The following is a 72,089-nucleotide window of genomic DNA, read 5'->3' as shown; positions in this document are numbered from 1 at the left end:
TACCTATCAATGATAGACAGGGATATAATACATCAACATTTAATAATATTTTCACAGATAATTTAGTTTAGTAGTATTTTTTTATGATAGATCAGAAAAAATAGAAACATCAAAAAAAAGGAAAATGATAATAAAGGGGTACGATAGAGAACTTATGTGAACTTTTGTGGATAGAACTTCTTGGTGGGTGATAGTATTCTTGCTAATAGATAGCGATAGAAGACTATCACTGACTATCAGTCTTTATTTATCATTGATAAATTGTATGCTTATATATAATTTGTTGTGCTTCCATTGGTTCCAACAAAAAATGAATCTAAAACAAAAATATTCAATATTTTATTGTTGAAATATATTGGTTTATTTGTTTACAATTGAAGAAGTGAATGAATAAATAAAAAACTTTAATAGACTATGATATCAATCCATTTGGTAATACATGTAAAAAAATCAACTATCATGATTACGTCTGAGATTAATTGGGACAAATTTATGGGTCCTACAATTGTGACATATGTGATTACAACGACTACATTTCATTGTATTTCTAGCTTTACCTATAGATAACATTCTTTATTTCCTAGGTCTTCATACTTTACGTTTAACAACAGGAGGTAATGCTTTAATGCCATCATCTACAACCCTCCAATCAGAATGAAATCCAACAGGATGAACAAAACCTTTATATGTTGATGACAATGTTCTCGAAAAATAATACTCAGACACATAAGCATAAGTATCCTCATTAAACATTTGAAGAACAACAAGTGTACGAGCACATGGATTTCGTCGAAATTCCATACTCGACAGCTACAAAATTCCAAGTCCAGCTTCACCATGAATTGTTTATCACAATCCATATCATACAAACCTTTGTATTCAGTGTTGCTAATGGGATCAACCTAATAATTAAAAACAAAAAAAGTAATCCATATCAATTTAAATCTATCAATTAATTATGTTAAGATCTATCACTATAGGCTTGTATCACCGATTGATGGTGATACAAATCTATCGATGTCTATCACTGATAGACACTGATATGTTAGGAGTACGAACGAAGTCCCACATTGGTTAGGGAAAGGAATAGTCATGGGTATATAATTAAGGACAATTATCTCTTTTGGTATGAGGACTTTTGGGTGGTTTCAAAAGCAAAGCCATGATGGTTTATATCATTATTAATTTTATAGCGTTATACGCAGATATAAGACTTACATTTCCTATATCCGTATTCTCATTGTGTCCTCAATTTCATATAGTATGACTAAATATAATTAAATAAATATGCTATGTTAATAATTTAGGCTCTATGTGGAAATCATTTTATTTTTTGTTTTTAGTTTTTGAAAACTAAGTCTATTTTCTTCCTATTTTTTACATTGATTTACATCCTTTTTTAAGTATAATGGTTAAATTCTTAACCAAGTTCTAAAAACAAAACAACTTTTGAAAAGCTACTGTTTTAGACTTTCAAAATTTGACTTGGTTTTTTAAACTATTAGTAAAAAGTAGATAACAAAGTAAAAAATTTGGAGGTGGAAGTAGTGTGTATATACTAATTTTTTTTTTTAAAAAAATACAAAATGGTTACCAAACGGACCTTATATTATAGCTTTCTAATCGCATTTATTAATCTCTGACGTGCATATTAATTATCTCATTAACCTCATTTTTAATGAATCTTAGGTTTTTTTTTTTCAATGTAATAATTTAAAAAATATATAGGTATTCTTTTTTTTTTTTGGAAAAATTTGTTTTTTAAAGATTTATTAAGTTATTTCGGTCAATTTGGAACCCTTTCTTTTTCTAAAATACTTTATTTGTTTATTAAAAAATTTAAAAAATTTTAAGCTATTTTTTTTGTCAACTAATGAAATTTTAAAACATCTTAAAATTAGTTTACCATTTTGATTTCATATTATATTTAGAGATACTTTTAGTTTTAGTTTTTAATTCCAACTTTTTAATCTTTTATCTGTTGTTAATGATTAATTAATTTACTATCGTCTAACACTTTAGCCTGAGGTAACATGATTAAAATTAGTTTACTAATTTTATTTCATACTATATTTAAAGTTACTTTTAGTTTTTTTATTCAAAACTTTTAATTTTTAATTTATTATTCAACTAATCAATATAATTTTTTTAGTCAATTAAAATTTTCTTTAGGCATGAGATACACGATTTATTATTTCAACGAAATAAACATAAGCATGTAATTGATTTATTAATGACTTCTTAGAAGATACATATCAAGAAAATTAGATCTTCAATTTAAAATATTAAGAAAGAGGAAGGCAAAATATCAAAAGAAGCATGGAAATTAATTGGCAATGTATAGAAATAGAAAAGAAATTTGGTATATAAAGAAATAATAAAAATGCCATCATGCTCCCAACTTATATAAAGTCTTTCTAGATGTGACTAAAAAAAATTGTGATTTGTCAAGTCACTACCATATCATAAATTCATCTTCATGGATTAGATATAATAAAATAGTTGTTTTGAAATAACCTACGTAAAAAGTTAATGGTTAAAATGAAAATTTTCATGATAATTGAGACAAAATGAAGATTTTATAACAATAAAGGTCAAAACTAAAATAATATATACCAATAAGAACTTAGCTCAATTGGCATCGAATATAATTTAAAAAAAAAAGATTGTAATGAGTAGTAAAATAATATGTGAATAGTTATAAATCTAGTTCATTAGGTTTTGCATGTAATATAATTTTTGATTTTTTTAGTTATTCCAATTCTACTATCGCTATGCATTAATAGGCTATATCAACATTAAATCTGATATACTTTACATTTTATATCTCAATAAGTATATCATTTATAAAATTTGATATACATCATTATACTTCTGATAAACAAAATTTTATATGGATTCTTTTTATCCATGAACTTAATTTGAATTCTTATTTAATTATTTTGAAGTATTATTTCATTGGATCATTAGTCATTGTGATCAACTTATAATAACCCAAGTCACTCGATTGACAACCATTTTGATTAAAGTAATGTTCTTTTAGTACAATAATCGTAGAATGGAGAATCAGAGCTTAACCTCTAGGGAAGAAGGTCATGTCGATTACCTTTTTACCAAAATCAAGCCAAATTTTGAAGACTAAAAGAGTATCTTCTAAAAACTTTCTTTTTGTTTTTGAAATTTGACTAAGAATTCAACCATTGTACTTAAAAAAGATGTAAATTATTGTAAGAAATGAGGAGAAAATAAGTTTAATTTTCAAAAACAAAAAACCGAAATGATTATCAAACAAAACTTTCATATTTTTTAAGGGGGTATTTTGACTTTTCAACTTCTTTTCTAGGCTAGGCCTGTGTTTTTCTGCTAGTTAGATTTACAAAGTTTAAATAATAGTGTGACACAATTTGCAATATTTGTAACTGTTTTTGCCAGTTTTACAAATTTCCCTATTTGAAACGTGCAATAACAATATCACATGTATCACAAGCCATTGATTATCATATAACAAACATTTACATTTTTTTTATAAGTATACAATATTATACTTTATCACTTTCCCTTAAAGATAATATCTAATTAAATTAGTATATAGTTTGATTTTCTTTGAGAAATGGGCATCTACTTAATCCCCCTTCTCTTTTCATGTCTCCCATCTCTATAAAAGCTTTCAACTCTTCTCTTGTGGGAGATCAACCATGGCAACACAACCCACTTTTTTATTCATATTATTCTGGCTACTTATCATGTTCGTGTCAAATTTACTTTCTCTTTCTTCTCCGTCACCAACGACCCCATTTTCCAACCGTTATCGTCATTACCACCGCCATTTAGCTTCATTTACATGAACTCAAATCCTCACTGCCGGTTCGGCCACACAATTCCAACCCAGCCAATCCACCAACTCCAAGTTTTACAGTATGTTTATTTAGGTCTCGTTTGATAATACTTTTGTTTTTAGTTTTTAGTTTTTTTTTTTATATTATTATTTAGACTTGTTTTGATCAAATTTATATATTATAGATTTTTAGTCCAAATCTACAAATGAAAACTAAGGTCTCTGGTAACTATTTCGTTTTTTAGTTTTTAGTTTTTAGTTTTTAAAATTATGCCTATTTCTTCTCATTTCTTACCATGGTTTGCATATTTATTAAGTACAATGGTTGAATTTTTAGCCAAATTTCAAAAATAAAAACAAGTTTTAAAAGCTACTTTTTTAATTTTCAAAAATTGGCTTTGTTTTTTAAACCATTGGTAAAAAATAATAACAAAAGAAGAAATTTGGAGGTGGGTTTTGAGAATAGTGTCTATAGGTTTTATTTTAAAAAACAAAAAACAAAAAACAAATATCAAATGGTTACCAAATGGGCCCTAAGTTTTTAAACTAACTTTTCAAAGCTTGATTTGGTTTTTTAAAATATTGGTAGAAAGTTGATAACAAAACAAGGATCAAGTAGATTGGAATAGTGTTTATAAGCTTGATATTTAAAACTTAAAAACTAAAATCTAAGACCCCATTTGATAACTATTTGGTTTTTAAAATTTAATCTTTTTTTTTTTTCCCAAACTTCTTTACTATGATTTTCATCTTTTTTAACTATACACGAATTCTTAGTCAATTTTTCTTTTGAAAAAACTTTTTAAAAACTAAATTTTTTCTTTAATTTTAAAAATTCACTTGAGTTTTTGAAAACACTCCTAAAAATAAAAATAAAAATAAGAAACAAAACAAAACAAATAATTCAAATAGGGAAGTTGTGCTTATTAGACTTAGTTTTCAAAAATAAAAAACAAAAAACCAAATGGTTATTTAACAAACGAGGCTGATTGCTTATTTGTTTATTTTTACTGAACGTCGACCAAAATCAATATGTTGTGTCATCGTAAATAGTTGAATGAGACGTATTTGATAGAGTAATTCAAATATTGAAAATATCAATTTATATGTTATATATTCGTCATTTGTTAATTGGAGGGCTCGACATTAAAGCCCAAAATTCTTGTAGTAGCATGATAGATATTAAAGTTTATTAATAGATATATTTGGTATTTTTACAAATCATATAAGACTTAAGAAAAAAGATTCATACATTAATCTTAATATATATAGAGATGAGTACTAATTCAAGATCTATAACTTAGTTTGAAAATAAAAATAACTCAATTATCAATTTTTTACAAGATTTACATTTTTTTTTTCTGATTTAGAGAAATAACAATGGATATATTTATTAATATAATCCTAAATTTCAAATCTCAATATTGGTATCGATATTAATATTTTAATGTTTGGGTGTAGGAACCAAGTAGTGCTCGTGTGTATCATGTGACATCATACGGAGCCGATCCTACAGGTAAAATAGACAGCACAGAATCACTTCTCCGAGCATTGTCTGACGTGTACAGTTCTAAGAGTGACGGGTCGTCGTTGATTGGAAGTATCAAGAATCTGGGAGGTGCTCAGATAAATCTGGACGGTGGAAATTACTTGATCAGTCGTCCGTTGCGTTTACCAGCTGCTGGTGTAGGCAATGTTATGGTATGTATTCCCGCTCCTAAACACAAAATCCATGAAATACACCTATGTGTGCAAAATTTTATTTTATTAAAATTAAAAGGTAAAATACTTTTTTATCCCTAAATTATGAGTGTATTTTTCATTTATGTTACGCTTTTAATCATTCAATTTTGAGTTTGATTTTACTTTAGACGAATTTACATTTTTAATATTTATTTTTCATTAAATACTCACTTGTGATATTATTAATCAATATTTTTTATATTTAGTGTTAATGTCTAATAATTAATATAAATTAATTATAAGAATTATAATTATCAATACTAAAATTAATTTTGAATTTTCACTTCATAATTATTTTAAATTAATTTACTAGCACACTAATGTAAAAAATAAAATTGTGTATTTACGGAAAATTTGAGGATAAAAATATAAATATTCATATAATTTAATAAAAATAAAATTCAAAACTTAAGTAACATTTGAAAATGAGGGATAGAGATCAAATACATAATAGATCTAAACTTAGGGACAATAAAGTATTTTTTATTTAAATTAACGAGTTTACGAAAAGAGTAATATTTAGATGCAGTTTCATATTCTCGTCTTCTATACATATAATAATAATAATAATAATAATAATAATCTTTTTATTAATTTTTTAAAATGAATTTTTTTATATGTCAAATTTTAATGGAATACAATACGGCTGTACCATCCACCAAGTCTTTTGTTGGTGACTTTTTTAGATACATGGAGGAAGTTTACGCGCTTCAGACGATTTTCCCCCTAACCGTTACCTGATCGAATTGTCGTCGTCGCCGTCGGCGGCGGCGGAGGGAGCGGCGGCGCAGAAAATTAAAAACCATAAAGTGATGAACTCTACGGAAGATTCAAACCTCAGTTCTTCTTTTTCATCTTATAGTTACGAGTTCATCACTTTCAGAGACCTTCTATTGGATTCAAATTACAGAGGCGGCGGAATTTCAATCATCAATTCATTAAGAACAACCATACAAAATTGCTACATCACACATTTCACCACCACCGGAATTTCCGTTCAAAGTGGCCACGAAACCTACATTCAAACCACCTTCCTCGGCCAACACATCACCGCCGGCGCCGATCTCGGTGAACGAAACTTCTCCGCCATCGGAATCAACCTCAACAGTAACGACAACTCCGTCACCGATGTCGTCATTTTCTCCGCCGCCATTGGAATCCTCATCTCCGGCCAAGCGAATATCCTCACAGGCATTCATTGCTACAACAAAGCCACCGTATACGGCGGTACTGGAATTTACTTGAAATTACCTGGATTAACACAAACCAGAATCATGAATTCGTACATGGATTTTACCGGAATCGTAGCGGAAGATCCAGTTCAGCTTCTAATTTCTAGTACGTTCTTCCTTGGCGATGCTTCGATTAAGCTGAAATCGATTAACGGCGTTGTGAATGGAGTGAACGTTATGGATAATTTGTTCTGTGGATCGGAGAAAGGAGTGGCGATTGTTGAACTTGATGAATCGAGATCGGAATTCAAGAAAATAGATCGGGTTGTGATTGAGAGGAACAATGCGATCGGAATGCAGGTGAAATCGACCGCGGCAAACGGCGAAATTAAAGGAAATGGAACTTCATGGATTCTGGATTTCAATTGGATTTTGGTGTTTCGGAATTTGATTAGGAATGTTCAATACTCATTTCGGAGCATTGATGGTGGATTTGCAAGGCATATAGTGAGAAATGTATCGGAAAATCGAGTGGTGATTGAGACGGATGTTGCGGTGGCCGGAAGTGTGTTTGTGGCGGTGGATCAAGGGCAGAGGTAGCCATGGAAGAAGAAATGAAAAAAAGGTGAAAATATTGGGAAATTATCATAAGTTCCCCTTTCACAACTACCATACTCTCAATTATTTGAAGTAGTCTTTTTTCTCTGATTGAGATCGATCATCTAAAAATTTAGATGAAGATCGACATCATATATCTTCTCGAGTCTCCGTTAATCATTGAGATCCATTTGAAAAATTCATATGAATGGTTTGTAAATCTATTTAAAAATTCAAATAATAGTAGAAACAGGAAAAAAAAAAGTTAAATTTTTATTTGAATTTCGATAATTGATTTGGATTGAAATGACCTATAAATCTATTTCAACAAATTTTCTAAATGAGTAGTAGTTGTGAGAGATGAAAACCAAATATATGTTCAATAATTCACGGTCGATTTGATCTGATTTGGGGAAAGAAAATGTACTTAAAACTAATATATAGTTTAGGAGAGTCGAACTTTCGAATGAGTCAATAGTACAAGTTTTATGTTAGTTGAGTTATATTCATATTAGCATTTATTGTACTAATTAATTAGAATTAGAATCCAACAATGTTTTCAATTTATTTGATCAGAGGTTGTTTTCATCCATTTTCATTTTATTTGACATGGAAGAAGAATATCTATATTTTAATAAATTATTTCAAAAGTTTCATTGATCAGATATATACTCACCAATGAAATATACATAATATTACTTGAAAATTAAAAATTTTACATAATTTAAACACGGATTGACTTGGTTAAAAAATAATTGTCTAACTTCAAAGAGATCACTTTATTGGAAAATATAAAATTGATTGAGAATATTTTTTTTTTCATTTTAAATGATGTTTAATAAATGCAATTAAAATTAAAAATTAAAAATAAAAATATGTTTGATGTGAAGGGATCGAATTCCAACGAAAACATTTAATCGTTTTTGTTTCGATTTTGAGAAGATGAAAATTATAGAAAAAAATGAGAAATAAAACACAAACACGAACATGCTGAATTATTTAGGGTAAGCACGCATTAGAAGATAGAGAGAAGTTACCTTCGTAGATTCTTCTTTCTTCACAAAAAGTCTCCTCCTCGATTGATTGTTCCTCTCCTTCTTTGAGAAACCTCTGAAAAGGGCTTTCTTACTATGACTCTTAGCAAGAACCTATTTGTAGGAGTGTTTTTTGAAAGAGAAAGGGAATTGGGAGGAAGAATAAAAATTACGGGAACGGTTCTTCTTATGTATAATTGGTGAGAGAGATAATAGTTGGCTTTTTTGTTTTTGTTTTTTATAACATAGAACTTTTCTGTGTGTTTTTAACAAGAAGGATACATTAAATTCCCCCATTTTCGCTCCCTCTTCATTAAGGGGAAGTTAGTAATTAATTAATTAATTAATCATTTAATGATTAATTTAATTAAATATCTCATATTTAATTAAATAAAGACCTTAATAATATTCAAAGATATATTTCGCTTTTAATCTATAGTTTTAATATGAATCTCATTCTTATTATTCATATGAATATATAACCTGTAGTTTTAATATGAATCTTATTCATAATTATTTCATTCGGATGTATGCTCTAAAGCCTCATAGTTAATATGTTATTTGAAATAATGTTTGATTATTTTCTATATGCAATTATCTATTAAAGAACGATCCAATGTTATTTTATGAAACTTGAACAGTATGTGGTAGACATACAGGTGGATCATGTTCAAGTAATAACCTAAATGGCCTTATCCTAGTGATACTATGGATACGATCCGCTTTGTAATTGTTACAAAAGTTGTAAAGTATTACAAACAATTTGATTCTAATCGTTCATGTGAAGACATGCTAGTGGGAGTATCCGATATAAAGAATTTGTATAAGATCAGACTACGAAATGATTGATCTCTCTTTATAACACCGTTGACTGAAGAGATTAACATTTCATAGGATGATCACAGGTGACTCGACTTTAATCTTGAGTGAGTTATGAACTCTTGTCTATGAGGACAGTCTTTTGATTTGTATGGGTGCGAGTGGTTCGACTCATCGACGCAATAAGCCTACCATTTTGAGGATTGTCCGAGTAGAAAGCTGGTAATATAGCTACACAAGATGTAGTTCACTTCTTTCCATCTTTAGGGTAAGTAAATAAATTTCTCCCTTAAGTGCTCACTGCGGGTCTTGAATAATGGGGCCCCTATCTTTCATTAGCCCAAGAGGGTTTTGTTTATGTTTGGGCTATAAACAGGTTGTTCATTAATGAATCAGTGGGACTTAAGGAGTTAGATATAATTACAGGGGTAAAATGGTAATTTTGACCCAGTTGTAATTACGAGCGATTAGTGAAAGGTTGACATACTATTGATTCGTTATATCTGTCGACACAAAAATATATATATATAATACGAGGAGTGTAGTTATAGGTCTTTAATGAAGTGACTTGTAGTCAATGAATGTTGACTAATTTAATGAAAGAGTTTAATAAATTAATCTTGTATCATTGGAGCTTCTAATATGTAGGTCCATTAGTGTAACACCCAGAACTCTATAAGATCTTGAAAGTTAGAGGGTAGAAGTGTACCTAAGGCCTTGGAGGGTAAAAATTTGTCCAACTGTCTGAACTATGCTTTGGAGGAAGCAGTAATACTTAGAAAAATTTCTAAGTGTTGGAAGCGTAGGAGGTTGAAGACAGAATTTTGGCTGTTCAAACTGTGCTTTGAGCCTAGAAAAGCTTAAGGACATGAATTGGCCCAAAAAGGAGCAAAACTTGGCTAAGTATTGAAAACCAAAGTTGGAAGCATAGTTGAGCAGTGAGGAGAGATAAGTGTGCTTAAACATTTGGGAGAAAGAGCAGCCATGCGTTTGAACCTTGGAAGGGAAAGATTGAACTCATAGTATAGTTTAGAATTTGGGTAGGTGTTGGAGGTAAGAGTTGGACTCATAGTCCATGGAGGAAGTAAAGAATAAACTAAGTATGAGAGGAGTAAGAGTTTAACCTTAGATGTGTTATCCTAAAATTGGAAGCATAGTTAGAATTGAAAAGGGCTTTGAACACATGCTAGGGTAAGGGTGGACATATAGCCTAGCAAGAGGAATGGAATATTGGCTAAGTGTTGGAAAAGAGAGTTCAACTCATAGCATAGTTGCAAAACCCTAAAGCACCCCTTAGTGGATGCATAATAGAGGCATCTTAGGGTAAAGTGTAACCTCTTGGACGCTTGGGTGAACCTATTGACCTAGGGCTAGGTTAAACGCATAGTTGGAAATGTCATTAAGTGTTGGATGACTCGTTGGACAGACACCATAATAGGGGCATGTTGGACGCATAAAGGATGGAAAATAGAGTAGTTGGACACATGCCTTGAGGAATGGGCACAATTGGACGCATGATGGAAGAGGAATTAGATGCATGCACTAGTTGGACCAAATTTCAAAGGAGGAGGTGGCCAACTCCTAGGTAGACATCTTAGGAAGTTAAGTGGCAGCATAGTATGAATTGACTAAGTGTCAAAGTTGGAGGTGGACACCCAAGGTGTATTGTAGAGCATGCAAAGTGTTGGGATGACACCTCATAGGGGGTTAGATGTTGGACACTACGTGGTAAAGACAACAAAGTGGCAAAAGACCATGCATTGGCAATACATGGTGAAGGCATATGAGTCTTGCATGCAAGTAGGAGGTGACAAGGTCTATGCATTGGCCCTGTATGAAGAAGACACTTGGGTTGCATGAGAGTTGGAGCTGAGAAGCCATCAATACCTTGGAGGAGCCTTACTTCAACTCACAACTCAAACTTTTAGACAAAACTTAATAGAGAAGTAAGAGAAGAGACTTAGGATGTTGATTGAATGAACTAGGCATCCCAACACAAGGTCCAAGCATTGGAAGGAGTTGCCTTGCGTCGAGCAGAGTGTTCATGCGCTAGAAGGGTTGTCCATGCGTCTAACTAATTCTGTAGAAGATTAACTCTTTGATAGTTGTTGTTCTAAGTTATTCTCAGACCTAACTTTGATCTATTAGGTTGGTCGTAATGGCCTAGTTCCTAAGTCTTTAGCAAAGTCTCACGGGATGGTCAGAGGGTCGTAAGGCCTAGTTCCTGAGCCTGTAAGAAGAACCTCATATGGAATGGTCAGAGGACCGACGGATCTAGTTTTTGAGCCCACACGAGGTAGAGGTATGTGCATATAGGGAAATATGGCCAACTGTCTACTGTGTGTGAAAGGATAACAGAAAACGAATACTGTAAGCCTGAGGTTTGAATAGTGACCTCATGGTGTTGAAATGTTGTTAATGAGCCTTTACTCTTGAGGGTTAAAGAGACCCTATGTTACATTTACCACTCCCTGGGATTTTAGCTCATTCTTTTCTTTTATGTTTTCCTCCAGGTAGCAGAAGAGTCTAGGTTGTAGCTTGAAAACGAGATCTTCCACAAAATAAATTTCTTACTTAGTAGTTGGATGTGGGATGGAAAAAATGATTTGTAAAACCTATTTAACTGTACAAACTTTGTTTCTGACATTTGAATCTTAAAGTTAATTTATCTCTGGCTATGTTTGAAATAATGCTAAATCAGTTAAGGGTGGACAATAGGTATCACAAAAGAGTAGTATCTGCCATCCTCACACCTTCTTTCGGGTGAAAGAGGTAAGCTCGGGAGGGGGTGTGACTGTTAGGATTGGTGTCTTAATTCTCTCGGAGTCTCGTTGTTTTGTAATGATACACATTATTTGATGAATAAAATAATTGTTATTTAATTTTGGTATTTACTCATATCTAATAAACAAAGCTCCTTGGTTATCTTATGTGAACTTAAGCATGTATATGTGATATACAAGTGGATCATGTCTTAAGTGATAACCTAAATAGGTTTGTAGTATAAGGATTAAGGTGGGATACCTGATCATGGTGACATTACGGATACGGCTCGTTTTGTAGAAGTTTGTAAGTATTGTAAACTACTACAGATGGTACATCCTGACCATTCATGTGGAGACGTGCGAGCAGGAGTGTCCTATACAAAGAGTTTGTATAAGACTCGAACCACGAGATGACTAGACTCTGTATATCCATTGATACTAGAGACTTAGATCTCACCTAAATGACCATAGGTGACACAACTTCAATCCTGAGTGTTTTGGGAACTCCTGCCTTTAAGGGTGGTTCTTTGATTAGTATGGATGAGAGTAGCCAGATTACTAACTCAACATGCCTACCTTTTTGGAGACTTGTCTGATCTGGGAGCTGGGAACTCAATCCACAAGATGGAATTCACTTCTTTCCCGAAGCAGGGATAAGTAGAGAGATTGCTCCCTTAAGGGCTGATTTCCGGGCTTGAACATAATGGCCACAACTTCTCTTTGGAAGAGAGGACTCAGTCATAGTAGGAATATGACTTATGTTCATTAGAAGGATCAATGGTACTTAAGGAGTTAGATGTGACTACAAGGCCATAACGGTTATTGGCCCAGCTGTACTTACGAGCGATCTGTGAAGGGTTATCGCACTACTGATTGGTTAATATGGATACATAATATATTTATGATAAGAAGAGTTCAGCTGTCGGTCTTTAGTGGAGTGCCTGACAGTTAACGAATGGTGGATCTCGTGACTAGAGAGTTTAGTCAGTTATTCACGTACCGTTGGAGCTTCGAGCTATAGGTCCATAAGGCCCCCTTGGTAACTCAATGGATTCAGTTGAGGATTAGTTCTTGGTGTTGATTTGAAGTGTTCAAATTGACAAGAGGTAATTCGATTATATATGATATGATCGGTACGATGTATGAGATATATCTAGTGGAGGATTAATGTAAATGAGATTTACATTAAATACCATGGAATAGAAAAAGAACTATGGTTTATATGTTTCATGAGATGAAATATTAAAACTATAGATTATAAATGTAGTATGATAAGTTGGTTATCATTTATATTTGTAATAATATTAATTATTGGATAATTAAATCTTTTTCTCTAATAACCAATTGAGTGGGAGATTATTGGTGGTTCATGGTAACCGTGAGATAAAAGGAAAATTGTTTTCCTAATTTTAGTAATGTTGAATTTGTGATTTTTCTCTCGAAAAAGAAGTTTTCAAGTAAATATGATTTACTAAGTGATAGCTTGAGCGAGTTAGACGATTGTGTAGTGTTTTGTAGGCGACAGACATGGAACTAAGCGATGAGCTAAACAATCACTTAGCTTTTGCTAAACGATTGGGCATTGACCTATACGATAGGTTTCAATCATCTCCCATTTGCCCAATCGTGTACATGATTGTTGTTTCCTTCTTCTTCTGCCTCAAACCAAGTCCACATAGAGCCCACCCTCTGGATTCTCACACCGAGAATACAAGGTAGCCTTCTTGGTGTTGTCATACTCAACTCGACACTATCGAGGTTCTGTGGAGGCCGTTTGTGACCGAAGCGATCACTGAGGACGAGTGCATGGTGTTCATGCTGTGTAGAGGTCGTGTTGTTCGAGCATTCGAGGTTGTTGTGTTCGAGTGTTCGTGATCAAGGAGTGTGGAGATGGGTCTATAAATGTGTGTAGATTTCTCCTTGTTCATTTGTAGTTTTCATGCTGTAATTTCTGTAATGAATGCATAATCGTATGTTTCTGTTTTGGTTGTAATATGTAATGTTCATACATGATTGTAATTTGGAATGATCTATTCTGCTGCTCATGGAAATCCTCATGATCGATTTCCTTCAATTGGTATTAGAGCCAGGTTATTCTGATATTCCAAATTACAAGTCTGTTTTGAACTTCATTTTACAGTCGCAGTGGGTTTCTGAATTTGTGTTTAATCGTTAAGTGCATTTGTGGATGAAGTTGATGAATGTTTTGGGTTTAATTGCCTTTTGTTAAAGCTTTCTGGAATTACAAAGTGTTAATTTGTAAGAGCCTCTGTGTTTTTGGGCGTAATTAACTTGCAATCAAGTCTGTAATTCAAAGAGTTTGAGTTAGTCGAGTCGTTCGTGATGAAGTTTCGAAGCATGGAGATGCAGTTCTCAACAAAGAAGAAAACCAAGCATTGGTCGTATCGTGTAGCCTAAGGTAAACGGTCGTTGGGATTTAACTATGCGATCATTTAGATTTTTCTAAACGATCGTGTAGTATTTATTATACGATTATTTAGCTAATGCTAAGAGATGGGGTAAATCGTTTACTCTATCGCGTAGCGTTGGTTGCTCAACCGCTAGGTGCTAGAGATGGACGATCGTAGTGGGAGCATGTGATGCTCATCATTTAGTAAAAGGCGCATGTTAGATGATCGTGTAGTTACAAGCCTCATCGCTTAGTTACTACCTACACGATCGAGCGTATACCATACGAAGGCCTAGCTAAGTGATCACTTAGGTGATGGTGCTTTATGGCATCGTTTTTGTTTAGACGATCGCGGAAGGCGGGCGTTGTGTGAAGTGCGCTAAGCGATCACGTGCCTCAGGCTTCATCGCTTAGTAAAAGGACATGATCATGTAGTATTTGCTAAACGATCGTATAGTGCTTATATGCCAAAGTGGTTGACATATAGTTTAAAACCCACATTAGGTTGTGCAATTATTCATGCATCATGTATTATAATTGTTATAATTTAGCATGAAGAAATTACTTGAAAGCATGCACATGCATCATGAAATATAAGAGTTATATTTTGCATGCAGTGAGCATTATCATACATCATCTTTTTATTATAAGAGTTATAGTCTAAGGGTGAATGGAAGCATGTTTTGCTTGTTTCATTGCTATTTTGTATAAGTGTTATATAAAAAAAGTGGCAATGAATGGACAATGCATTGAGCATGACACTTAGGCTATGTATAAGCGTTATGAATGCTTTGCATGTGTTAGCTTAGCATTGTGGTTTTGGTTTCTGTTTATAGGTGTTATAAAGGAAATTAGACCTAAAATCAATAATTCAGAGTTGCATGTGGACTTAAGGTGAACTCAAGTTTTTTAAAAGGGTTTTAAAATTGGATTGAGGTAGACCTAAGTTTAAGTGGTTCTAAAGAGTTTAGTAACCTAGATTGATCTTTTAAAATCAGTTTAATAGGATTAAATTGGTTGGTATAAAAGATTAAATTTGTTGAAAATCTATCTATAAGGGACCTTTTGTCTAAGGCGGCTTCTGGCTAGACTGGGGTTCTTAAGTTGACGGAAACGTAACACCCCTACCTAGGAACCAACCTTGAAAGGTGAATTAGATAGACTTTCAACAAGCATGCGACGATTTGGTCAAAGACTCCGTTAAAGAGTATATAAGATGATGATCAAAAGTTGTTTTACTATCCAAGGTAAAAGTTACTCTTGAGCAAACCTAAAAGTCACTTAGTTAAAATCCTTAGCCGTGTTTTTTTTAAGTAAGCTAAACCCTAGGTTATAAAATACTCAATGGGATGAAGAGATGTATCTGATATGTCTATGATTCCACTCACGTTTCTCTCTATATGTCACATCGTGAGATTCATGCTTGACCTCATGGTACCTTGGGAGCATCCCTCTTCGGATGGTGTTTGCATGAATCAATATCAAGGTGGACAGAGAGAGTGTTTATAGTAAGTGGGTGTAGGGTGTGTGTCAACATGTCTTATGGTCTCTGTCATTGGTTCACACCGTGACATCATTCTGTACTCCTCGTGGAGCCCTGGGAGCGTTCCCCTTCGGATGGGTTTTGTGCAGTTGGTCAAGATCAAGGTGAACTCCAGAAATGGATAAGGTCGTTTTAGGTTTTGACCCAATCGGATTTTTTTTCCTTCGGATTGGCTTTTTGGGGTGAACCTCTAGGGCCTAAAATGGCGGGTCACACTTACGGGAGATTGTTAAATAAGTTAATGATCTCTTGGCCAAATCAATGATGGCTAGTCGTTATAGGAGCAAGAGTTGTTATAGTATTAATGACTGGTTGAGAACTTCTCAATTCAGAGGAGGATAATTGACTTCCCTTCGACGGCTTTTGTCCTAAAACTTTGAAGCATCATTGTGAAACTAGATGTCTCACGGGGTTCATATTAGTTTTGCTAAAACCTTATTGGATGTTGTTTTGTTTTACAACGGGTATTTGTTTAAAACCTAACGTAGGTCAATGTGTTTTTCTTTTCAACAACTCGTTGGTATTTTCGTTTAGTGATTTTAAAATGACCGACTATATACAGTGGAAAGAATCGTGAGAAACGTATTTCGTGGAAAACGACCTTAATCCCACTACTCTCCAAAATAGGAGACAAGATAGTAAATCTGATTTATTCGTCTTGGAGGCATGTTTGGTAGAGAATGATGATCCTTTCTGGATCCTTGATCTGGGTGCTACCAATCATGTCAGTTCCTCTTACCTAGGATTCAGTTCCTGGAAAACGTTGCCACAAGGAGAGATGACTCTTCGAGTCGGCACTGGTGAGGTTGTTTCAGCTATTGTTGTAGGCAGGCTGAAGTTATTTGTTGACAAGAAATGTTATCTATTACTGGATAATGTTTTTGTAGTTTGTCATATTAAGAGGAACTTAATCTTGGTTTCTTGTCTCATTGAACAAGGCTATACTGTCTCTTTTTCTGAGAATAAAGTGTTTATTTTCAAGAATGGAATGGAGATTGGTTATGGTTCAATGGAAAGTAACTTATATGTACTAAAGTCGTTAGTCATAAAAGCCTTGTTTAACACTAAAATGTTCAGTACGGCAATAACAGCTAAAAGACCAAAGGTTTCTCCTAAGGAAAACACCCATCTTTGGCATCTTAGGTTAGGTCGCATCAACCTCAATAGGATTGAGAAGTTGGTGAAAAGTAGACTTCTAAATAGTTTAGAAGAAAACTCCTTGCCGGTATGTGAATCATGCCTCGAAGGCAAGATGACCAAATAACCTTTTACTGGAAATGGTTACAGGGCCAAGGAAGTCTTGGAGCTTATACATTCAGACCTCTGTGGTTTGATAAATGTTAGAGCTCGGGATGGGTATGAATATTCATCTATTTCATAAATGATTATTCAAGATTCGGGTATCTCTATCTAATGCAACGTAAGTCTGAAGCCCTTGACAAGTTCAAGGAGTATAAGGTTGAAGTTGAAAACTTGTTAGGTAAGAAGATAAAAATACTACGATCTGATCGTGGTGGAGAGTATATGAACCTCCAATTCCAGAACTATATGATAGAACATGGGATTGTGTCCCAACTCTCGGCCCCTAGTACACCTCAGCAAAATGGTGTATCTGAAAGGAGAAACAGAACCTTATTGGACATGGTTTGGTCTATGATGAGTTATGCTCATCTTCCAGACTCGTTTTGGGGTTTTGCAGTACAGACTGCATGTTATATCCTAAACAACGTTCGCTCGAAAAGTGTTTCTAAAACACCTTTTGATTTATGGAGAGGCCGTAAACGTAATTTATGCTACTTCAGGATTTGGGGCTGTCCAGCACGTGCTAGCGACTAACCCAAAGAAATTGGAACCACGTTCGAGGGTTTGCCTCTTTGTAGGCTACCCTAAGGAAACGAGAGGTGGATACTTCTATGATCCAAGTGAGAATAAAGTGTTTTTTTTCTATAAATGCTATCTTCTTGGAAGAAGACCACATGAGGGATCATAAGCCACGAAGTAAGCTCATTTTACGTGAGATTTCTAGTGAGACTGAGACTGCTGAGGGTTCAACAAGAGTTGTTAAACAGGCCGACAGATTAACAAGAGTTGTTGAGGTCGGAACATCTAGTCAACCAGCTCAAGAGTTGAGACTGCCTCGACGTAGTGGGAGGGTTATGAACCCACCGGATCGCTACATGGGTTTGACTAAAACCCAAAACGTCATTACGAATGATGGGGTTGAGGATTCTTTGTCTTTTAAGAAAGCAATGAAGGATGTTGACAAAGATGAATGGGTTAAAGCCATGAACCAAGAAATGGAGTCTATATACTTCAATAACATCTGGGAGCTAGTTGATCCACCTGATGGGATAAAACCTATTGAGTGTAAGTGGATCTATAAGCGAAAGAGAGGTGTATATGGAAAGGTGAAAACCTTTAAGGCTAGACTCGTGGCAAAGGGTTATACCCAAATTGAGGGAGTTGACTATGAGGAAACTTTCTCACTTGTTGTCATGCTCAAGTCTATCTGGATTCTCTTGTCCATAGCCACATTTTATGATTATGAAATATGGAAAATGGGCGTCAAGACTGCCTTTCTTAATGGTAATTTTGAGGAGACCATTTATATGACTCAACCAAAGGGTTCATTGTTCCAGATCAAGAGTAAAGAGTTTGCAAGCTTAATAGGTCCATTTATAGGCTGAAACAAGCATCTAGATCTTGGAACATCAGATTTGACATTGCTATCAAGTCGTTTGGCTTTTATCAGAATGTTGATGAGCCTTGTTTTTATAAGAAGATCATCAACAGCTCAGTAGCTTTCCTGATACTATATGTGGATGATATCCTACTCATTGGAAATGATGTAGGGTATCTGGCTGACATTAAGAAATGGCTAGCTGTCCAGTTCCAAATGAAAGATTTGGATGAGGCATAGTATGTTCTAGGGATCCAGATCATTCAAGATCGTAAGAACAAACGGTTAGCCCTGTCTTTGGCATCGTACATTGATCAAATGTTGATCAGGTACAAGATGCAGGATTCCAAGAGGGGTTTGTTACCCTTTAAGCATGGAATCGTTTTCGTTTGTTACCCTTTAGGCATGGAATCGTTTTCTAAGGATCAATGTCCTAAGACACTTTAAGAGGTTAAGGAAATGAGACGGATTCACTATGCTTCTGCTATAGGAAGCTTGATGTATGCAATGTTGTGTACCAGACTCGACATTTGCTATGCAATAGGGATTGTCAGTCGGTATCAGTCCAATCCAGGATTTGATCACTGGACGGCGGTCAAGACGATCCTCAAGTATCTTCGGAGAATGAGGAACTACATGCTTGTGTATGAAGATAAGGATATGATCCTTACAGGATACACAGACTCTGACTTTCAGACCGATAGAGATTCTTGCAAATCAACATCGGGGTCAATGTTTACTCTGAATGAAGAGGCTGTAGCCTGGCGAAGAATCAAGCAAGGATGCATCGCGGACTCCACTATAGAAGCCGAGTATGTAGCTGCTTGTGAAGTAGCTAAGGAGGCTGTTTGGCTGAGGAAATTCCTTTCAGATTTGGAAGTTGTTCCAAATATGGATTTGCCTATCACTCTTTATTGTGATAAAAGTGGGGTTGTGGCAAATTCGACGGAGCTTCAGAGTTATTGTTGGGGTAAGCACATCGAATGGAAATACCACCTGATTAGGGAGATTGTGCACCGCGGTGATGTGATAGTCACGAAGATCACATTGGAGTACAATGTTGCTGATCCCTTTACAAAGGCCCTCATGGCTAAAGTGATCGAGGGTCACTTGAAGAGTCTAAGTCTGCAGGACATGTGGCATCTTGTTTAGGGCAAGTGGGAGATGATACTAAAGTATGCCCTAGTTTATTGTATATTATACATTTTTATATCGTATTGTACATTAGTCTCCCGAGTCATTAGAACAAGTGGGAGATTGTTGGGATCGGTGTCCTAATTATCTCGGAGTCTCTTTATTTTGTAATGATACACATTATTTGCTGAATAAAATAATTGCTATTTAATTCTGGCATTTACTCATATCCAATAAACAAAGCTCCTTGGTTATCTTATGTGAGCTTAAACATGTATATGTGATATACAAGTGGATCATGCCTTAAGTGATAACCTAAATAAGTCTGTAGTATAAGGATTAAGGTGGGATACCTGATCCTTGTGACATAATGGATACGACCCACTTTGTAGAGGTTTGCAAGTATTGTAAACTACTATAGATGGTAGATCCTGACCATTCATGTGGAGATGTGCGAGCGGGGGTGTTCTATAAAAAGAGTTTGTATAAAACCCAGACCACCAGATGGCTAAACTCTGTATATAACACTGTTGATACTAGAGACTTACATCTCACTTAAATGACCATAGGTGACACGACCTCAATCCTGATTGTTTTGGAAACTCCTGCATTTGAGGGCGGTCCTTTGATTAGTATGGGTGAGATGGCCAGATTGCCAACTCAACATGCCTACTTTTTTAGGGACTTGTCTGATCTGGGACCTGGGAACTCAATCCACAAGATGGAATTCACTCCTTTCCCGAAGCAGGGATAAGTAGAGAGATTGCTCCCCTAAGGGCTGATTCCAGGGCTTGAATTAAAGGAACTCTTAACAAAGAGCATCCATGAGCGCATTCGGATCTTTCCGATTTCACCGTGACTGAAACACAATATATACATTATAATGGCATGCTTTGAACACTAAAGAATAAGGGAAAGAGTTCTCATACTAATTGAAGATTCTCTTTAAATTTTGGAACTCAATGGAGTGGAAGACCTCTATGCGATCTCTATCGCCCAACAAATACGTCGGCTGTTGTAGCACGATCAGTCACGAACAAGTGAACGTAGCGGGGAGGACACCACCAAAAGAGATCCCTTGGTATTCTCGGAGAGAGAATCAAAAGTGTGGTCTTTGGTGAGTTTTGTAGAGGTAAGAGGAAGAACAAATCGTGTAGATGATAAGTAAGTGGGAGAGAAAAGGAAGCTATCGTATAGCTAAATGTTTATCGTTTAGAAGAAGCTACACGATCGTGTAGGTTTTATTAAGCGATCGTTTAGAAAAAGGTAGATGATCGTTTAGAAAACATGGCACACTATGCGATCGTTTAGGAAAGCTAAGTGATCGTTTAAAGACTAGCGTGCGATCATTTAGGCGCGAGGTGTGCGATCGTTTAGGCACTGGGCGACTATTGTATAGGCTCTCGACTTATGTGATCGTTTACGTTTCCACACCAATGCCAATTTTTTCGAAACTTTTGGAGCTTTTGCAAAATGAAATGAAATTTCATTTTATTCTTCGGTTACAATAACCGATGCGGCTGCTCCCACTAATGTATGTCTGAGAGAAATTGTAGGCCAATTATCGTATAATTAACCAATTAAATAATTAAATATAATCATATTATATTATTTCCATATAGTTTGATATCACATATCTACTATAATAATTTCTCCTCCACATGATATAAATCATATTTATATCTAATTTCCTCCAAAACAATGTATCTCATACATTTAGTCAATTATATCATATATAATTAACCAGTCCAATTATATCGTATATAATCGTACTCCCTCTTGTCAATTTGAACATTTCAAATTGACCCAAATACTGATTCTCGACTTTATCCAAGTGACCCAGGGGACCTAATGGACCTGTGGCTAGAAGTTCCAATGGTTCGTGAATAGCTGACTAAACTCTTTAGCCATGAGATCCACCATCTGTTAACTGTCAGGCATTCCACTAAAGACCAATAGTTGAACTCTTCGTACCACAGATTTATTTCTATGTCCATCAGATATAATTAATCATGAGTACGATGACCCTTGACAGATGCTCGTAAGTACAACTGGACCAAATTGCTTTTTTACCCCTATAGTTACATCTCACTCCTTAAGTACTATTGATTCCTCTAATGAATAATACAACATAGTCCAACTATGTGTGAACACCTCTCGGGCCAAGAGAAGGTGTGTGTTGCCACATAGTTCATGCCCTAGAATCAGCCCTTAAGGGAGCTATCTATCTATTTACCTCTACCTCGGGGAAGGAGTGATTCCATCTTGTGTAGCTGGGTTCCCAGCTCCCAAATCAGACGAATCCTCAAAATGGTAGGTTTGAATCGGCAACTTGGCCACTTGCACCCATACAAATCAAAGGACCGCCCTTAATGGCAGGAGTTCCTAACTCACTCATGATTGAGGTCATGTTACCTTATGGTTATCCTAGTGATGTGAAGTCTCTGTCATGAACGGTATTATATAACGAGATGTTAACACTTCGTGGTCAGGTCTACTAACTCTTTGTATAGGATGCCCTCGCTCGCATGTCCCCAATACGAATGATCAGGATCAGACGATCTGTGACAAGTCACAACAATTGTGACCATTCCATAAAGCGGGCTGCATTCATAGCGTTACCAGAATAAGCTTTCCCTTCTATATCCATATACTATAGACCATTTTGGTTATCACTCAAGACATGATCCACTTGTATGTCACCACATACATGCTTAAGTTACATACAGATAACCAGGGATTTTATGCTATGCATCCAGGCAGTACGAAGATGTACAAAACATTAAAGAGATCGTACTGGTGGCCTGGTATGAAAAGAGAAATAGCAGAGTATGTTGATAGATATTTACTATGTCAACAAGTTAAGCCTGAACGACAGAGGCCAGAAGGATTGCTTAATCCATCCAGTACCATAGTGGAAATGGGAGCATGTTACGATGGATTTCCTATTTGGTTTACCTAGGACACCAGCGAGCTATGATGGTATATGGGTAATTGTGGATAGATCGACAAAGACAGCTAAGTTTTTACCTATTAAAGTTACTTTTACCCTAGACCAATTAGCTAAGCTGTATGTTGATCGAATTGTGAGTTAGTTTGGGGCTCCAGTTTCGATTGTATTAGATCGGGATTCCAGGTTTACATCAAAGTTTTGGCCTATCTTATAGAAAGCTATGGATACGAAGTTATATTTCAGTACGGCTTTTCATCCACAGACGGATGGTCAGTCTGAACGGACGATTCAGACACTAGAGGACATGTTGAGAGCATGTGTATTACAGTACAAGGGCAGTTGGGATACGTATCTGTCGTTGATCGAATTTGCGTATAACAATAGTTACCATTCGAGTATCGGAATGGCACTTATGAAGCACTATACGGAAGACCATGTAGAACTCCGATATGTTAGAATGAGGTCGGTGAAAGGAAATTACTAGGCCCAGAACTTGTTCAGCAGACATCAGGCAGTGTTAAGATTATAAGAGAAAATCTTAAAATAGCTCGAGACAGGCAAAAAAGTTATACCGACAAGCGGAGAAGAGAATTGGAATTTGAAGTTAGTGATAAAGTATTTCTTAAGTTGTCTCCATGAAAAGGAATACTCAGGTTTGGTAGGAAAGGGAAGTTAAGCCCCAGGTATATTGGACCTTACGAGATAATAGAAAGAGTTGGCCCAATGGCGTATAGGTTGGATTTACCTCTAGAGTTATTTCGTATCCATGATGTGTTCCATGTGGCAATGCTAAGAAAGTACATGGCAGATCCTACCCATGTGTTGCCTGAGCAATCGGTGCAGTTGAAAGAGAATTTGTCTTACGAAGAAAAACCAGTGGAGATTCTTGACAGAAAAGAACAAGTCTTAAGGAATAAGACAATACCATTGGTAAAGGTACTATGGCAAAACCAAAGCACTGAAGAAGCAACATGGAAAGCTGAAGAGAAAATAAGAAACAAGTATTTGCATTTGTTTAATTGACGGACTTGTAGCAAAATTTTGAGGATGAAATTTTCATATGGGGGAGGTAAATGTGAACCCTGAGCCCTAATTTCTCTACTTGAGTATGTTCCCTACTGAGACCAGTGTGGTGAGTAGGTTGATGTGGAAATTAATGCGTAATTGTAGAGAAAAGGGTGAAAAATTAGAAGAAAAGTGTGAAATTGAAAGCTTGACTCTTGGGTAAAGCTTGGAAAAATTGGCTAAGTGTTGTTCCATGCGTTGGCCTTGCTCATTTTAGACGTTGAAGGAAGCCAGAGTGTGGCCAAGAGAAATGCATGTGGTAGCCAGTGTCTTGAGGGATTAACAAAACATGTGGCAGCCTCAAGTTGCGCGGACATGGGCGCTGGGCGTTGGAGATGTGTGCGCGGGACGATCGTGTAGTAATGATTGGGCGCTGGACAATCGTGTAGCAAATGAGCAGCACTACACGATTGGGTATGTGATCGTCTAGTAAGTGAGCGGTGCTACACGATGAGGTAGGCGATCGTGTAGGTGGGCACCAGGCTATCATATAGAAAATGCGCGAAGCCAAGTGATGTGGTAGGCGATCGTGTAGCAGATGTGCGACGCTAGACGAAGCGAAGGATCATGCTAAACGATAGCACTATGCACTGGACGATAGCGTTAAGCGATGGGGTGTTGGAACTACACGATTGGCATCAGTGTTAGACGATGACGCTGGACGATGGTGCTACCCGATGGGCGTGTGCACTAGACGATAGCCGTGCTTCGCTAGATGATGGGCATCAGCGCTACACGATGAGCAAGAGCTGTGTGGTAGACTGTGTGTTATGCGATAGGCGCATACGCTATGCGATGGTGCTATGCGGTAGCAGTATTAGACGATGAGCTAGGCGATGAGACAAGCCATGGTGGACGCATGGTGAAGGGTCTTGTGTTGCTAAGGCTTGTGGTACATAAGGCTAATACTATGCGTTGGCATTGAACGCAGGGTGTGAACTATGCGACTTGCTATATGCGTTGGACATCCGGGGGCATGTGGGCGCATAGGACCAGGCTAATAGTATGCGTTGGAAGAGTGCTAGGTATAATCCTAGTTGAGCGCATAAGCCAAAGGTAAACCATGCGGGAAAGGAAGGTATATGGCCAAGGATGCGATGCCTTGAGTTTTGACTCAAGTGATATGTTGATGAGAAAGCCACGAGTTGATGATGGCTAACTAAGAAAAGGATATGCGGCCAAAGATGAGCCTTGCAAGCATCTAGCATATGTGACCAAGTTGCGTCAATTGGATGCACAAGGTAAGATTGGATGAACGCATTTGTGGTTGGATGAACGCATTTGTGGTTAGATGAACACATTTGTGGTTAGATGGACGCATTTGTGGTTAGATGGATGCAATTGTGGTTGGATGGACACAATTATGGTTGGATGGACACATTTGTGGTTAGATGGACGCATTCGTGGTTGGATGGACACATTTGTGGTTAGATGGATGCATTTGTGGTTGGATGGACGAATTTGTGGTTAGATGGACGCATTTGTGGTTGGATGGACGCATTTGCCAAGATGGCTTGCGATCATGAGAGTGTGGATTGTGCCGATGGTGATGCTAAATCATCCGGACATGTGGCTTGTTGGGGAGAAATCTTAGGCCTTAAGCAAATGAGGTGGATGCATAAGAAGACATGCAGATTTAAGCATTATGTGTTGGCTAAGGAAGAGGAGGACACCTTAGATTGCGATGGCATGAAGGTTGCATTGATAGTGTGGGGAAAAGACACTTGGACATCCAGCCAAGTAGGAAGTGTCAGCCTTGGAGAGATTTTGGATGCCTATAAATAGGGCCAAGTACTTCTCATCAGATCATAACTCAAATTCACTTCAAAGGACATTAAGAAGTGTGTGAAGGCTGATTGTGACGAAACTATGTGTTGATGGAAGAATGCATGCATTGGTAGCAAAACCATGCGTCGGTCATAAAGTTTCAAGAGGAGGAGACAGTGAAGTCTGGAAATAGCATCAACTTGGGACGAGGCTATCTCCCAGCATACTCGTGCGTTTGGAGTAATTCTAAAGCCACCTGAAAGCTCCACGAGTTTAGTTTTCAGGGTAGGGCTGTTGGAGAAGAAGCTCTAAGGAATCTGGCTGGAAAGTAAGGAAAAGATAGAAGGGTCAAGCTGTCGGGTAAGTTTGGGCCAGTCTTGGGGATTTAATGATTCTGGCCAAACCACAAGGAGTTCTAAGCTAAGATTTTAAGGTAAGCTTTCTGAGAAATTGTAGAGCATGTTTACAGAAGGAAGTATCTCAAGATAAGGCCTATAACTATGAGTAATCTGAGCTTTGAATTGAATCTGGATCTTAGGGTTCAAAAGGGAGCCCGAGGTAACCAAGGAACTTCTGGAGAGAAAGGTTCCTAAACGACCAAGGTGAGTGACTAAATATTTGACTAAATATTTACAATGTTTTAAAGAAACCATGTTTTAAAGAAAGATTATTCTCATGCTAGCTAGTTTTACAAAGTGATTTCCAAGCAAACCATGAGTTATATTTTAAACGTATGCCATGTATGAAAGTTTATTGAAAAACTATTTATGTGTGTTTAAATACACCAAGCATGCGTTAGTATCTTTCAAGACATGTTTTCTATGCGTTATGCTTTACATGCTTTAAAGAGGAAGTCATTTTATGACTAGTTTTACTTGAAACGTGATACCGAAGGACATTTGAGAAGGTATCCGACCAACTCGATACTAAAGGAAATTTGAGAAGATATCCGAGCAGCTCTATATTGAAGGACAAGTTTTGAGAAGGTATCTGAGTAGAAATACCTAAGGTATGACGGTACTTAGTATGGCCACATGCACGTAGGTAGTTAAAGTGAGAGATTGAGCAAATGGGTTCTCTCTTAACTAGTAGTTGACATTGGGATTTAACCACAACAGCGTTATTCTCAACTAAGGAACAGTTTTAATGTTTTCTGATAGAAACAACTTTATATGCTTTATGCTTGGAAATGTTTATATTGTAGTACAAGGTTACTGTAGAAATTTATATTTCAGTTTAATCTCTTTATTAAGACTTTTGCATGAGAATCAGTTTTCTTTCTTAAGTCACTCACTGGGCTAGCAAGCTCACCCCGTTTTCAAATATTTTCCTTTCCCCCAGGTAGTGGTTAAATCCTCAGGAGATAGTTCTGCATCTGCTCTGCCACTAAAGGACAAAGATATTGTAACTCATTGGTTAGGTGGTTACTATAAATATTGTGCACATGTTACAATTGTTCATATAGGGACTAAGGTTTTGGGCATTGAGACTTGTGAAACTAGTAATGTAATCACTCTAAATATGTTGTGTTTTTAAACTTAATGAATTTTTCCTAAGAGGCATCCGCTGTGTATGAGTTACATGTTGGTATCAGAGATTTTCGCTAGATTTATTAGGCAGTAAGTGTCAACAAAAGGGTTGATAACTATTGCAGTCATATCCTTTCCTAGGCTTAGAGAGTAGTTTGGGACGGGGTGTGACAAATCGCGACCGAGATTATTAATTTTTTCCACCCATATTATGTAAACAACCACAAGAGCATAAATTATTTGGCTAAACAACATGCAAATAACAACTAACAATTTACAAAAGACAATATTGACATATACCTTATTTTTCATGATTGTATGCAAAAAGATGAGATGTGGGGGTTTGAAAATTTCCACACTAGAGAAAATTTTGGGTAACTCGTTTAAGAAACTTGTTGAGCAAGCAAATCATTAGATTTCTCAAAAAATGGGATGTTATAACAATATAATAATATTTTTATTACTGAGGGCATATTCGTAAAATTGCTTTTCCATCAATCAAATTTGATATTCAAACATCCACAAAACTAATATAATCTCGGGCTCAATCTCGCCCGAGAAAGTTCGAGAAAAACTAATCTAACGAGTATTAAGAAAACGTACTATTTTTTAAATGGGAAAAGTAAAGCATGTTATTTTGGATATTTTCCCCATTTTTAAAGACTTTCATTCTCTTACTCTTCATAATTGGGGTTTAATAAAGGTTTTATTTGAAAAAGAAAATAATAAATAAATTTTAACCCGTAGAAACAAAATGATATTTTAACTCTATTCATTTGAATGCGAAAGGAAGAAATAGAATTGCAATTTGCATAGCAGTCCTATAATATTTCGATAATGATCATTCGGCCCAATTGACTTTTCTTTTCAATTCTACTTTTTCAATCTTCTGGAAAACGTGGAGGCGATCCAGATTCTTCCTAAAGGAGCCTCTCCACCCAGTTCATACATCACATTCAAATTTTAATCCGATCTTACATCCATCTTCTTGAATTTTCGCTCGATTTGCCCCATTTTGTTGTTCATACTTCTTTCCCATTTCTTCTTCTAACCTTGCTCCGATCTAAAATGGCGGCGACGGCGTCTCAGTTTTCGTGCTTGTCCGCCATCAACCGTGGCTTTCGCCTGCAACACCGCCGCTCATTCTTAGCCCCTCGCTCTTCTCTTTTCTTCCCTAAGGTTTGTGTTTCCTTTCGGTATTCTCGTTTGGCAACTCTATGAACCGGAAATTTGAAGAAATTATAGTGAATTTCGATGAATTGAGAGTATGTTTCGCTTTATGAATAAGTGATGAAAACCCTTTTTCCGTAAGCTTGGGATTTGATTTATATCAGTTTAGAGTCGGATAGTTGATATTAAATTCGATATATTTCACCCCTTCGTTTGAATGTCTTGATTCTGATATAGCATTTTTGTTGGTTGTTTGAATGTTTTTGAGTTTCAACTACCAGATTTAATGCTATGTTCTTGCTGCTGGTTGAATTTCTATGCTTCTCTGCTTGATTTTGGTTCTCGCTTTGTTCACTTGTAAAGTTTTCATGGATATTTCATTTGTACAGTTTTAGAACTTAGAAGTGAATTGACAAGAGATATGACAGTTCCCATTTGATTTTGAAGTTTTGAAATGTTGATTTCTTGAATGTGCCTAATTCTTATGCTGTGTCTAAGTAATGGCGTAAGTTAATGTTGCTTAACACAACGGCATTGAGTGGCTAATTGGTTGATCTGGCACTTGAATTTTCCTTCTTTAGTATTCGATTGTTATGAACCTGGAAGGATCTGCTTCAAATACTACTGATTCCCAGACTGAGACAACCTTAAGCTACGCCACTGATGCATCAGAATCTCAAGTTGTCACAAATTCATATCCGGGTGTTGAAGAGTCATCTGATGTTGGAAATTTAGAGAATGAGAAGCTTCAGGAACCTGATGATGTTGGCACTGTGCCGAAACGCACAGCAAAAATTCATGATTTCTGTTTTGGCATTCCTTTCGGTGAGTTTTGCATTCTTTCCTTATTTATATGCTCGTCGGCTGCTAGTTGCAGTTAGAATGCAACATTATTGCTTGAGTTGTGTTGGGGTCTTGGTCTTTCACTCGAGAAGGAGAGTGCTTCCTTCCCTTCTTATACTTACACTGTTTATCACGATTGTAGCTCAAATGCATTACGTTGAATAATGGTTTATTTTGTTAGATGTAGCTACTAACCATACTATAACCAGATTAAAGCCTAACTCCTTTCTCTTTGCATACACGTATCTTTTTTTAAAAAAAAATAAGAAATGAGTAGTACTTCTATACACACATTCATTCAGTTTGAAATGTGAATGATTGGATTGATCGCCAAGTGCCTTGACCATGAGGTTCAAGAATGAGTGAGATGACATGAGTCATAATAGCAAGGAAAGAAGAGCCTACCTGGTTGAGGTTAAATTTCATAAAATGCTCTGGTAAATGTAAAATAGTAATCTTTAAGGAACTCATTTAAGAGGTAGAATGCAACAAAAATTTTGAAACACAGATAAAATGGTGAGGTATTGTACTTCAATTCTTCAGTACCCATTTCCTGGCATTTCCTCTCATTCAGAATAGTTTAAGAAAGAAAACTTCTTCCTCAATGGTATTGGAAGAAAGTTTGACTCAGTATGGCCTACTCTTTTTGGTCTGGTAGGCATGGGCCTCGAAGAAGAAAACTAATTGCCATTTCCCAAACTGTCAATTAGATATGTTCTCCATTTTACAACCTTTTGGAAGCTGTATCTGTTTGCTTTTCTTTTCACCTTGTCATGAAGCTGCTGGGTGTTAGTGAAGTTATTGGCTTATGACTATTCTTCAAAGTGAAAGTTTACTGGAGGGAGGAGTAGAAATGGAAATGTAGCATCTAAGAGTTAGTATAGTGATAGGCCCTGTATTACTAAAGTGTATGTAAGAAAACGTGTGAAGAGAGGGGATGAATGTGTAGGAGGGAAATGTTAGTTTGAGGTGGGCCTGAGGGAATATTGTTAGTTAGAAAGGATGGGGGCCCGTGGGTAAGGAGTATATAAACAGTGAGAAGGGGAATTGTATGGGATGGAATTGATTTTGTAAACATTCTCTTTGAGAAGTTTTGGGGAGGTAGGGAGCTCTCGAAATCTCCCTTGGTTGTTGATAAATAAATTGAAGGCCGAGGCCTATCAATTTTGGTATTAGAGCCGTAGATCATGGGCATGATAGGAAAGATGGAAGGAAGAATTATAATATTGGAAGAGCAACTGTTGGAAGTCAACGAGAAATAGAAGGTGCTGCAAACTACCGTGGATTTAGGACTCAATGAGATTAATGGGAAGATTGGGGAGTTGGCGAATGATATGCAGTTGGTCAAGGCGCAAGTCAACTTGATCTTGTCACAATTGGACGTCGTGATGATAGAGAGGATTTACCATGGGGGATTCGACAATCCAATTGCAAAGGGATCGAAGCTTGGTTAAATCCTAGATTTCTTTGAGATCGATGATGAAGTTGCTTGAGGAGGAGGACCATGGGCTGCTAATTGAATTAAGTGCCTTAGCACCCGAGGCAGAAGAGGGTAACAATAGAAAATTGCCACGACAAACTGATGGTGTACCCACACAACTCCAGGGGGTCTTAGAATGCTATGAATAGGTATTCTTTGCAATAACAACTATACCGCCAACCAGGGAACATTATCATTCTATTGAGTTGGAATATGGGGCTGGGCCGATTAACGTGCGATTGTATGGATACCTCTGTTCTAGAAGGATGAAATTGAAAGGTTGGTGAAAGAAATGTTGGCAGCTGGAGTGATACAACGTAGTCGAAGCTCTTTTTCAAGCCCTGTTCTACTAGTCAAGAAAAAGGATGAAAGTTGGATATAAATGGGGAATGGAGAACTCTCAGTTGTCGATGCACTATCTTGATTACCAACAACTATGGAGCTTGGAGTCCTTGGCATCTTGGGGGGTTTGAATACGGCCGTTTTTCGTGTGTAGGTTGAGGTCGATGATACGTTAAAGGGGATTTGTCAAGCATTGCGAGATGGGCAACTGACTCCCCTTGGTTACTCCATGAGAGGTGGCGACCTCTCGTATTTTAAAGGGCGTTTGGTACTACCAACGATGTCACCTACTATTCCCTTGTTACTTTCAGAGTTCCACAATAACCCCATCGGTGGCCATCAGGTAGCTTTTAAGACATATCAATGCCTAGCTATAGAGGTATATTGGCCAGGTATGAAGGCTCGTGTACGAGCATTTGTGGCTGACTGTGCTGTATGCCAACAAGCTAAGTATCTTACTTTAGCCCCACTTGGTGTCCTTCAAGCGTTGCCAATTCTGATAGGGTATGGGAGGATATTACGATGGACTTTGTGGAGGGTTTACCAAAATTTGATGGTTATGACACGATTATGGTAGTAGTCGATCGATTCTCAAAATACGCACATTTTGTTATCCTTAAACACCCCTTTATGGCGCTTATGGTTGCAGCTGTTTTCAAAGAAATAGTATTTTTACATGGCTTTAGGAACCCAACTACACTGGAGCACAGCGTATCACCCTCAAACGGATGGGCAGTCAGAAGTTGTCAACCGGAGTCTTGAAACGTACCTGAGGTGTTTCGTCATGGGGACACCAAAACAGTGGGCAAAATGGATTCCATGCGCAGAATTTAGTCATAACATTTCATATCATACTTCTACTGGCTTCACTCCTTTTGAAGTTCTTTATGGCCGCCTCCTACCTCCGGTGTTGTGTTATGAACAGGGAATGTGTGCTGTCAGTGAAGTGGATCAGCAATTAAAAGCACAAGATGAGGTATTGGCTAAGTTGAAGGCAACGTTACAAAAAAACTCAACGATGAATGGTGCTGTTCGCCAATACCAAAAGACGCGAGGTTGAATATGCTGCGAATGGGTTTATTTAAAGCTCAGACCTTATAGGCAAACTTCATTGGCGCGTCATACTAATCCAAAGCTGGTGCCAAGATTTGTCGGTCCCTATAAGATCATTGCCCGAGTGGGGAAAGTTGCTTATTGCCTGGCTTTACCATCAGGTACAAGTATCCACCTCGTCTTTCACGTGTCCTTGTTGCGGAAAGCAATTGGCCACAATCTGCCTGTGCTGCCACTGCCCCCCAATTTAGCACCAGATTTGACATATGTTTTGCAACCAGCTGAAGTTTTGGTTCTCCGTAATTCTCCAACTGATGAGGGGGCTCTAGAAGTTTTGATTCGATGGGAGAACTGTCTGCCAATCGACGCTACTTGAGAGCCGACTTCGGTTATCAATGAACAATTTTCTGATTTCCACCTTGAGGACAAGGTGGCTTTTTGGGGAATGGGTAATGATAGGCCCCATATTGCTAAAGTGTATGTAAGAAAACGTGCGAAGAGAGGGGATGAGTGTGTAGGAGGGAAATGTTAGTTAGAAAGGATGGGGGCCGTGGGTAAGAAGTATATAAACAGTAAGGAGGGGAATTGTATGGGATGGAATTGATTTTATAAACATTCTCTTTGAGAGGTTTTAGAGAGGTAGGAAGCTCTCGGTCTCTCCCTTGGTTGTTGATAAATAAATTGAAAGCTGAGGCCTATCATATAGACTGCGTGTATGTATATCAGGTCTGATGTAATCGTGACATGTGTGAGATTTTGTGAGAGTATGTGTTGATATGAGATGTTGGCTGTCTCAAATTGCCCTAAATAGTTCTTGTTCTTGTTTGATGCTTTGGTCAACTTTCCTTATATTCTGTTCTGTTTTGATGAAATGTAGAGAAAAATGAGGGACTTAATTATGTGTTTTCTCTATTATTATCTATGGGATGATATTAAATTAGAGGATTTTAAATAGGGGAAAATCAAAATAACTTCAGAAATTTTTCTTCCTTTGTAGTACATTCAACTTTGTAAGAATACGAACTAGTGGTGCCATGTTCTTCCCCCTAAAGTTTGATTATGAATCGGTAATAGGTGGAATTGTTCTAAGTGGTGGCCTTATTAGCTTTATTTTCTCGAGAAACCCGTCTGCATTGAGCAGTTTGATCTCTGGAGGTGCTTTGCTGGCCTTGAGCACCTTAAGTTTGAAAATCTGGAGGCAGGGAAAGTCCAGTTTGCCATTCATTCTAGGACAAGCAGGTAATTGATTCTGTCTCTTTTAAGTCAGTTGCATCTCATTTAAATGTGCTTCAGACATGCAATATAACGCGTATTATTTCTTATTCCCCTCGGAAAAAATGGTCATATTATTGTGAAATGGAGACATTTTTATACAATTAGTTGTTTGGTCTCTCTGGGTGGGTTATATTTTCATGTACTCCTGTGTATTCTTATATTCCATCTCAATGAAAGTTCTCTGTCTTTAAACGGAAAAAATAGAAAAAAATATATATTCATATTGATATAACATGTTTTAATTGCTCGAAACGCAAAAGTTATGCCTAAGTTCCCTATTTGACTGTGTTCCTTGCAGTATTTACGGCCTCATTTTTCTGGAATAGTTTTCAGACGTACTCATTGGTATGCACCTTCCTATATTAATATTTGACCTGAATGAATAGATATCATTGCCATAGTTTTATGATTATACTATTTTCGTGATTGTAGACCAAAAATGTGTTTCCAGCCGCCTTCTATGCTGCCCTCAGGTAAACATTTTTTTTGGATAGTCTTAACTTCCATATCTTCGTTTGCTAATTATACTTCAGATTAATCAAATTCGCCCAACACAAATTTGTTTTGGTTTGTTTCTCACAGTGCTGCAATGCTCTGCTTCTACTTATATGTGGTAATTTCTGGGGGAAATCCGCCACCGAAAAAATTGAAGCCTTCTCCATCTGCTGCTTAATGAATGTAAGAATTCAAATCCTACAGAGTTTGATTACACTTAGAAACAGACTTTACTTTATGATGTAGCCTGCCGAGTTAGGTTGGGGGGGCGGGGGGGTTGTGTGGGAAGGTCTTAAGCTTAGGAGGTGGGAAAAATGTACTTTGAGTAATTATCTGTGAAGGAGCTTGGTGTAGAATCCATGAAGAGTATGTTACTTGAAGGCAATGGGTGCTTGGATTTTGTTTTTGAACGCAATGGCTTTGAGCTATGTATTTATGCAATTTGTAGAAATAAATTGTTTGTAATATATTTAATTTGGTTATATATGCAACATCTTAGCTAGGTATGGTTTATCCCATTGCTCTTTGTTCATTAACAATTCAAATTCTTGTTTAATGGGTATCTAGTTTTTCAAATTTATGTTTAATAAATTCTTGATCTATTGACATTTAAATTGAAAGTTTAATATTCAAATCACAAAATCTAAATTTTTTTATCTAATAATATGAGTTAAATTTTAATATTTTTTAATATGTTAGGAATCTATTAAATATATAATAAAAAATTCAAGGATATACTAGACATTTTTAAAATTTAAGGATCTATTAGAAACAAAATTGAAACTTATTAAATACCTTTCAAAATTTTGGAACTGATTAGAACTTTAAAAATTAGGACTAAACTTGTAGTTTGGGTCAACATTCTTTCATATCATTTTTCAAGTTATCAATTGATTCTTAAATGTATGATCATTCCACGAAAATATTTAATAAAGTTTGTTAATAAACAAATGAGTCATGATTTCTTTTATTAATATATTTAGATGTGTGTGCATGTGCCAACTGGGAAGAAATAAATTTTGTGGGTTGGTGGATTAGATTTTGATAACGGGTCGTTAGAATTTCATGTGTCAAGGTAGAATCCAAGTGTTGGCATGTTCAAATGTTGAAATAGGTTAATAAAACAATAATTTAGCGATGTAGATGATAATTTAAAATTTTTAATATACTGGACATTACAACATATATCACATACTATAACATTAAGAAAACACTATTCTAAACTTTCTATCTATTAGTGTTTTTGAAACCTATCTAACTCGTATTTAACTTGGATTTCATTCTCTCCCATGTGAAAGGAGTTGACGACCTATCTAAAGTGGATATGGTTTAAGTGTAACGCTCCTTGTTGGCCATGATATTTTCTTGGATCCCCTACGACTTGGCAAAGCTGTCTCCACAAACCAACATAGGTCTTTTCAGCATGTTTTGTCCTTACTCACATGCATCCTTGAAAAATTCCTAGGCCACCCAATATAGTATTCCTCCAAGCTAAGTAGGTTTAACATTGGAGTTCCTATGCCACCGTAAAAGGTGTACCTTATTGATAAAGATAGTAACTATCATTTCTTTTAAGCATTTTTTAATTATACTTTCATATTCTTAGGATCCCTCTTATTCGGATGTGATCTTATGTAGCACCCTGAATTTTTATGTAATTTTCATTAATTTATCTTCAAATTGTTTGGATAGATGGTTTTGGAATTCAAGATCTAATTAATATGCTAAATTAATCTCAGTTCAATTATATCTTTGATTTAACTGGAGTTACATTTCGCTTATGGCCAAAGTTGGATTATTATAATTGGATGATGCAATTTTTATTAAGAGATGGAAGACTTTGGAAAAGATTTGGGATATTGGTTTAAATTTAATTAAGATTAATTAGAAAAGGAAATTTGGAATTTAAGAGGGAAAAAGAATTTGGAATTAAAGAGAGAAAAAAGATTTGGAATTAAAGGAGGAAAAGGATGGAAAATAATTATATGTACATGAGAGTTAGGGTTTCATTTGACTTAGAAAAAAAAAAAAAAAAATTTATTTTTCTCTCTCTCCCTCATTTACGCGTAAGGATAGACATTCAGCCTTTTTCGTCGAGATTCATTCAACTACCGTCTCCAACTCATAGCCACGCGTCGCTCCATCTGTCAGCCTCCTCGCATTGACATCCCGAGCCACGTTGCCATCCCCCCTGTCAGATCGCACCGCGCCACCTGTCTAGTCGTTTGATCCACTCAACCCAGATGCGCTCCAACCGTTGTCTGACGCCCAAGCGTCGGTTCACATTTCTAGCCACGTGCCGCCAGATGTCTTTGGCTCTTGTTTGCCCCACTCGCTATTGTGTGTCCACCACCGTTCACTGTTGTGCGTCTGCTGATCACCGCTACTCGTTGGATTTTTATTTGATGAGTTGTTGATGGGTTTTCTTTGGATTTCTTGATTAGTTATTTAGTACGCACCGAATTTCTGGACTAAAATTGATTTATCCTAAGGTTTGGAGCATTGATTCAAGTTTTTGAAAGTCGATAGTGTACTGTCCAACAAGATTCGTATCATTGTGGCGGGTATTTTGATGAGTCTTAAGATTATGAAACTGTTCGGATTAGCTATAAATGTTGGAATTGGATTTTAAATCCTAAATAATGGTTTACGTGTATATTTGAATATTTGAGTGAAAGTTTGAAATAGATTTAGAGCAAACTAAGCATTTGGTAAGTTATTGGAGAGTTTTAGAATGAATTTGAATTGGTTGATATAAACTTTAGGTATTTGGGATGAAATTGAATGTTGTGATTTTGTGTTAGGGATATTAATTCAAGTTTCCGTTGGAGATTGATTACTTGGATTAATTTTTAAATTTCAATCCGAGGTAAGTGTCTTACTACTGGTTTGCATTCGAACCAGCAGTTCCAACTATATGATGATGAAAAGACTATTTTATTTAATGTTATGGACTATTTTGACTGACATTTATGACATGATGATTGAGGACATTATGGTAATCTTTCATGAGTTAAGTGATTGCGATTATGATAAAGGATATATAGGTGGCCTGATGCATGCTAAGTATTTATTGATAGGATATACAAGCATGCAATGGAAGCAAACAGAATCAATAAGCACTCTAATTAAATTTAATTTGAGTTCTAAAAGCATGCTTCAACAGCAAAACTGAAGAGGGTTTCAAGTTCAACATACCTTGGATGAATTCTCCCAAATCTAGGCTGCTCTTCACGTGAATTCAACTCCAAATCATCAGTGAACCACCAAGAGATCTTCTCTACTATTCTTAGCCTTGAATTTGAGTGGTGGAACTCGAATTTGAGTGAATTTGTGAAGTATTTTTCTGGGTTTTGAGAGAGAGAAGAAGAAGTGTACAGAAAACCATTTGCTCAGCTTTCTCCTCTTTTTCTTCTTTCAATTTTGAAGGTTTTATTATTCTTCACCATGCAGGCACTCACTAGTAACAAGATTGCCAGCAACTACTTCAACAACATGGTGGGATTTGTGTGTGTTTAGAAGAAAAACACCTCATACTTGATGTTTTTGTGGGAAAAACCCACTCAACCTCCATTTTTCTTATTTCCAATTTATTTCTTTTCCAATTAATTCTATTAATTAAAAAAATATTTAATTAATTCATAATTAATCAAATCTAAAATTATAAAATCTAATTTCTTAAATTGTATTTAAAATTGGAAATTAATTAATTAACCAAATTTAATTAATTAGATAATTTAATATCAAATATTAAATGAATCACACACCTAATTTTAGACATAAATCTCATTCATGTAATTAATATTTAAATATTATAAACTCTTTAATTTCGTTTAATCAAATTAAACGTTAATTATATCGAATATAATTATACAAACCCTAATTTGAATTAGAACTTATTCAAATTCTAATCTTAATTCCAATTTGAACATTTCAAATTGAAATTCAATTTGAACAATTCAAATTGATAACATTCCAAATTCACTCAATTTAATAATTCAAGGCGTTCATGATTACGAGCTAGTAGAGGAACCTTATGGACCTACAAATCATGAGCTCCAACGATTTAAGATTAACTTGCTAAAACACTTTAGACCAAACTAATCAGTATTCGTTAACTATCAAGTCACACCACTATAGCTCATAGTTGCACTATTTTCACTGTAGATATATTTGTGTCCACATGATTTAGCCATAACCAATAAGTCGACCCTTTACAGGTTATTCGTAATAACGGCTGGGTCAATATGTTGTTTTACCTAGGATATTACATCTTGCTCCTTAAGTTCCATTGACCCTCTAATGAATAATTGGTTTGTGATCCAATCACTAATCTGGATCCCTCTCGGACCAATGAGAGGGTGGGGCCTCTTGTTCAAGACCTGGATTCAGTACTTAAGAGAAAAACCTTTCTTTTATCCCTAAATTGGGTAGACGTGAACTTCTTATTGCACCCTATGTCCCCAGCTATATACCCAATCTTACCCCTAAAATGGGAGGTCTATTGAGCCGGCGCTGTTGAGCCAACCCTCACCTATGAAAATCTAAGGATAATCCTGAATAAATAGGAGTTCATAGTTAGCTCAGGATTAAGATCGAGTTACCTAGGTCATCTAAGCGAAATAGTCAGTCTTAAACAGTAAACAACGTTAAAAAGTAAGAGTGACTTATTTCTTGGTCCGATCTTATGAAAACTCATTGCATAGGACGCCCCCACTTCTCATGTCAATACATGAACGAATCAGGATCACTTCGTTTGTAGCACCTTTACAACAACTTGTAACTGCTACAGAGTAGGCCGCATCCAATAGTATTACCAGAATAAGGCACCCAACCTTATTCGTATACTATAGACCATTTTTGGCTATATACTCGAACTTGATCCATTTTTATGTCTTTATATAAAGTTCAAGTATTCATGTAATAGCCATGGATCTTAGTTTATTGGATTTAGACTTTATGAATGCAATTTAAAGATTCAATAACAACTTTATTGAAGAAATGTTGAATAACATCTTTATTGATAATAAAATGTTTAACTTTACAAATTGCGAGTTTTAGGACATACAATCCAACAATACTCCCACTTGGATTAAAACTCCAGTGGAATAATATATACAAATATATACAATGTTGAGTTACATTGAGAGAATAAATACAATAAACTAGGGCATCACATACCCATAAATTTCTCCCACTTTCCTTAGTGATAAGTATCTTATAGACCTAGTTCTACTAAGTGACCTTCGAACACTTTAGCCGATCGGCTAAGCTATCTTGTGAGGCTATCTACATGATGATCACATCTTCTCTGTGTACAATCTTTCTAATGAGATGACACTTCCGCTCGATGTGCTTTCCAGGTTTATGGCTTCAAGGTTCCTTTGAGTTTGCAACTGCTCTACTATTATCACAATACAGGGTGACTGGCAGGTGCATATTTGGAACCACTTCCAAATCAGTCAGAAATTTTATGAGCCATACTGCTTCTTTTGCTATTTCACTTGCAGCTACATACTCAGCTTCCATTGTGGAGTTAGCAATACAACTTTGCTTGATACTTCTCTACACTACTACTCCTCCATTTAGAGTGAATATTGACCCAGAAGTTGATTTCCTTGAATCAATATCGATCTAGTCAAAGTGATTAATTTGAATTAACCTTGACTTTTAGTTCTTATCAATGATTGAAGTGAAGATAATAAAAATGAAAAGCATTAAAATTTTGCGTCTTAAATGAAATTGGCGGACTAGAATTATCAGTATTCTACGAGAGAAGTATTCTATGAGACTGAGATGGGTTATTGATATTTATAATAAATAGTATTTTAGTAAAGAATTAAGTTATTACTCAACAAAGATTTTTTTTTTTTTAAAGGATGAGATCAATTCAGAAGTAACCTTTTTCTTTATTATTATATTAGAACAAGAACAGACAGAATTTTATTGGGTTAATTCGGGGATACACGATAGATTTTTATCCTATAGTATTCTACAAAAAAGACATATCAAGATAAATAATCCTGATACGCTCTTTAGATTTATTTAAAGCCCTCAAGGAGCCGTATGAGGTGAGCCCCTTCTCATCAATGGACTCCTGACGTATACGGAATTGGTCTATGGTCGATTCAGTAATAAATAGGAATTTTTAGTTCTACCTCGTGAAAAAAAAAAACTGATTTCTTTTGTGTAATTAACCATTCCTTTTTCTTTCAGAAAGAAATGAAATTATGTTCAAATAAGCAAATATGTCATGGTTAAAGGAGTCTATCCATCGCATATAGGCTTTAAGGACATCGTGGCATAACCGCAGTCAGAATCAGTGTATTTCGTAAGGATCAGATCCTTAGTACCATACATAAGCATAGCATATATCGGGACGAGTACATAACATGGTACATTAAACTCCCTACTACTGATGCATATGAAATTCGTTTCATAACCTCAACATCTTGAGGTGTCTTAGGACTTTGTTCCTTAGACAGATGAATTCCATTTCTGAAAGGCAACATTCCTTTCTTGGAATTTTGCATTTTATATCTAGATAACATCTTGTCTATATAAGATGCTTGAGATAATGCTAAAGTTTTGTTCTTGCGGTTTTGAATTATTTGAATCCCAATAACATAGTGTGTTTCTCCCAAATCTTTCATTTGGAATTGGGTAGCCAACAATCTCTTAACGTCAGTTAGAAATTCTACTTCATTTCCTATGAGTAGAATATCATCAACATACAACACGAGAAAAGTGACAATTTTGTTAATGATTTTCTTGTAAACACAAGGTTCGTCAACATTTTTTTCAAAGCCATAATATTTGATTGCATTTTTAAATCTCATATTCCAGGATCTAGATGCTTGTTTCAACCCATAAATGGATCGATTAAGCTTGTAAACTTTTTGCTCTTGACCTTGTTCAATAAACCCTTCTGGTTGAGACATGTAGATACTCTCTTCAAGATAGCCATTAAGAAAGGTTATCTTGACATCCATTTTCCATATTTCATAATTATAAAATGCAACAATGGACAAGAATATTCTTATCGACTTTATCATGGCAACCGGAGAGAAAGTTTTTTCATAGTCTACCTCCTCTCTTTGGGTAAACCCTTTTGCCACAAGTCTTGCTTTGTACGTGTGTACCTTACTAGCTTGGTCTCCTTTTCTTTTGCAGATCCATTTGCATCCGATGGGTTTTACCCCTTCAGGTTGATCTATATGATCCCAGACAAAGTTGAAGTACATAGACTCCATTTCAAGGTCCATGGATTTAATCCATTGGTCTTTGTCCACATCATTCATTGCTTGTTTGAAAGTTAATGGATCATTTAAGCCATCACCTAGTATGATGACTTGAGTTTCAATTAAACCCATGTACAGGCTGTTGCACTATCCTCCCACTACGTCGAGGCATTCTCAACTCTTGAGAAGGATGTGAAGTACTAGTATCACCAACAACTCTTGTTGATGGATTTGTCGTTTCTCTGGACATTTCTTCTATTACTAGCTTACAGCGAGGTTGATGATTCTTCATGTGGTCCTTCTCCAAGAAAGTTGCATTTGTCGACACAAATACTTTATCTTCCTGAGGATCGTAAAAGTTACCACCTTTTGTTTTTTTAGGGTAGCCTACAAATAGGCATACTTTTGAACGACGTCCCAACTTCTTAGGATTTTGCACCAACACATGTGCTGGGCAACCCCAGATTCTGAAGTGATGTAAACTTCCTTTGCGTCCTCTACAGAGCTCGTAAGATGTTTCATAAACACTTTTCGAGGGAACCATGTTCAAAATGTACACTGTAGTTTCAACTGCGTATTCCCAGAAAAAATTTGGTAATTGAACATAACTCATCATGGAACAAACCATGTCCAACAAGGTTCTGTTTCTCCTTTTTGCCACACCATTTTGTTGAGGTTTGCCAGGGGCTGTGAGTTATGACTGGATTCCATGTTCTATAAAATAGTTTTGAAATTCCAAGTCAATATACTCACCACCTTAATCTAATCGAAGTGTTTTAAACTTTTACCTAATTGGTTCTTAACCTCAACCTTATATTCTTTGAATTTTTCAAATTTTTCGGACTTTTGATGAATTAGGTAAATATGCCCATACCTTGAATGTCATCAACAAAACTGATGAAATATTCATACCCTCCTCCAGGTCTAACATTCATAGGATCATAAAGGTCTGAATGTACGAGCTCTAAGGGTTATTTGACTCTAAAACCTTTTCCCAAAAAAAAAAAAAAAATCTTTTAATCATTTTACCCTCAAGACATGATTCATATGATGGTCATGAACTATCTTCTAACTGTTTTAGATGACCGTTCTTAATCAATCTCTCAATCTTGTTGAGATTTATGTGACCAAGTCTCAAGTGCCAAAGATAGGCATTTGGAGAAACTTTCCTTTTCTTATTATGAGTTTCAGCTGTTTTAAATATCTCTATGTTCAAAACGGCCTTTACCTCAGTCGCTTTTAACAAATATAAGTTATTTTCTAATTTTGCAGAACAAATTTTGATATTCTTTGAAGTAATGAACACTTCATCATTTTCAAAAGAAACCTTATAATTTTGTTCCAACAAACAAGAAATACACATTAGATTCCTTTTCATAGAAGGAATGTAATCAACACTTTTAAGTAAAATGTATCTATCTCCTATAAGTAACTTCATATCTCCCACTGCTTTAGCTGAAACAACCTCTCCGATCCCTATATTAAAGATTGCTTCACCTTCTGTAAATTGTCTCTAGGAACTTGTTTCTTGTGAGAAAGTACAGATATGATTAGTGGTACCTGAATCTATTATCCAGGTTTTATCATTTTCCACAAAACACGCTCCGATAACAAGTAAATCATATTTATCTTGTTGTTCGAATTTTATTTTCTCATCTATTGAGTTCAAAACTTTAGATGAGTTGGGAGATCAAGGACAATCCTTATTTAAAACTCTTTTAGAACCATCAACTGCTAGTAATTTGTATGTTGAATCGATTTTACCGTTAACTAATTCAGAAGCGAGTATTCTAGAAGAATTCGACATGCTGAAAATTTTAAACGAATTCTAATTTAGTAAAATTGCACCTAAATCCAAAATCAATTTTTAGCAAAAAAAGTAATAATGTATCCATAACTATTATTTATTTGCAACGATACTATAATGAGTCAGAATTAGTGCTACCGAGGGGTAGTCAAATATTCCTTCATTAAAGCAAAACAATTTTGACCAAACACTATCACCAGAATAACTCTTATTCCTATAGTCGTTTAGTTATCATTTTTGATAAAAAAATTACTAAACTTTAGTATTTCTATAGGTGTAACCCTTCGTTTTCAAACCTCAGAGGTCGGCCCCAATGATGCTACCGAAATGGAAAGTCAAGGTTAGGAATGGACCTAAGAAATCTTATCCATTTCTAGAGTTTGAGTTGTTCCGAATTCTATGTTACAACCCTCCGAGGGGATAGCCGTCGTTAAATAACTAGTAAAGGCCGCTGATGCGGGAGAAATGTACGTTATTATAAGCATTTTATTTAGAATTATGTGGGCTATTAAGTAGATTATGCGGCGATTATACTAAGAATTCATGAGAAAACAAGCTTGCGTCGATCGACATTAAGAATCTCGGTTAACCCACTATTATGCGTTACTTTATGTCCAATTGTCTATTTTTGTAGCTAACGTAGAATCGATCGCATGCGGTGAATCTCGCCATCGCAGAGGCGTCACATACGCGATCGCATGTGCTCGACGCATGGTTGTTGCGGCCATTAACCGCATGCGTCCATCGAATAGATGTTGCGGCTACAGAGTATAACCATAATAGAGGGATGACCGCAAGGGTGGTGGAATGCGATGATACTCCGGAAACCAAGCATAAATGCATACCTCAGGAGTATCAAAAGATGATGTTGACATTTCACCTACCACACCGTTAGCAGCAGAGATTCAGAGCAGGTCTATCACGTCGTTAGCTGCAGAATTTCAGAGGACCATTAATGCTGTCGGTGATCAAGCTCTATAAATAGAAGCCTTAGAGCCCAACTTCAAGGTATCCAAGGTTCCTTGCCTGAAGGCATCTGGGGTTTTCTACCTGAAGGCATCCAAGCTTCTGCCTTCGGGCAGATCCTTGTGATCGAGACCAAAGCGTGAGAAGATAGTCTTGAGAGTTCTTCATCCCTTCAAACATTCCGAGTGACAACCAGAGCTCTGCCGGAGTTAGATCTCGAGAGAGACTACTCCACTGCCCGTCCATGGCACCACCGGCAACCTTGACACACATCTGATGGAAGCAAGACATTGCTCTCATTTGGCCCTTCATATCTCTTATATCTTTGTATTGTATTACATTATGGCTTAAGAGATTAATACAATTTGTGATCAATGCATTTCTATATTTTCCTTCGATTCCATCTCCATCTTCATTTACTTGGCATCCTTTACTTTCATTGCACCTCTAATTAAGACTGCTAGAGTATCACATACTTAATCATGCAACATAGACATATGAAGCATGTAGCAAACCACCAAGAGGTGTGCGTTGCATTGGTGTTGTGAGAAAATCCAATTTGCCTAGTGTGAAGCTATAGCAACGCTTGTCTATAAGTGGATGCAATGCTTGTCTATGAGTAGAATCAACAGCGACCAACTTCCCGGGAGGGTAAGTAGTTGAACGCATTGAGCAAAGTAAGCAGTGTTCCTAGGGATAGGAATAATCTTATGTCAACCATGTTTATGTGATTACCTTGTCTTATGAGCACATCATTCATCATTTAGGCATACTTGAGAGAGTTGTCTAAAAACCAAATCTAGGCTTGAGAGAGTCAGATTGGATCGCATAAGCAAGAATAGAGACTTAGATATAAGCTCTGTTTGCTATTACACAGCGCATGTACCCTATAGATAGGATGTGGTGACAACGCATGCGTCCAGAAGCAGGATATGGTGGTATGCGGTCATCTTGTTTATGTGTGAGAGCACGTGAGCAGGAATAGAGACTTAGAAATAAGGCCTCTCGACACTATTGCATATACATCGCATGCGTCTTTGTTAAGTGTGTGTAGCATAATCGCATAACTTGTGCTGGCTGAGGTTACCCTTGCAATCAAGCTTAGTGTTGCGGTGAAGTCATCCCCGCCATTTTATCTATTTTCCCATGCATGTTATTACGCATTAACAGTTGTCGTATCTCTATCTCTCGTAGTCATACTTCCACTGCTTAATCTGTTAGTTAGGAGTAGGAGTAGCGCATATCCCTTAAACTTCAATATTCTTTTATTCTTCGCCGCAAACACATTACTTCATAACATTTAGCTACAAGTCTCTGAGTTCGACCTCGGATCATCCGAGAAACTTGCGATCTCATTATATTTGGCGAGAGAGCAAGAAAACTTGTGGCAGGAACGCATGGTTATCGCATAACTTCTTAAACGCATATTGCATATCCTTTAGTCCAACGCATGACCAGCGACACATGGAGAACGAATGATAAATGCATATTTATTTACCTCCATTTCCCATACCATCAGCCGCCTAAAGCAAATCAGCGTAGGAATCTCACGGTCCAAACTAACGGAACAGACCATAGGACACGTTGACACATATCCTTCACCCACTTAGTATGAACTACTTCCTCCATTCACCTTGTTTTTGACTCATACAAACACTTTCTGAATGGAGGTCACTCCAGGGTGACACGAAGCGTCATATGAATCTTATGGTGTGAACTTTGTGGGGACGTGAAAGTTGAAATCAATGTATCTTATACTTGATTTTTATTTGAACGACTTCCCCTTATTCACCTGAATCTTGATTTATGCAAATACTTTCCGAATGGAGGTCACTCCCAAGGTGACACGAAGTACCGTGTAAATATCGATTGTGAACTCTTAGAGACGTGAGAGCTAAGAATAACGTATCAAATATGTTATTAATCTCCCACTGAAGTGTTCTACCATTTAAAATGGGTAAATTTGTACTTAGGTTTATTTCAGCTAACTTAAACAACCCCATGTCTATGTGGTTTATCCAAATATAACGCTTACTAATGGATTTCAACCTATGATGTTTAGGTGATAAACCATTTTATTACCTCACACCGCTCACGTACGTTTATAAAACCGGTTAACAACACTCAATCATTCGGCTATAATCACCAGGTAGGAGGTGTTCCATAGACCGTCAACTTAAGTACCTCCAACCTTAGACAGGATTATATACCAGTTGAGTTTGTAACCACATTTTACAAGATGTCGACCTATTTTAACTTATTAAAATAGGTGATTAACCTACATGAGCATGCAACTTATCTTTGTTATGGATTTTAAACGTATAACTCAATTTATATCACTTTACAAAATTTTAGACATGCTAAGTATCCATAACATACATCAAAGGCATTCAATATTTAATATAACATTTATATTAAAACATTTGAAACCTTATACATGCATACTATATATTATAACATTTTATAACAGACTTTTAATGCATGTAACATGCTTCCTATGGTGAGATTTTAAATTTACATGGCATACTTTATGTACATACAAGATTTATTTAATTATGACATACATCATATGCATAAATAATTAAACATAGACTAATATGATTTTAGTTTTGGAATTAACAAGTAAACAAAAACCTAATTATTACAAAAAAAAGAAGCAAAAACTGGCTCTAAAACGCTTCTGGATCGCTCAAACCACCTTGAATCGGACCCCCAATGCTCAAAACTGTGCTGAACACGGGCAAATAACCGTTGAGTATCATCAAGCATCGAGTATGCCATCAAATTGCATCGAGTAGCATCGAGCATGGCATCGAGCATTGAGTATTTCACAAAATACCATCAAGTTGCATCGAGTACCATCGAGTATGGCATCGAGAATCGAGTATTTCACAAAATAGCATCGAGTTGCATCGAGTACCATCGAGTATGGCATCGTGCATCAAGTATTTCATGAAATATCATCGAATAAACGCATCAATTACCATGAAGTATGGCATTGTGCATCGAGTTTTTTAGCATCGAGCATCGAGCATCGAGTTTTGAGCAGATGTTGAAAATCTTGTTCTTGCTGCTCGATCTTCTTCATTTCTTTCTTCAATTACATCCTAATTGCAACTCTAATGACTCCAAACGAATTACAGACACTTAAAAATATATTAAGGCCCATAAAAAAAGAGTGAATTACTAGAGTAACAACATAATTGAAGAGAAAACAATGCCAAAACTCAGAAAAACCATATCAGTTCATCATTTTCATACAGTTTATGAAAAAACACCCACCAAACTCAAATTAACGCTAACTAAGTGTTCGAATCATGCTCTAATACCAATTGATAGGATATACAAGTATGCAACAGAAGCAAACATAATATATAAGCACTCTAATTACATTTAATTTGAGTTCTAACAGTATGCTTCAAAAGAAAAATCGAAGAGGGTTTGAAGTTCAACATACCTTTGATGAATTCTCCCAAATCCAGGCTACTCTTCACGTGAATTCAACTCCAAATCGTCAGTGAACTACCAAGAGATCTTCTCTACTATTCTCAGCCTCGAATTTGAGTGGTGGAACTCGAATTTGAGTGAATTTGTGAAGTATTTTTCTGGGTTTTATAGAGAGAAGATGAAGTGTCCAGAAAACCATTTTCTCAGCTTTCTCATCTTTTTCTTCTTTCAATTTTGAAGGTTTTATGTGAAGGAACTCTTATCAAAGAGTAACTCTGAGTGGAAGCAAGATCATTCCAAAGTCATTGTGATAGAATTACCACATTCACAATCTAACAGACTAGTTATGCAATATACAACAAATTACAGGCATGCTTTGAAAACTAAACAACAAGGAGAAGAGATACGTACCAGTTGAAGGACTGCTCCTCTCACTCTCGCTGAGATTGTCCAAGCAAATTGTCCACCAAAACCCAGTTGTCTACTGTTGATTTGAAATTGTGAAATGGAATTGCGGCGGACGGAATGTAATGTAATGCTGCCGCAAGGATTGGAAATGAATTGATGATGATGACGTGTGGATGATGTGTATGCGGTGATGAATCACACTTCTCGATAATAAATGCGATACTACATTCTGAAATAATTAATGCGATGCTACTGATATGCGTTCGTAGTATGCGTTCATGTAGTACATGCGTGTCACAAGTTTTCTTGCGCTATAACCAAGTATAATTCCAACGCAAGTTTCTCAGAGTGATCTGAGGTCAAACACGGGGATTGCGATGATCAATGCGATACTAATGTGATATATGCGGCCAAAAACAAAATAATAATGAATTGTATTGGAAAAGTAAAATGTGGTGACAAGTATATAAATAAACAAATAAACAAACAAATAAATGACTGTCTGTGATGAAGTGCAAGTATCTGATGGAATGCGAAGGCAAGTCTTGTGAAATGTGTTAGAAAGAGAATGGGTTGGGGGAAAGGACCTCGCAAGTTCGTTAATCCTGTTGAGGATGCAACTAAGGTTCCACTTTCCCCCTTGGTTTACACCTCTCAGTGATCGGCCGCGTTCCCATATCTCTATGGTGAATTAGGATGAACGTTGCGAACGCAAGGTTGTTTCCATCTCTGGAAATATTTCTTACTTTAGTTAACGCATTCTTCCAACCTTCTTTTGAGAGGTGGATTAACATCTTCACTTCTGCTCTCACAGGTGAAGATGCCGTTGAGTATGCGTTAGCTAAACTTAGCCGATTTCTTCAACAAGGATTAACTTACTCACTCAATCCTTCCCCCTTACCCTAGGGGATTAGTTACACATAGTGAAAGAAATGGAAGATGGATGTATGGTGGAAAACAGAGAGATGAAGATGAATATGATAATGATATTAAAAGCTAAAGATAAGCATTTGTTACAGATCAATGAATGAAGATTAGAAATAAACAACAGTTGATGAATAGAAAGTGAGAACAAATAAGGAAAGCGTGTCAATGTCTTGATATGGATCCCGATCGGAGACGATTTGCTTGCCGACATGTAGGAGGAGTGTGATGGAAAAATTCCTTCTCAGGCTAGTTTCCCAGGTCGGAATGATCTTTGCACAGAGCTTCTCTTCGGGATTTTCTCTAAAATGTCTCTTCAGACCAGCCTACTGTGAATTCTCTCTCAGTGTCTCTTCAGACCAGCCTTCTTTCTTTGGAATTGATATAGTTATTTATAGACCTTAGTACCTCCTTCGTCAGTGGTCCCACTCTGAAAAGTTACTTTTTCTGCCACGACTTGGTGGAAACGTCCACTTTGCTCTACATTCAATTTGTCAAATCGTACAATAGAAAAGCTGTACAATTTCATAAATCCCCATGAATGCGTCGCTCTTTTTCATCTACGATTGATCGCCGCATGCGATGAAAATGCGTTGATCTTTTTGTTCATGATCGATCGTCGCATGCGGTGCAAATGCGTTGATTTTTTCGTTCACGATCGACCGTCGCATTCGGTGCGAATGCGTTGCTTTTTTTGTCCTTGAGCGATTGTCGCATGTGGTGACCTGTTTCCTAAAAAACAAAGACTTGGACATCCCTTTTTGCCATCGCAATGGGGTTAGTGGGCGTGCTTCCGACACTTTGCAACTTTTGCGTTTCTAAACTAATTTCTATAAGTTCGACGCAACTTTTTCCTTCTTTTTGCCGCATATTCTAAATAAGATGGTATAAATAACTTGTATTTCTACAAGTTATCATCTACCCACGAACGGACTCCTCACGAACTCGATAGCAAGGCAGACACTACCACTTAGAACCCTCGGTATTCTCGATGTGAGAATCCAAGAGGTGTGGGCTCCATTGGATTTGGTAGAAGGAAAGAGGAAGAGAAGATCATATCCACGACCAAGAAAGTGGGAGAATATATGTGTCTATCGTATAGATGATGCTTGATCGTTTAGGAAGAGGTACACGTTCGTTTAGTAAAAGGGCCGCGATCATATAGACGACCGTTTAGTAAACGCTCAGGCGTGCGATCATTTAGGAAAAGTCTAGACGATCGTTTTAGCAAATCCTATGTGATCGTTTAGTAAACTGCGCATGTATATGATCGTTTAGAAATGTTGAGCTATAGTGTAGGATCTCGGTTTGCTATGTGATCGACAGTATACACTAAAAATGAGCGAATGTCTGATCTACAATGCAAAATGAAAACAATTTTCATTTTATCCTTCAATTACGAAAACTGAATGTAACCTCCCACTATCATTCAGTTACGGAGAAAAAGCCGGCACAATTATCCTATAATCATCAAAATTAAATAATAAATATAATCATATTATATTCATTAACCTATGGTTTAATATCACATCAAATGCAACATATGAACCATAGTCATTTTCTCCTCTATTAGATATAAATCATATATATATCATTTTCCTCCAATTAATATATCTTATACATCAAGTCAATCATATGATATATAATTAACCAGTTAATCATATAATATATAATTGAACTCCCTCTTGTCAATTTGAACACTTCAAATTGACCCAAAAATTGATTATCAACTTGAATCCATTGAGCTACCAAGGGGACCTTATGGACCTATGGCTCAAAGCTCCAACAATACGTGAATAGCTGACTAAACTCTTTAGCCAGGAGATCCACCATCCGTTAACTACCAGGTATTCCACTAAAGACTGAAAACTGCACTCTTCTCACCACAGATATATTTCTGTGTCCATTAGATATAACCAATAAACAGTATAATAACTCTTCAGAGATGCTCGTAAGTACAGTTGGGCCAATTTACCGTTTTGCCCCTATCGTTATATCTAACTCCGTAAGTACCACTAATCCCTCTAATGAACAATACAACATAGTCCTATTATGTGTGGACACCTCTCGGGCTATGAGAAGGTGTGTGGCGCCACATCGTTCAAGCCCCGAAATCAGCCCTTAAAGGAGCAATCTATCTACTTATCCCTACTTCGGGGAAGGAGTGAATTCCATTTTGTGTAGCTGAGTTCTCAACTCCCAAATCAGACGAATCCCCAAAGTGGTAGGTTTGAGTCGGCGATCTGGCATCTCGCACCCATGCAAATCAAATGACCGCCTTCAAAGGCAGGAGTTCCCAACTCTCTTAGGATTGAGGTCATGTTACCTATGGTCATCCTAGTGAAGTGAAGTCTCTATCATGATTGACGTTATATAATGAGACTAAAAACACTTCGTGGTCCGATCTTATACAAACTCCTTTATATAGGATGCCCCCGCTCACATGTCTCCACATGAATGATCAGGATCAGACCATCTGTAGCATGTCACAACACTTGTAACAATTCTACAAAGCGGACCGCATCCGTAGCGTTACCAGGATAAGGTTTCCCTCCTATATCCATATACTATAGACCATTTTGGTTATCACTGATCCACCTGTATGTCTCCACATACATGCTTAAGTTACAAATGACAACCAGAGATCTTAGTTTATTGGTTTGTGGTAAAGCAAATAAAACATCCAATATTCATAGACAAAAGTGAAGAAAATATCATATATTATTCAAAACTGTGTTTACAAACTACTGGACCCAACGAGAGTTTAGGGAATCATCCTCAACATTATTATTCTTCACCATGCAGGCACTCACCAACAACAAGATTGCCAGCATCTACTTCAACCACATGGTGGGATTTGTGTGTGTTTAGAAGAAAAACACCTCATACTTGGTGTTTTTGTGGTAAAAACCCTTTCAACCTCCAATTTCCCAATTTCCAATTTATTTCTTTTCCAATTAATTCTATTAATTAAAAAATGATTTAATTATTCATAATTAATCAAATCTAAAATTACAAAATCCAATTTCTTAAATTGTAATTAAAATTGGAAATTAATTAATTAAACAAATTGAATTAATTAGATAATTTAATATCAAATATTAAATTAACCACACACCTAATTTTAGACATGAATCTCATTTATGTAATTAATATTTAAATCAATATTTAAATATTATAAACTTTTCAATTTCGTTTATCAAATTAAATATTAATTATATCAAATATAATTATACAAACCTTAACTTGAATTAGAACTTATTCAAATTCAAATCCTAATTCCAATTTGAACATTTTCAAATTTAAATTCAATTTGAACAATTCAAATTGATATCATTCCGAATTCACTCAATTTAATAATTCAAGGTGTTCATGTTTTACAAGCTAGAAGAGGGACCTTATGGACCTACAGGTCATGAGCTCCAATGATTTAAGACTAACTGGTTAAAACTCTTTAGACCAAATTAATTAGTATTCATTAACTATCAAGTCACACCACTATAACTCAATAGTTGCACTCTCCTCACTGTAGATATATTTGTGTCCACATGATTTAACCATAACCAATAAGTCGACTTTTCACAGGTTGTTCATAATAATGGCTGGGCAATATGTTGTTTTACCCCTAATATTACATCTTGCTCCTTAAGATATATTTGTATCCACATGATTTAACCATAAAAAATATGTTGTTTTACCTCGGTCTTACTCTTAAAATGGGAGGCTTATTAAGCCAGTGCTGTTGAGCCAACCCCCACCTATGCAAATCTAAGGATAATCCCGAATAAACATGAGTTCATAGTTAGCTTAGGATTAAGATCGAATTACGTAGGTCATCTAAGCAAATGGTTAGTCTTAAACAGTAAACAACGTTAAAAAGTAAGAGTGACTTATTTCTTTGTCCGATCTTATGCAAACTCATTGCATAGGACGCCCCCACTCCACATGTCAATACATGAACGAATCAGGATCATTTCGTTTGTAGCACCTTTACAACAACTTGTAACCTCTACAGAGTTGGCCACATCCAGTGTTACCAGAATAAGGCACCTAACCCTATTCATATACTATAGACCATTTTTGGCTATTTACTCGAACTTGATCCATCTTTATGTATTTATATAAAGTTCAAGTATTCATGTAATAGCCATGGATCTTAGTTTATTGGATTTAGACTTTATGAATGCACTTTAAAGATCAATAACAACTTTATTGAAGAAATGTTGAATAACATCTTTATTGATAATAGAAAATGTTTAACTCTACAAACTGTGAGTTTTAGGACATACAACCCAACATTTATGGTATCTGTTAACCTTTTTATTTGGGTGGTGTACACCTTACAACTGGTTGTGGGTTCCTTCGAGTTCACACCTATGACTGTTTTGTGCACCCTCGGGTTCACACTTATGACTATTTTGTATATCTTTGGGAATATGCCTATGACTGATATGTGTACCTTGGGGATACATTCCTATGACTGATATGTGTTTGTTCGGGATCACATTTATGACTAATTTGTGAACCTTTAGGTTCACCATGACTGGTATGCTATGAGTTGTACACCAACACCTAGATAGGAAGGTTAATATGTTACCTAGAGGGCCAGTAGTGGGTCACTTATTGAGTATTTCATACTCACCTTTCTTTACTTTATGTATTTTTATAGATAATGTCAGAAACATGCCGGCAAGTGATAGACGAGACCCATAACAGAGCCATATAAGGACAAAAGAAATCGATTCCACTTAGTCTATGTCTTTAGTTATGTGACTGTTTTGAAGTTAGGATTTCGTGTTAGACAGAATATTTTATTGTTGTGAATGTTTTCTTTGCAAATGTTTTAGGTGAACAACTTAACCTGCCCTACCATAGGTGAGATGTATTCATATTAACTGGTGAACCCAAAGGAATACATAATATAAACCCTAAATTCTATTTTCCCTAAGTATGTTCACTAATGTGTTAAGTAAGTTAAGTATGAAATAATGTTATATTTGTAGGGAAAGGCATGAAGATATTAAAGAAGAAAGGAGGAATCTTGAGTTTGAGAATTGAGGTCTCAGGTAGTAAGGTGTTTGGTTTAGCAAGTAGAAATTTGGCTAAGTATTGAAGTCAAGTGTAGCCTTACGATGAAGCTTATGAAGCATGGGTGCATGGAGTATGTAGTGTGAGGCAGCCAAGGTTAAGGGATTAGCCGAGGGTTTGTTAGGCGTTAACAAGGGGCCGACGGTGATCAAAGCCTTGAGAGGCTATTGATGCGTGCAACAAGGCAAGGGCGTGTAGGCGTTAGGTTATCGAGGCATCAAGCGCATGGCATGGCTGAGGTAGCCTAGGCGTTGAGGCTGGGCGTACACACTGACCAGTGTGCGATAGTGAGACTATACGTTGGCCACGGACCTATGTGAGGAAAGAAGCTGCGTCGGAATATGTGTTCTAGCGTTGAGTGGCAGGCGGGTGTGGCATGAAGGTCCTATGTACTGGAAGATCGAGTGTGTGCTTGGGTTGCATTAATGGCGTTGGCGCAAGGCACAAGAGGCATGCATTACTTGGATGTTACGCGATGAGGGTGAGGTATGCACTGAGGCGTGCGTGTATGCATTGGTTGGTGGTAACGCGCGATAGTAAGAACATGCAATGGCCAAGGCGTGCCCTAGTTGGTGATGCAATGGGATTAAGCTATGCATTGGCTAAGGCTAGGTGGTGCACTATTTGAAGGGGCATGCGACCAAGAGGTAGCAAGCGATGGCTTATGACATGGAGTATGAGCCTTACGTTGATGGCTAAAGGAAGCAGCTTAACCACTGTTTAAGTGGCTAGCTGTCATGATCAGATCATCTAATTTCAATTAGTGGAATGAGGTGGCAGCCTGAAAACTAAGGGAAGGCATGCAGTCTATGGTATATAAGGGATGGCCAAATTTAGAAGGTTGGTTGGACCATTTCACTTGTGCTATCAGGGTGATTTTAGAGCCATTTGTAAGCTTTATAAGTCTAGTTGATGATCTAGCCCACCGGAAGGAAACTCTATAAGTATCGAGCTAAAATTTGAAGAGTTTGCAAGAAGGCTGAGATCTCAGGTGAATTTGGGCCAGTGTTAAAGATTTGAAGATTCTGGCCAAACCACAAGGAATTTTGAGCTCAAAATTTCAGGTAAGAATGCTAAGATGATTTTGAACAAGTTTTAGAAGGATATTTTCTGAGAAAAGGCTTGGAAAATGAGTTATTTGAATTATAACTTGATTGTGGAAATTTTGAACAAGTAGACAACTGCTTAGGCTGAATAAATAGGTAGCTAAGGCCTGACACGCGTGCAAGTGGCCAGGCTGAGCATTGAGTTGTGTGGGGAGTACGCAATGCATTTTGCAGACATGTGTTGAAGGCTTGGACGCATTGAAGACAGTTCGCGCTTAAGAATTGATCAACGCAAAGCCCTGTGCAAGTGAAGGCGCCAGGCTGTGTGCAAGGGGGCTGAAGGCATGCATCAGGTTAAGCGGGCATGTGCGATGAGCGTTGAGCGCTTAGGCTGGGAAGCATTGCATGGGTGACCGGCTAGACAGGCGCTTGGGCTATGCATTGACACATGGTATGGGCATTGATGTTGCTTGTTGGCCGCGTAGTTGAGACATACAATTCAAAGAAAGATCTAAGTATTGAATGCCTAAGGTATGCGTTGGGATGAAGGAATCCTAAATAAAGAGTAAATCCTTGCATGATACTTATGTAAATTCACTAAATCCACTCACTAAAGGTCGCATGGCTCACCTCGCTTTAGTAGCTTCTTCAAAGTTTGTCAGTCTTAAATTTTATTGTGTGCAGACCTCTGCTCAAACTTCTTTTACCGCATCTCAAAACAATTTTGTCTTTAGCTTTCTGGCAAGGACCTTGCCACTCTCTAAATTTGGGGGTGGGATTGGATCGAGCAAATGCATTCAATATAAACATTGCGATAAGGCTTAAAAAAATGATCATAATAACAGCTCCATTGTTAGCACAAACGAGAAATCCAAGCTGATAAGAGTTAAGTTGTGAAAGGTACCTACCCATAGTTGGATACTTCGCCTGACACCCATGCAGATAAGTCAAAATGAAAGTAGGTGACCAGAATTAACGCGTAATGACAACTCTTCTTTTTGACGTAAATTAAATTTAGCTAAGATAAGAATTGAGTTGAATATGGCACGCAACTGAAATTGGATGCCCGCATGACACCTGTGGGGGCAAGCCAAAGCGAAGAGCATAGCCAGGTTCAATGCCTTAATCTAATAATGAGTCGCAAAGTTTTAAATCGTTTTGAACGTTTGCATTGTAAAAAGCTAAAAGTAAAGTTGTCTGCGATGAGTAAAAAGTTTTGAGTGGAGGCTTGCTAGAATTAAAACTTAGACAATATTTCTTAGAAGAAGTGGCTAAGTTAGAGGAAAATGTTGCTACCCAGGCTAGAAGTGCATGTGGATTATATTCTGAGAAGCTGATCAACGCAAAGGAAAAGTCAGAGGGCAAGTTTTGAGTTTCCTTAGTATAAGGCATGCTTGAGGACAAGCATGATTCTAAATTTGGGAGTGTGATAGCTTGTAGAAATACAAGCTTGCAGCCTTTTACTTGGAATTATGAGGGTCGATGAGCAGAACATGCATTACTTTTGCTAAGAATTCATGTGGAATAATGAGCTTGCATTGATCGGCATTAAAAATCCCCGCTAACCCTATATCATGCGTTATTTTGCGTCAAAATGTCTACTTTGTAGTTGTTGTAGGAATTGATCGCATGAATTGATCCCAAACCATCGCAAAGTTGATCTTAATGAAGACAAGTTGGTCGCATGAAATGTCCAACTACAGTGATAACCATGATAGAAGGACGATCACAAAGTGGGTGTAATGCGTTGGTACTTTAGAAGAAACAATCATGAACACATACCTCGGAAATATCAAAGAGATAAGATCATGATGACATTTCACCTACTGTGACAGGAATGACAGTGATTCAGAGCGGAATTATCAAAGCTGTCGTCGTTTGAGCTCTATAAATAGAGCCTTGAAGCCAACATTCAAAGCATCTGAGACTTCTTTCTTGGGCAGATTCCTGTGATCGCAGATGGGAGCATGAGCAAGAAAGTATTTGAGAGTTCTTCACTTCCACAACTTCCTCCGGTTGACGACTGGAGTTTTGCCAGAGATAGATCTTGAGAGGGACTATTCCACTGCCCATCCATTTCACCACCGGCAGCCTTGACACACATCTGATGGAAGCAAGATATTGCCTACATCTAGCCATCCATCTCTCTTCTCACCTTTGATTGTATTACATTTTTGCTTAAGACATTAATACATTTTGTAATCAATGCATCACTTTAATTCCTTTAACATCATTTTCATCATCTTCTTCTATTTTATCATTTTTTTTTCTTTCACCGCAATGAGTTAAGTGCAGATTGCAAGAGTTATCTGATAACGGGAAGAAATGCACGTTATTACAGTACTAAGTTATTAAACAATGAAGGTTTGCATTGATAAAATATATATAATTGCATCCAAAAAGATACTCGGGAGGGTAGTCTAAGGACAAAATCTAGGCTTGGAAAAGTCAGGATAGAATCTAGGCTCGGGAGAGTCAGATTAGAACACATAATCAAGAGATAGGAGCTTAGGAATAAGCACTATTTGCTATTAACGCATCGCATTCATCCTAGAGATAGGTTATGATTGTGTGTGGTCACCTTGCCTTTGTGTGCATCTTGCATCATCGCATAGGCAAAAAGTAGAGACTTAGGAATAAGCTCTATAGACATTATCGCATTCATCGCATGCGTCCTAGAACTAGGAGCACCACATTTGCATTGGAAAATGATTTTCTGTCGCATGAGTGTAGCATGATCGCATAGATTGACGCATTCTCGGGAAATGCTAGCTAAAGGCCTTCTCAACCCATTCCTCTGCATACTCAGTGTATCTACCGCATAATCAATATTTTCTCAAATCGCCACATACTTTTTATACAACAAACAACAACCCAAAACAACTCTTTGATTTATTGGTTACCGCAAAGTCTTCTTAAAAATTATCACCGCATACCGTTTTCCCTAATCCTTGAGTTCGACCCTGGATATACCAGGAAACTCAGTGGGATTTATACTTGGATTCTGCTGAGAAAACTTATTGCTTAATGCATTCTCGTCACTGCAATTCATTTCATTAATTTCACCACATAAAAGAACGTATCAAGTTTTTGGCGCCGTTGTCGGGGTCTTCGGCAATTGAGTGTGCTAACGGTAATTTTTCTGATTTCTTTGCAGCTCTCAATCTCTGGCGAATTACGACCGGGAGATTAAGAGGATGTTCTGACGAAGATTGAGAGATAGCTGCCAACAACAACAACCAGATAAAGAAGATATGGTGGAGCAGCCTGGAAACGGAGCACCAAATGAAAATAATGTCATGGAAAATCCAATCCTACTGGAAAACGACCGTAATAGGCCCATTCAGGACTATGCATCGTCAAACCTTTACGATTTCTCCACAGGAATCATGAGGCCTGCCCTTGATGGATCTCGATTCGAAATGAAACTGGTGATGCTGCAAATGATCCAAACAGCTGGACAGTTTGGAAGAAAGCGTGGCGAGGACCCACATGCCCACCTCCGGAGCTTCATAGAAATCTGCAACACTTTTGTGTTCCTAAATATCTCTATCGAAGAAGTTCGACTAACTCTGTTTCCATTTTCTCCGTGTGATCAAGCATGAAAATGGGTGTATTCTCTCGAACCAGGGAAGATCACTTCCTGGGAACAAGTGGTAGAGAAGTTTATGAAGAAATATTTCCCACCAACTGAGAATGCCCGAAGAAGGAAATTAATAACCAATTTTGATCAGGACATGAACAAATCGCTCAACGATGCCTGGGCGAGGTTTAAGAGGCCGATAAGGGATTGTTCACACAACGGATTACTAGACTGCTTGCAAATGGATATCTTTTATCACGGATTAAACTCTGTTTCGTAGACCGTTGCCAATGCGGCAATCATTGGATCACATCTCTAAACAAAATGTATGATGAGGCCAAGAACATCCTGGATCACATCTCTAAAAATCACGAGGACTAGAGAGCGTGATCAGAGATTGAGAATAAAGGATAATGATGCAACTAATAGTGCTATTGCATCACTTTAGAGTCAGATGACTGCGATGATGAACTTAATATAGGGAATCGCAATCAACAGCCCAACACCGCATAGTGGGCAAGTGAATGCAGTTAATCAGACTACTGCAAGATGTACAACTTGCGGTGAAGGACACGTAATGAAGGAATGCCCGCAAAATCCACAGTCTATTTATTTTGTGAAAAATAATCCATTCTCTAACACCTACAACCCTGGGTGGAGAAACCACCCCAACTTTGCGTGGAAAAACCAGCAGCAAAATTTCCAATTAGTGGCGCAAAAAGAAGGGCCATCTGGATTTTTCTCGCAAAATAACGATCAGACGAGTAGTCAAGCCAGCAGTTCGCAACCACTACAATCTTCCTCCTTGGAAAGTTTTTTGAAGCAATATATCGAGAAGAACGAAACTGTGCTTCAAAACCAGGCGATGTCTATTCGCAACTGGAACTACAGATGGGTCAGATTGCTAGTGAACTCAAGAAACAGACCGCAAGGGGCCCTGCCGAGTTCAACAAAAGTCCCACGCAACCCAGGGGGTACGAGTAAAGTGAAATGTCAAGTCATGACATTGTGGAGTGGAAAGACTGTGGTAGGGGAGAAGAAGAAGCCTAGCCGGACTGCTCCAATTGCATTGGAACCTGAGATTGCGGTGACTCAAGAAGAAGAAAAAGAAAAAGAAGCGATAGAGCCAGAGATTGCATCCACCTCAGAGCCAAAAGAACAGGGGACCGTGAGAGTATAGTTGCCACCTTTCCCACAGCGACTCGGAAAGAAGAAGAATGACGAGGTATAGTACCAATGCTTCATGACTATGTTAAAACAATTGCATATTAATATTCCGTTCACTGAAGCGATTGAGGAGATGCCCGCATATGCGAAGTTTTTCAAGGATATGGTGACCAAGAAGAGAGGCACTGGTAAGTTTGTCACGGTGGCTTTGACGCAGAGCTTAAAATCGATAATCCCACCGAAGATGCGCGATCCTGAGAGTTTTACTATACCTTGCTCCATTGGAGGATTGTACATCGGGCAAGCGTTGTGTGATCTTAGAGCCAGCATCAACTTGATGTCGCTGTCAATTTTTAAGCAGCTAAATGTGGGGCAACTTGCGCCTACGACAGTGACTCTCCAATTAGCCGATAGATCTCTGGTGCATCTAGAGGGGAAGGTGAAGGACATGTTGGTCACAATTGACAAATTTATATTACCAGTCGACTTCATCATCTTGGATTACGAAGCCGACAAGGATGTGCCAATCATCCTGAGGCGACCATTTTTATCAACCGAGCATGCCCAGATTGATGTGCACAAAAGAGAGATCACCTTGAGTGCGAATGGACAGAAGCTAAAGTTTGACATTATCCTTGCCATGAAGTATCCTGATGAAGAAGACCTGAATGAATCTGACGAAGAACAAAGTTTGAATGAAGAAGAAAAGCCTGAAGACGAAAACGAAGATGAGGATGCGATCACATCCATTGTCGCATGCAATGCAATCATAGAAAAAACAAACAAGGAAGATGAGATGATCGCAACCCAGGAAGAAGAGCCAACAGTAAATGAAGAAAGAAAAATAATGCAACCGTCCTTAAAAAAACCACCAATAATAGAGCTGAAGACCCTTCCTAACCACCTAAAGTATACGTTTCTGGGGCAGAATAAAAAGTTACCGGTAATCATTTCCACTGAACTTAATGAAAACCAAGAGAATGCGCTGCTGAGCATTCTGAGAAAATATGTGCAAGCAATTAGTTGGACGCTCGCAGACATTCGAGGAATTAGCCTCGCATACTATATGCATAAAATTCGTCTCGAAGAAAACCACAAAGGATCGATCGAACATCAGCGCAGACTCAACCCTGTGATGAAAGAGGCCGTTAAGAAGGAGATAATCAAGTGGTTAGATGCGGGCATCATCTATCCAATAGCAGACAGCACGTGGGTTAGCCCCGTGTAGTGCGTGCCGAAAAAAGGTGGGATGACGGTAGTCCCAACGTAAATAACGAGTTGATACTGCAAAGAATCATCATCGGATGGCGTATTTGCATGGACTACCGCAATGCTGAATGCGGCAACGAAGAAAGATCATTTCCCTTTACCTTTCATTGACCAAATGCTGGATCGGCTAGTTGGAAATGACTTCTACTATTTTTTGGATGGGTATGCCGGTTATAATCAGATCATGATTGCTTCCGAAGATCAGGAAAAGACCACATTCATCTGCACGTATGGAACTTTTGCTTTTCACCGCATGCCGTTCAGCCTCTGTAATGCGCCGAGCACTTTCCAAAGGTGCATGATGGCTATCCTTTCAGAATATCTTGAAGACTCTGTAGAAATATTCATGACTCTGTAGAAATATTCATGGACGACTTCTTTGTATATGGGTACACGTACGAAGTCTGTCTTGCCAACTTGGAGAAGATATTGAAAAGATGTGAGGAGACAGACCTCGTACTTAACTGGGAGAAATGCCATTTTATGGTGAAGGAGGGCATTGTGCTGGGGCACAAGGTATCTCGGGACGGGTTGGAGGTGGACAAGGAAAAAATTGAAGCAATTGAAAAGCTCCCACCTCCAACAAGTGTAAAGGTTGTAAGGAGTTTCTTGGGGCATGTCGGATTTTACAGACGTTTTGTCAAATATTTCTCAAAAATAGCACGACCACTGAGTGCGTTGTTGAAAGCCGATAAGAAATTTGACTTTGATGATAAATGCCGCAACACATTCATGATTTTAAAGAACGCACTAATGACTGTGCTCATATTGATCGCGCCAGATTGGACTCTTCCCTTTGAAGTAATGTGCAATACGAGCGGGTATGCGATGGGAGCAGTGCTAGTACAGAAGATAAAAACAATACTACATCCCATCGCATATGCAAGTAAGACTTTAAACCCTGCTCAGACTAACTACACCACCACAGAAAAAGAGCTGCTTGCGATAATATTTGCGTTAGAGAAATTCAGAGCATATCTGCTGGGAACAAAAGTAGTCATCCATACTGACCATTCGGCGATAAAATATTTGATAACAAAGAAGGACGCGAAGCCGAGGCTGATTAGATGGGTTCTCCTCCTCTAGGAATTCGATATGGAAATAATTGATCGCAAGGGGACGAAGAACCAAGTTGCGAATCATTTATCCAGATTGGAAAATCCTGAGGTTGACCGCAATGAGTCAGAGGTGAGCGCAATGTTCCCAGACGAGTAGCTATTTCAAATTGAAGAATTGCCATGGTATGCAGACATAGTTAATTATCTGGTTTGCAAGCAATTTCCCGAAGAGTATACCAACCACCAAAAGAGGAGGCTCAAGCATGAATGCAGATATTATTATTGGGATGAGCCAAATCTATATAAGAGGGGGTTGGACCAGATTATGCGACTGTGTGTACCAGATACTGCTCATCAACGCATATTATCGTAATGTCATGATTCACCATATGGTGGACACATTGGAGGGTAGCGCATCGCAGCGAAAGTACTACAAAGTGGGTACTATTGGCCGACACTATTTAAGGATGCCAGAGACTATGTGATAAAGTGTGATCGGTGCCAGCACACGGGTAACATTTCATGGAAACATGCGATGCCCATGAACATCATTTTAGAACTGGAGTTGTTCGACCTCTAGGGCATTGATTTCATGGGACCATCTGTGAACCCTGGACCCTAATTTCTCTACTTGAGTATGTTCCCTACTGAGACCAATATGGTGAGTAGGTTGATGTGGAAACTAATGTAATTGTAGAGAAAAGGGTGAAAAATTAGAAGAAAAGTGTGAATTTGAAAGCTTGACTCTTGGGTAAAACTTGGAAAATTGGCTAAGTATAACCCATACGTTGGAAGCTAGAAAATTGACTAAGTGTTGTCCATGCATTGGCCTTGTTCATTTAGAGGTTATTTGGGGCGTTGAAGGAAGCCAAAGTGTGGACAAGAGAAACGCATGCGGCAGCCAATGTCTTGAGAGGTTAAAACAACGCATGCGACAACCTCAAGTTACGCGGACAAGGGCGCTGGGCATTGGAGTTGCACGCGCTGGTTGATCAAGGAGCAGTGTTACAAAATGGATGCGAGGGCATGCGGTGATAGAGGCATGCGGTGATAGAGGCATGCGGCGATAGAGGCATGTGGAAATAGAGGCATGCAACGATGGAGGCATATGACAATGGAGGCATACGGCAATGGAGGCATGTGGCAATGGATGCGGCAGTGCTACGCGATGGTATGCGGCGATGCAACACGATGGATGTGATGGTATGCGGCAATGGATGCGATGGATGCGGTAGTGCTACGTAATGGTATGCTGCAACACTATGCATTGGTGATGTGCTATGCGTTGGACATGTGCTATGCATTGGACATCCGAAGGCATGTGGGCGCATAGGACAAGCTAGTAGTATGCGTTGAAGGAGTGTTGGTCATTATCCTAGTTGAGTGTATAGAGCAAAGATAAGCCATGCGAAAGAGAAGATATGCAGCCAAAGATGAGCTTTGCGAGCATCTAACATATGTGACTAAGTTGCGTCGATTAGTACACAAGGTAAGATTGAATGGACGCATGCGTCGATTGATGGTGTCTAGACATAAGAAGGTTGCGGCAATTGGATGGGCTCATGTGTGGTTAGATGACCGCATATGAGATTGGATAGACGCATGCAAGGTCGTCATCCGGACATGTGGCTTATTGGGAAGAAATCTTAAGCCTTAAGCAAATGAGGTGGTTGCACAAGAGGACATGCAAATTTAAGCATCTTGTGTTGGCAAAGGAAGAAGAAGACACATTAGATTGTGGTGATTTGAAGGTTGCGTTGATAGTGTCGGGAACTTGGACATGCGGCCAAGTAGGAGGTGTCGACCTTGGAGAGTTTTTGGACACCTATAAATAGGGCCAAGGACTTCTTTTCAGATCATAATTCAAAGAACAGTAAGAAGAGTGTGAAAGCTGATTAAACTATGCATCGATAGCAAATCCATGCGTCGGACATAAAGCTTCAAGAGGAGACGCAGTTGGACAGTGAAGTCTGGAAATAGCATCAACTTGAGACGAGGAGTTCTCTCAGTATACTCGTGCCTTTGGAGTGATTCCAAAGCCACCTGAAAGCTCCGTGAGTCTAGTTTTCAGGGTAAGGCTGCCAGAGAAGAAGCTTCAAGGTATTGGGCTGGATACTGAGGAAAAGACAGAAGGGTTAAGCTGTCGGGTAAGCTTGGGCCAGTCTTGAAGATCTTGTGATTTCGGCCAAACCACGAGAAGTTCTGAGCTCAGATTTTAGGGTAAGCTTCCTGAGATATTTTATAGCATGTTTGTAGAAGGAATTACCTCAAAATAAGGCTTATAACTATGAGTAATCCGAGTTTTAAATTGATTCAGGATCTTAGGGTTCAAAAGGGAGCCGAGGTAAACAAAGAACTTCTAGAAAGAAAATTTCCTAGACGATCGAGGTGAGTGACTAAAATATTTGACTAAATATTTACAATATTTTAAAGAGCATGTTTTAAAGAAAGATTATTCTCATGCCAGTTAGTTTTACAAAGTAATTTCCAAGCAAACCATGAGTTATGTTTCAAATGCATGCATGTATGAAAAGTTTATTGAAAAACTATTTATGTGTGTTTAAATACACCCAACATGCGTTAGTATCTTTGAAGACATGTTTTCTATGCATTATAATTTACATACTTTAAAGAGAAAGTCATTTATAACTAGTTCTACTTGAAACGCAATACTGAAGGACAGTTGAGAAGGTATCTGAGCAACTCGATACTGAAGGACAAGTTTAGAGAAGGTGTCTGAGCAGAAGTACCTAAAATATGATGGTACTTAGTATGGTCCCGTGCATGTAGGTAGTTAAATTCAGAGATTGAGTAAAAGGGTTCAATCCTGACTAGCAGTTGACGTTGAGATTTAACCACAACAGGGTTATTCTCAACTAAGGAACAGTTTTAATGTTTTCTGCTAAAAATAGCTTTATATGTTTTATGCTTGGAAAATGTTTATATAGCAGTACAAGGTTATTGTAAAAGTTTATATTTCAGTTAAATCTCTTTATTGAGACTATTGCATGAGAATCGGTTTTCTTTCTTAAGTCACTCATTGGGCTAGCAAGTTCACACCTTTTTCAAATGTTTTCCTTTTCCCCTAGGTAGTGGTCAAATCCTCAGGAGATAGCTCTGCATCTGATCTGCCACTACAGGACAAAGATATTGTAACCCGTCTGTTAGGTGGTTACTGTAAATATTGTAAACATGTTACAGTTGTTCATATAGGGACTAGGGTTTTGGGCATCGGGACATGTGAAACTAGTAATGTAATCACTTTAAATATGTTGTGTTTTTTAATTAATAAATTTTGGCCTAAGAGGAATCCACTGTATTTGAGTTTATATATTGGTATCCGAATTATTTCTGCAAGAGTTATTAGACAGTAAGTGTGAGCAAAAGGGTTGATAACTGCTGCAGTCATGTCCTTTCATAGGCTCAGAGGGTAGTCTGGGACGGGGTGTGACACCATTCCCACCTTCGAATGGTCACAAGTATATTCTGTTAGTCGTTGACTACGTATTCAAGTGGGTAAAAGCAGTAGCATGCCCCGCAAGTGATGCGACAGTAGTCTCCAAATTCCTGAAAAAAAATATTTTCACGCGTTTTGGCACTACACGTGCCATAATAAGTGACGAAGGCTCCCACTTTGTTAATTACTCTATCAAAAATCTGCTGCTGAAATATAATATCCTCTACAAAGTGGCCACCGCATACCATCCACAGACGAATGGTCAGGTGTTGGGATAATTTATGGACACGTTTTATTTTGTTTTATTTATTTTTTATTTAAGGACGGATGGGTTTAAACATGAAATCATACATTAGACATAACTGATGTGTTTGCTCCCATGCGTCTAAGGTCATGCGTCGGAATGATGATGCGTTAATCTTAGCATGCAATAACCACGTGTTTCTATCACAGGTTTTCTTACGCTTGCGCCAAGTATAACACAAACGCAAGTTTCTCGGGTAATCCGAGGTCGAACACGGGGACTTGTCACTCAATAATATTTGTGAAAGTGAAGAAAGTTTAAATGACTTATACACTACTCCTACTCCTAACTAAACAGATTGAGCAATAGGCGGTTTACAATGAGAATAGGTAGAAACACACACAACAACCAGTAATGCATAGTGATGTTTACTATCTTAAATCGCCCGAGTAATCCCAGCTCATTGCACTAATGCCTCACACCTCTTGGTGGTCAGCCGCATGACTATATCTCTATAGTGCATGGTTGCATCGAGCTTAAGAATATGCCTATCTCTAGAAACAATGCGAACTTTGCTTAATGTGTTCCATCTCTTACCTTCTCAGGTAGTTAGATGCGGCTATTTAACTTATAGACAAGCAATGCAACATCCCATAGATAGGCATTGCCACAACTTTTCACCAAGCAAAGAGGATTAACTCACTTATACTTGCACAACGCACACCTCTCGGTGGGTTGCTACATGCGTCCTATCTCTAGGCTACACGATTAAGCATGCGATTTACTTTGATAAATAAATGCTGAAGAAAAACTATGATAGAGATGAAGATGTTGAAGAAGACGGTAATGAAGGAATTAAGATTTGCATTGATCACAAAATATCTTAATATCTCAATCTAAAATGTAATACAATACAGAGATTAGAAGGGAGATGAAGGACTCTGCGTCAAGGCTGTTGGTGGTGCCATGGTTGAATGGTGGAGATGTCTCTCTTGAGCTCTATCTCTGGCAAATGCTCCGATGGTCACTCGATCTGGGTTGTGGAGATGAAGAATTCTCACTAAAAATCTCTTTCAAGCTCTCATCTGTGATCACAAACTTCTGCCTTGAGGCAGAAGCTCGGATGTCTCAAAATGAAGGTCTCAAGGGCTATTTATAGAATTTGGACGTCGACAGCTGTAATGATGGAGGTATGGCTCACTGTTGCTTTCTTGCGGTATGGGCATTGTCACATTGCCTTATCTTGTTGATACTCTCAAGGTATGCATCCGAGCTGAATTTAGCTGAAGTTATCAACCCGTTCTACCCATCTTACGATCTTCTATTATGGCTGTCAATCCATGACCGCAATCTCTATTTATTCATTGCATTCTCCATGCGTTGGACGCATGCGATTACTGCATCTTCCATGCGTTAGACACATGGAGTTGCCGTCTGCGTTCGTCTTTTGCGGCCGCCTGGCTTCAGCGCATGCATTTTTCTGTGAATGCTTATTACAAACGCATGCATTTGATTCCTGCGATAGCTACAAAAATAGACACTTTGGCACAGAATAACGCATAATATTGGGTTAGTGAGGTTTTAGGTGCTTATCGACACAAAACTCAATTTTTCACAAATTCTAAGTATTATCACTGCGTTTTCTATCTGTTAGCCCTCATAATTCTAAATAAAATGCTTATAATAACTAGCATTTCTAACAGTTATCATCAGGCTAAAGTGTCCAACTGAGAAATTAAGTTGATATCGGAGAAGGTGGTAAAACCTTCGCGAAAAGATTGGGCAACAAAGTTGGACGACGCGCTGTGGGCATATCAGACTGCTTATAAAACACCAATAGGCATGTCTCTGTATGCGTTGGTATTCGGTAAAGCATGTCATTTGCCATTGGAGCTGGAGCACAAAGCACTGTGGGCAGTGAAGAAGCTTAACTTCGACTTAAAAGCAGCAGGGGAAGCAAGGAAACTACAATTGATCGAGCTTGATGAGTGGAGAACGCAAACTTATGAAAATGCCAAAATATACAAAGAACGAGCAAAACGTTGGCTATGCGATAAAAATCTCCATGTTGGACAAAAGGTCTCACTCTTCAATTCACGGTTACGGCTCTTTCCTGGCAAGTTAAAGTCGCGCTGGTCCGAACCCTTTATAATTAAAGAAATATTCTTGTATGGTGCGGTTGAGCTGATTACTGAAGAAGGGACCTGTACATTCAAGGTTAATGGGAAAAGAGTCAAGGCATATTGCAGGGGTGATTTTCTTCGAGAAAAGACCTTGGTAGACCTGAGAAATCTGGAATGAAGGAAAATGGAGTGGCCCCTACACTGGCATGTGATAGAAAATCATCTGGGGCGCAAGTCTTCTGGAGTATCCTTTTGCTTACTTATGATTTATGAACTCTCACTACTATGATGTTTCAATTATCATTTATCTATCTGCCTTTTACTTCTCTTAAAAAAAGAAAAAGAGAGAAAAATTTTGTTAACTTCGTTTTTTTTATTAATTGAACCTCTCAATATTTTCTGTGTAAACAATCGAGGTAAACGATTGCGCAGGCACTACATGAAGACGCAACTACTTTATTTCGTCACCGCAATCCAAAGAAAGTAGATTGCCGCAAAGCAGGATGCATCAACAAATAATGCGGGCGACAACACAAATTTGGGGGTTGTATTTTTCCTTGACTTTATTCCAAATTCTGCACTATCGCATGGCATTTTGATTTTAAAATTTTTTATCACTGCATCTTCTTTGATTACCGCAATCATTTAACATTGATCAATTTAGTAAGTCACCGCATGCTTTCTCTTTGCCAATTATGATTTCAATGATGAAACACATGCTTCTATTTTTTCATGTACACTAGAGTCAACTTAATTTTAGGACAGTCACCTCATGAAATATTTCTAGAAGTTAGTGGTCTACTAGTTTTCTTTCAAACTGACCCTTTACCAAACTTCCTAAGAATATCGCATGACTTCTTTCAATCTTTTGACAATGAGGACATTGCCGCATTTTAAATTTGGAGGTGAGGTATTTATTTTCGACCTTGCTATTTTTAGCTCTTTAAAAAAAATCATAACGTTGCGATCGGATTCTACTCGTAGTTGGATGTCCGCATGACACACGTGGGGGCAAGCCAAAACGAAGGTAGGAATCGCAATCAATGCATAAAAAAAATGACCGCAACTCTGCTGCCAAATGGGTATGAGTTTAGTCTGAGAAAGAGTGCCTTGCTCGTAGTTGGATGTCCGCATGACACACGTGGGGGCAAGCCAAAACGAAAGCGAGGCACTTGGATCAACGCAAGGTTAGAGAAAAAAAATATAATAATGTCTAAAATATACAAGGATGAAAATCAATTAACACCCTAGTTAAAGAAAAGTTTTTTTTGAAATAAATCATGTGATGTCTTGAAATCTAGTAAAGTCCTTTTGAAGGTTAAACTTGCGGTCCCTAGGTTTTAGAAATATTTTAAGAAGAGACTTGAATAAGAATTAAGGAAATTTTGGTGTATAGGATTTGAATGAGGCATCCTCGAGAAATCTAGGAAAAGAGATTGCAGTTGACTTTCTAAAGGAAATCTTTAGCTTATGCTTGAGGACAAGCATTGTTTAAATTTGGGGGTGTGATAATGGGCAGAAATGCATGTTATTACAGTACTAAGTTATTAAACAATGAAGGTTTGCGTTGATAAAATATATATAATTGCGTCCAAAAAGCATTAATTTCATAATATTGCGGTCGCATTGCGTCCATTGCATGAAAACAGTTAACTTATGTATTTTTGTGCAGAATATGCGTTGACGCAAGACGTAAAATGTGTTCACAAGAAAGCAACGATCGAGCGCAACGTTACTACAAGGCTTTGTGCTGATTTGTGCTCGCAAATATCTGCTCAAGAAGGATTGCCACATAGAGCCGACGTAACTTGGTGGGCGCATCTGGGTGAAAAGCATAATAAATCACAATGGGACAGAAAACTGATGACGATCGATTTCGAATTAAGTTGACAAGCCACAACGAACTACTGTAGCAAGTATACTCAACTTTTCGGTGACAAATATTCGACGCATCAGACAGAGAATTAATGTCATCCCATCAGTGCAATCATAAGAGAGAATAAGCCTTTCACCCCGAAGCTCTACAAATACCAAAGGCAATCTTCAGTGAAGGGGTTCGTCTAGTTCGACAGTTAGATAATTTTCGCCATAGTTAGAAATAGTCTTGTTCTTAGTTTTTCTTTTATTTAAGGCAGAAGCGAGACAAGCAAGATTGTGCCGAGAGATCGTTCCGGTGAACTTGGAAGAGTACTGGAAGCGTCAAGATCAGAGAGATTCCTACTCCTGCGGAAGCAGGAATATCTTTTGAACATAATAGAGTTAACAGTGTAAAAGCCTTGAGAAGCAAGGGATTGCTACCAGACTCTCTATCCTTATCTTCCATTGTCATTTTGTACTTAAACTTATCTATAGAAATGGAATTTACTTCTTTATATCTGTTCACTCTATGTTTACTATGCATGAGTAGCTAAATCTGTCGAATGGGTTGAGAAGCACTTAGCTAGCATAACTGGGGATCTTCATTCTATGCGATTATCTTGTATTATGTATGCATCATTCGTCCATTAGAGATACTCGGAATGGTAGTCTAAGGACAGAATCTAGGCTTGGAAAAGTCAGAATAGAATCTAGGCTCGGGAGAGTTAGATTAAAACGTATAATCAAGAGATAGGAGCTTAGGAATAAGCATTGTTTGCTATTAACACATCGCATGCATCCTAGAGATAGGTTATGATTGTGTGCGGTCACCTTGTCTTTGTGTGCATCTTGCATCATCGCATCATCACACAGGCAAAAAGTAGAGACTTAGGAATAAGCTCTATGGACATTATCGCATTCATCGCATGCGTCCTAGAACTGGGAGCACCACATTTGTATTGGAAAATGATTTGCTGTCGCATAAGTGTAGCATGATCGCATAAATTGACGCATTCTCGGGAAATGCTAGCTAAAGGCCTTCTCAACCTCCGCATACTCAGTGTATCTACCGTATAATCATCTTTTCTTAAATCGCCACATTCTTTTTATACAACAAACAACAACCCAAAACAACTCTTTGATTTATTGGTTACCACAAAGTCTTCTTAAAAATTATCACCGCATACCGTTTTCCCTAATCCTTGAGTTCGACCCTGGATATACCAGGAAACTCAGTGGGATTTATACTTGGATTCTGCTGAGAAAACTTATTGCTTAATGCATTCTCGTCACCACAATTCATTTCATTAATTTCACCACATAAAAGAATGCATCATTATCGCATACTCAATCATGCAACATAGAGATATGACTCATGTAGCAAACCACTGAGAGGCGTGCGTTGCGCGAGTATAGTGAGTCAATCCTGTTTGCTTAGTGCGAGGCTATCACAATGCTTGTCTATGAGTGGAATAGCTATAACCAACTGCCTGAGAGGGTAAGTAGTGAAACTCACTAAGCAAAGTAAGAAGTGTTCCTAGTGATAGGAATAACCTCATGCTCAACGCAACCATGCATTATTGTGATATAAAGCATGTGGCTGAACACCGAGAGGTGTACGATGCGTTAATGTGGCGAGCTGAGATTACCCTTACGACCAAACTTAAGGACTTGGTGATATCTCCTCCACAACTCTACTTCTCCATGCATCTTATTACGCATTAACAGTTGCCGCATCTCTATTGATTCTCGTAGTCAAACTTCAATTGTTCAGTCTGTTTAGCTAGGAGTAGGAGTAGTGCATAGTAATCGGCTTCTTTCTTTTCATTTTCATTCTCTGCCTTAAATGCATTACTTTACAATCAAATTTTAGTTGCAAGTCCCTGTGTTCGACCTCGAATCATTCCGAGAAACTTGTGATCTCGTTATATTTGGCGAGAGAGCGAGAAAACTTGTGACAGAATGCATGGCCATCGCATACACGATTAATGCATAATGTATATTCTTCATATTAACACATGATCAATGCATGACCATCAATGCATATCCATTAATGCAAATAAAATTAAAATGTCCCCTACGCATCAGACCATAAGGTTGGATTGGCAGTGTTCGTGTTATAAAAAGGAGCTAAGAGATGGTGGAAAGTGGTGGACGCTAGAAGGAGTGGTTCAGAGGCCTTGTCTTGGCCAAAGTTTAGAAAAGTTTTTGAAGAAAAATATTATCATAGCTCCTTCAGGGAAGCTAAGAGAGATGAATTCGTCAAATTAGTCCAGGATCGATGACGGTCATGAATACGAGCAGAGGTTCATAAAGCTGTCCCAGTATGCTCTTTTGATTATAGCGAAAGAGGAGGACATATATTAGAGATTTGAGAATGGGTTGAGGTGTATTTCACTCAGTTAGTTGAGACAACTATCAGAGTTGAGAGGAGCTTAGCGGACATAGAACTAAGGAAAAACAACAAGGAGTTCCAACAGAATCTATAGGTAAGAGTTTTAGGCCTTCATTCTCTAGGCAGTTAGTTATAAAGGGATAGAGAAATGCGAGCAAGCAAGGTTCAAGTAGGAAAAGATCAAGGCCTATAGGTAGGTCAGCTAGTAGATCAGTAGCTGGACATACTGGTGAGTCCGTGGCTAGTACAGGTAGGAAACCCCTATGTGCTAGTTGTGGGACGCATAATTTAGGAACGTGCTATAG

The 72,089-nt window shown here is 37.4% G+C and overlaps 1 protein-coding gene and 1 pseudogene across 2 annotated transcripts; both read left to right on the top strand.

The window, feature by feature from the left end:
• The first annotated feature begins 3,743 nt into the window (after positions 1 to 3,743).
• Positions 3,744 to 7,629, top strand: LOC120074307 (polygalacturonase QRT3 pseudogene; annotated as a pseudogene). The gene is made up of 3 exons (XR_016528470.1): positions 3,744 to 3,915; positions 5,297 to 5,536; positions 6,265 to 7,629. The product of XR_016528470.1 is annotated as a polygalacturonase QRT3 pseudogene (transcript).
• A 20,176-nt stretch (positions 7,630 to 27,805) lies between these two features.
• LOC120074115 (Transmembrane proteins 14C) lies at positions 27,806 to 34,222 on the top strand. Its single transcript, XM_039027133.2, has 6 exons — positions 27,806 to 28,225; positions 28,798 to 29,041; positions 33,009 to 33,173; positions 33,508 to 33,554; positions 33,642 to 33,682; positions 33,792 to 34,222. Exons 1-6 carry the CDS (start codon positions 28,115 to 28,117, stop codon positions 33,880 to 33,882), a joined length of 699 nt encoding a protein of 232 aa, XP_038883061.1. The 5' UTR covers positions 27,806 to 28,114; the 3' UTR covers positions 33,883 to 34,222.
• Positions 34,223 to 72,089: the final 37,867 nt, after the last annotated feature.

Source organism: Benincasa hispida, chromosome 3, assembly GCF_027475165.1.
Source record: "Benincasa hispida cultivar pf3 chromosome 3, pf3_genome.v1.1, whole genome shotgun sequence".
Classification (NCBI taxonomy): domain Eukaryota; kingdom Viridiplantae; phylum Streptophyta; class Magnoliopsida; order Cucurbitales; family Cucurbitaceae; genus Benincasa; species Benincasa hispida.
Note: the sequence above shows the minus strand (reverse complement) of the source record. Positions and strands in the feature narration are given on the sequence as shown.

Bases quoted from the DNA above. Each gene is read 5' to 3' on its own strand.
- LOC120074115 (XM_039027133.2), top strand. From the start codon at position 28,115: ATGGCGGCGACGGCGTCTCAGTTTTCGTGCTTGTCCGCCATCAACCGT. The intron at 33,174-33,507 runs GTAATTGATTCT...TGTTCCTTGCAG, and splicing joins ATTCATTCTAGGACAAGCAG to TATTTACGGCCTCATTTTTC. The intron at 33,555-33,641 runs GTATGCACCTTC...TCGTGATTGTAG, and splicing joins GTTTTCAGACGTACTCATTG to ACCAAAAATGTGTTTCCAGC.